At 39.4% G+C, this 52986-nt stretch overlaps 2 protein-coding genes across 4 annotated transcripts; one reads left to right on the top strand and one right to left on the bottom strand.

Moving 5' to 3' along the window:
• The first annotated feature begins 26176 nt into the window (after positions 1-26176).
• On the top strand, positions 26177-35914 carry MBAC1 (Mitochondrial substrate carrier family protein). 3 transcript variants are annotated; one of them, XM_088886908.1, is made up of 8 exons: positions 26177-26650; positions 28892-28981; positions 34276-34377; positions 34543-34641; positions 34724-34822; positions 34898-35098; positions 35173-35271; positions 35361-35914. In XM_088886908.1, the coding sequence occupies exons 1-8, from the start codon at positions 26555-26557 to the stop codon at positions 35493-35495; spliced, it is 921 nt and encodes a 306-aa protein (XP_088743034.1). In that variant the 5' UTR covers positions 26177-26554; the 3' UTR covers positions 35496-35914. The 3 variants fall into 3 exon arrangements, with proteins under 3 accessions (XP_088743034.1, XP_088743033.1, XP_088743035.1); XM_088886907.1 differs by having other exon boundaries at positions 34543-34647; XM_088886909.1 differs by having other exon boundaries at positions 34543-34647; positions 35369-35532.
• Positions 35915-46793: 10879 nt separating this feature from the next.
• SPL3 (squamosa promoter binding protein-like 3) lies at positions 46794-48834 on the bottom strand. The gene is made up of 2 exons (XM_010261969.3): positions 48237-48834; positions 46794-47284 (listed from the first exon to the last, which is right to left on the bottom strand). Exons 1-2 carry the CDS (start codon positions 48572-48574, stop codon positions 47053-47055), a joined length of 570 nt encoding a protein of 189 aa, XP_010260271.1. The 5' UTR covers positions 48575-48834; the 3' UTR covers positions 46794-47052.
• Positions 48835-52986: the final 4152 nt, after the last annotated feature.

Here is a 52986-nt window from a genome sequence, read left to right as displayed (position 1 = left end):
GTACCAGTTCGGATCGCAAGGGTTCTTCTAGGGACGCTCCGACCTCAAGTGATCTGGCGGGGTCTCCTGTCGAGACAGGGATGGGAACAGTTTCCTCTGTTAGCGCAGCTCGCTCCTCGTTCTGTTCCACTGGTCGCTCCAATTCGAGGTCGCCGGTTACCTTGGCCTTTCCCTTGAGGGCGGCAACGTAGCACTTACGGGACTCAAGCGGGTCGCCCCGCACTACCCTGATGCCAAAGTCCATTGGGAACTTCATGGCCAAATAGTAAGTGGACACCACGGCTTTTAAAGCGTGGGTGATCGGCCGACCTACTATGGCATTGTAGGGGGAAGGGGTCGCGACCACCAAGAAATCGTGACTGAGTCTTACTGTGCTAGGCCACGTGTCAACTTCCACAGGTACTATGACCTTTCCCAGGGGTCTGACCTCTTCTTCGCTGAAGCTGACCAGCGGGGTGTTCGCGGGCTTCAAGTCACTCTCTCGGAACTGGAGCTTGTCGAAGGCCGCTTTAAAAAGGATGTCTGCTGAACTGCCGGAGTCAATGAGTATGCGCTGGACTTCGAAGTCATTGATCTTCATCTTTATGACAAGTGCATCATCGTGGGGGTAGTGGACCCCGTGCGCATCGTCTTCGGTGAAGAATATGGGGTCTTCCGTCCTAGGCCGCTTTGGGGGATTTTGTTCTTCTCTGGCGGCCTCCCGGGTTGATGCCCAGGTTGCTGTCGTGGTGCAACCTGGTACGATCGATCCTCCAACGATCACGTGGATTGTTCCCCGAACTGGTTTTTCCTCTGGGGGTTGCTTCTGCGGTTTTGCTAGCCGACTGCTGGACTCGGGAGCGTCTCTGTTGTGCTCTCCCTGCCAAGCTGTCTTATTACTATTATTATTATTATTATGTTGTACAAAATTTCGTAGGTACCTGCGATGGATAAGTTCCTCTATCTCGTCGCGGAGATTATTACAATGTTCGGTGCTATGACTGTGGTCCCTATGGAAGCTGCAATACAAGTTTTTATTCCTCTCGTTCGGGTTTCCCTTCAGACGAGGTGGCCACTTTACATACGGGGCGTCTTTGATCGTCATTAAGATCTCGGCCCACTTTGCGTTTAGGGGCGTGTAGTCCGTCTGACCTGCTAAGGGAGCTCGGAATGGCTGGCTTGGCTTCAGCCCCCGAGCTAGCTTCAGCCCCCGCTTTCAGTCCTTTGGTTGGATCTCCTCCTCTGTTCATATGAATTTGTCCGCGAGCTTGAGAACTCCAGCCACGGTTGTGGGCTGGTTAACTATCATGTGCCACTTGAACTCCTTGTGTGTCACTCCCCTCTTGGCTGCCGCGAGCTGCACCGCGGGGTCTAGGCACGGTATCTGTAAGCACGCGTCATTGAACCGCTTGATATAGTCCCGGATGGACTCTCCTTCCCTCTAGACTATCCCGAGGAGGCTCTCCTCAGTTCGGGGGCACCGCTTGCTGGTAACAAAGTGCGCAGTGAAGACCTGCACGAACTGGGTCCAGCTTCTTATCGACCCGGGGGCCAGGTTCCTGTACCAGGTGCGGGCCACTCCCCTGAAGGTTGTAGTGAATGCCACACACATGCAGGATTCACTGGCCCTTGCCAGGTGCATTTGGGACTGAAAAGCATTGACATGGTCATTGGGGTCAAAGGACCCATCATACTTGTCTAGAGGGAGGAGTTTGAAATCCTTGGGCATGGGGACTACAAAGAGTTCTAATGACAGGGGGGAAGGGATTGAAAGAATAGGGGCAACTTTTACCTCGTCCGAGCTTGTTTCTTCTTTGCCTCGGAGCTTGGGTAGGATGCGGGTGGTAGTTCAGCGACTTCACAGGCGTCTTCGCTGCTGCTTGGAAGGCCTGGTATTGGCGCTACTTGCCTCGCTGTTGTCGAGCTCGATTGGCCCGGACTGCTAGTAGTCCGCGGCCAAGACGCCGAATTGGTTCTCTGTGAGCGGTAGCTCGAACTTAGAGTGCCGAGGTGCTGACTTGATTAGCAAGGAGGTTCCTGATCCGCCGGCGAGCTGCGAGGCGGGGGTAATTAGTCTTTCCCTCCTACCCGGGGATGAGGCCTGGCTCTTGGAGGGGTTCTGAAGTTGGGAGGCTTCTCCTCGGTGAAGGCGCCCGCCCTGAGGGGAGGGCTTGATCGGCTTCAGAGCGGGGTGCCGAGGTGGGAGTTGCGGTTGGTTCAAAGGCAGTTGGGGGAACTGCTGTTGATAGTGACACTGAGAAATGTGGTGCATTGCTGCTGATGGAGATGATGTTGCTGGAACTGCTGCATTTGGCTTGCATTGCCCGCATGCACTGCATCAAGTCATCAAACTGGTTCTGGCTGGTCGCCAGAGGGACAACGGTTGGTTCAGCGAAAGTTGTTTCGATACGGAGAGGAAGGGGAACATTCACAGGTGCCACCATGCTTGGTGCATTGAGGCTAGGGATTCCATTCGTCGAGAGGGGGACAATGAACTGTCTGATGCATACAGTGGCGGGCTGAGGGTGTTCCCCTACAGCATTCATGTCGGCTTTGTGCTTGTTGCTGCTAGAGGAAGCCATGGAAGCTAAGGTTTCTTTGAGAGAGAGAGTTAGAGGTTAGGGGAGGCTTTTTGAAGTCTTCCCACAGACAGCGCCAAATGATGATGCGCAATCCGGTCAGTCCTAGCTGTCGGTTACCTCGCCTTTGACGAAATTGGAGGTGCCTGAAACAAGGAAGAAAATGGAGACTTCCGGGGAGGAACCCGGTTGGAACACTCCGAATCTCAAGTTAGTGCTCTTGAGAAGGCAAGGGAAATGAGAAACTTCAAGACCAGAAAGCACATAAATCACATACCTCCTTCTTTGGGAGATGGGGGCCTTTTATAATCACCCTGTACACTCACTCCCATACCTCTGCCAGATCGGGTATCATTACCTTCGCCAGATTGGGTGTCATCATCTCTGCCAGACGCTAGTTCGGGTGTCATATCCTCTGCCAGTCGCTAGTTCAGGTGTCATTATCTCTGCTAGACGCCAGTTCGGATGTCATAACCTCTGCCAGTTGCTAGTCCGGGTGTCATAACCGCCACTGTCTTCCTTGTCAGGGCCGTCTCTGCCACGTCTGAGATGGCGGTGGCAGGTGGCCATTGGAGGGCAGTTGTCATGTGTCGGACCCCTGATCAGTCAGGCACGCCGCCCCCATGTACGGGCTTCCTTGGCGTCAGGTACGGTTGTTCAGTTAGGCGATTTGAAGCCGAAGTGGTGCGCGAGGTGAAGTCTTGAGTTCGGATAGAAGTGTGGCACGAACTACCCCGGGGTGGGTCAACTCGGGTTTATGCCCTTTGCGCTCCTTGTAAGGCTCAGGACCTCTAAGGGAGAGCTCGGGTTCTTCCTTCGGGAGCTCGGGTCGCGGGTCCCTTTTTTGGGGGAGCTCGGGTTGTGGGCCCGCTGCTGTATCGAGCTGGCGCTTCTGCCAGGTCACTCTCAGTTGCTTCCATGTGTCGCATGGGCAAGGGGTTGGGCCAAATCTCCCTCCCTCACATTATGATGCCAAAAATCTACAATAATGAATAATAACTTATAGGATAAGTGTTTGGGAAAATTGCTTCTTTCAAATGGGGGTAGTATAGGTATTTTGAAAATCATATGGGGTTCTTGAAAAAAAAACAAAATTTTGAGCTATTTTAAAATAGACTTATTTCCTAAAAGGTACCTATTCAGACTTATTTCTAAATGCATACAAGTGATTATTGGTGTGGTCCTAGCTTAAAATAGGCAGTTTTCCAACAAATGCTTACAAATAAAAATATGAGCTCCCAACAAGGGCTTAATGCCTGATTGATTACCACTTTTTATGATATTGGTTGATCAGTTATAAGTTTTTCCGGTTTCATATATAAGATTAGGATGGAATTTTCCAACCCTAATCCAATTTGGGTTTAGTTGGTTTTGGATTGGTCAAACCCAATTTGATTCAAGTTGCATCCATAAGAGTAGCCAAAATGTGGGCAGCATTAGATGAGGAGTACAAAACATATGGCTTTTTTTTTTCTGTATTCAGTGCCATGCACCACTAATAATGTCCCCTTGACCCTTCCCCAAAGTACTGGTTGCGGGATTTGATTTACCATCAATATTGAAACATATGACTTTTAATCATCCATGCTTTTTAACAACAAATAATTTAAGGGCACATGCTATGCACATGCAAGTAAAGATATATATGAAAAGACATTTAAATTGCTTCAATTTTTTACTCAATGATTACCATATGTAACTATGTAAGTATTAGCATAGATTATTTTTAATGATATTCATCAACTTTTACTATTGACTGAAGTATATGTAACCACCATTGAAAAAGAAGATCTTTTACGTATGATCATGATCATAGTTTTTTTTTTTTTTTTTTCAAACCGTAAGAAATTTGGTCAAATAATCTACATTTTAGACTAGTTTTAAAATTTAAGATCAACATATGTTTGTATTGGACAATTATAGAGTAAATGGTTTGGGTTAAGAAAAGGATCAAAGTGCAAATCACATAGATTTCGAATTAGCATATAGCTATCAGTTTAATTAATATTTTATTCACTATTTCAATGGATCAAAAGCTGGTTAGGAAAAAAATATGAAACAAGAGAGTCCTATATATGTTGATTGCAATCTTCATGGCTGTCTCACATGTGCATATCTTTCTACTTCTTTTGTCGATAAATTTGGAACAAGTTGATCTAATTTTAATGGGCAAATTGGCCCAAGCATAGGAGATAGTTCAATTAAGTAGGGTCCGGAGACCAAAATTGTAATTATAAATTATAATTTGCACTCATCCTTTCTACGGTACCATCTTCTATTGTCAATTTAGATTTAGATTTTGGATTAGCTGAAGGTGTGGTAGTTGTTCAACAGGTCGTGGAACCAATGGTAATGCCCCACATCAGTGATAAAATATATGGGGTCTATAGTGAGAAATTAAATAATTGTGATATTACATGGGATTCACAATCATTGGTTCAACAAATCTTTATCAAAAAATAAATGATTATAAATATTTGGTGAAAATGTTTTTTTTTTTTCAAATGGGATAGTATAGGTATTTTGGAAATTACGTGGTGGGCCAATACAAACCAGATGTGCAATAAACTCAAAAGTGCTTAAAAGTGCATAATTTTTGGCTTATTCAAAACGGGCTTATTTTCTAAAAAAGTACTTATTCAGGCTTATTTTCAAAATGCATACCAGCCTAAAATAAGTGATTAAATATAAGGCACATCCAAGCGGGACTTAAACCACCATCTCAATTGATGAGCCAAGGTGAACCAACCCGAAATTGTAATTTTCAATCAGTTCAATTCTTAAGGCTAAGTGCCAAAGTCTGGGAGTGCTTAAGTTTCAAATAAGTGATTATTCTAAGAATAAGCACTTTTGAGAATCTCAATGTGGGCTTATTTTTAAGTGTATTTCCTTTCTAGCCTATCTTGATTCACCATGTTATTTTAGAAATACATATACTACCTCTATTTAAAATAAATGTTTTTTCATCAAATGCTCATAAACAAGTATTTTAATAATCATTTATTCAAGGCTAAATTTCTTAAATTACCCTTATGGTTTAGATAATTGACTAAGTGTACCTTTACTATTTAAAAATTGATTGACACTACTCCTATTGTTTCTGACAATTGACTAATACTTTCCTTACTGTTAACATCCCTTAATATTCCGTTAACTAAAAGATTAAAAGACTATTTTACCCTTTGGATATGTTTTTTGTAATCTACGTAAGAATCAGCCCCCTCGGTGATTGAAATCCGATGACAGTTTGACGGAGATTTCAAGCATCAATCCTCTTGGTCACTGAAAACATACCTACCGATTATGCCCCATCTCTCTCTCTCTCTCTCTCGCCATGTCGTACCCCATTGGCGACCACCTGTCGTCAATTTCCCATCTCTTTGTTCCATTTTCATTTTTTTGTTTCCTTCTTTGCATTCAAGAGATTCGCTATTCTCGCACTCCACGAGTCACGAGAGGCCTGTGAGATGACATCAAAAGGGAGAGAATAAGAAAGAAACCTGGGCTCAAAGGAGGCCTTCAAGAGGAGATCTGGATCCAGAGGAGAGAAGCTGGTCGACTCCCTTTCTGCATAAGAGATTTAGGTCAGGTGCTAGGCTCAGCTCAACCCAAGTGCCCCTCCTATGGCATTCGTGACATAGCTCTATGCTTGATCTTCAAGCAAGGAGAGGATAAAATCTCTGCTATGCCCATCACATATACAAAGATTGTGAAAGTAGGTGAGGACCGTGACAACGACGGTAGACTAGAATCCAATGAGGGCTTTTCCTAATGAGAATCCAGTGAATATTAAGAAAGAATCTATTCATATGGTAAGTAATCTCTTCTCCTTGTTTCTCTGTCTTTGTTTTGTTATCCTTTTTTTACTGGTCTTTTTTTAGTTTTTTTTTTTCATTATCGTTGAATGAGTTGCAGTAGGAAGTTTTTTTTGCTAGAAATAGTAGTGATAGTTGATTCTGGTTTAACTCTTCATTTTTTTTCTTATTCTAGTTATATGAAGCAGTCTTGGTGGATTGATAAGTCGAAACAAGAGGAGAATGAGATTTGTCGGTGTTGCTGAGAGAATCAAGATGGACCTCCTAATCTTACTCTTTTATGTTTTCCTTTTGCTCTTACTCGAGAGAGGGGACGGATACGGAGGGGGTTATCACTACCACTAGGTTTGTCATTGCTAAAAAGAATAAAATAGTAAGGAGGAGAAAGAAGAAAAGGGAGAGGGAGTGGGACGAGAGGGTTGATCTTGATAAAAATGTTGATTTGGAAACCGATCTGGTATTGGCGAAGATGGTCGAGAGAAGATAGAGCAAAGAGAGAGGTTGGAGGAGGAAGGGGTGTCGGGTCAAGAGGAAGGGGACGAGGGTAACTTTGGGTTTTAAAAAATTTTAAATGTCACAAGGTGTCACATGTATATGGGTTTTGACAAAATATTAACGGATACTAACGGTAAGGGTAGAGCTAGACAATTGTTAGAAATAGTAAGGGTAGCGTTAGTCAATTTTCAAACAATAATGGTACACTTAGTCAATTAGCTAAACCATAAGGGTAATTTAAGAAATTTACCCTTTATTCAATAAATAATTATTTCTAAATAATATTTTAATAAGCCATTTAGGGGTTGGATGGGCTCCCCATAAAGCATGCCCCATATGCACATCCAACATTTGGGAATGAGTCTGGATCTCCTGCCCACAATAACTCTGCCCATGTCTACCCACATAACATTGCAGCCACACATGGAGAACATCTTATCCTCCTACATAATACTATGGAGAACATCTCATCCTTTGCATAGTATTCAGCGTCAGTACATGACAATTGTAGCAAACAATGTATCATCCATAATAGGGTGAGCAACCATTCCAACAACTAACGATGGCTGATACAACTACCAACTTCTGATTAATGATTTTTTTTCTTTAAATTGCATACGATAAAATAAGGCTTAGCTCATCAGCTGCTCATCCTCCTGCTCCAAGAGAATCGGAGTCTCTTGCCACTTGTGCTTCCCGTATGGAGTTGCCGGAAATTGTTCAATTTGTTTGGAACTTTATTGGCATGGTCATAATCAATAGCCCTGTAAGTCCCTCTCTCTTTCTCTCTCTCTCTCACACACATAGACAATCATGCACACTCATAAGTTGTTTGTTCAAGCTATTTTGATTTGTTGTCGTGGTTTTAAGATATGGCTTTAATCCACTCCAAAGCCATTACTCCATTAGTTTTCACCAAAACCAATAAAGCAATAAGAAAAGGGAAAAGCAATTTGAGCTCTGATGACCTGTGCTTTTTGGTATTTGATACATTTTTTGAATTGCTTATCATCTAATATAGGCTTGGAAAGATGACCCTTTCCACATCTAGGTGATTGGTTCATGTTGCCAAACTCGTCAAGCTAGTGACGACCCTTTTGACATCTGATAAAAAATATTCATTTGGGTTGGTGCTAGTTGTGGTTGTTGCATCAATTGTGGAGCCTTTCCTATTGCTACGTCACCGAGGAAACACTATATATGCAGGTCTATGCCTTTTTCTCTTTGTGCCTTATTATTGGAGTATTTGGTGTTTTACAAGGTGCATTCCTTAATGGAGTGAGGTTATTTTGGTTTAACATACTAAACTTCTATATTATATTTACAAGCATGGTAAGATAGATTGTAAGCTACTTGGTTCATATTTCTATTTATATGCTTTATACATATATTATCAAAAAGATTCAAAAGGTTCCTGATAGCTTTCTTCAGTTTATGCTCTTGCCAATTGACGCCATCCTCCTTGTTTAGGATACTATTCACGACCAAAAGAGAGTTACTAATAAATTTCTCCACTCTAGCACTTTTGATAGGCCATGCATCATATCCCACCATTTTGATTGGTAACTAGATGATGACTTGATTGTCATACTTTCTACCCACAAAATTGACTGGTTAGAGGATAATATAACAAAACCAATGACAACTTTTTCTTGAGACTGGATCAAAAGATCCATCCACATGTTGATTGTGGATGTTGATTTTTCTTGACAACTTTTTCTTGATTTTCATTTCCTTTAGTCTGTTGATTGTCTATCTCATCTTGTTGTGTATACAAATATGAGGCAGCGTTTTCAATCAGTTGATCTGGACTCCATATTTTTTTTGTTGTGAACTTTTGCATCGCATGTGTCCTAAACGAATCTAAATATAACGAAAAATTTCACAATGAAATAAGCTTTCAGGTCAAGATCCAACCAACTTATTTTGTTTTGGCTCAAATCTGATACCAAGTGGCCTAAACTCATTGATTGAATCATCTCAGGATTTATCCCAATTTGAGTCGATAGCCAAACTGCTTTTGCATAATGACACTAAAAAATAAATGTCTCGAACTTTCTTGAGTTGAATTATAAAGAGGGCAAACTTTATCAGTATCATGTAGGAATTTTAATTTGTCCCTCGTTTTAATCCCCTCCCACCAAGCTTTCCACATAAATATTTGAAATTTAAATGGGATTTTTGCTTTCCATATTAGATTCCAACTTTCCCTTGACCCAGATGATGAAGGATGCTTATGCATCAGAAATGTGTTGCCTGATTACACACTATAGGAGGCATTTTTTGATTGTTTTCAGAGTAGAGAATCTAGAATTTCTTGTGATACATGAGGCATCTGAGTTATATGGTGGATTGTCTCCTCTTCAAAATGTTGTTGTAATAGAGGGATGTTCCAAGACTCGTCATTTTCCATTAGGTCCTGTACTTTCATGTCCTCTACTTGGTCTCTCATTTGTTCTTTTATTCTTGGACAACCATCCAACATTGAAGGGATCCAATGATCAATAATATTTACAGGGTACCCATTATGTACGTGCCAACCCAGGTTTTCTTTGAACATATTTAAACTATCTAGTATAAATTTCCACCATGTGGAATCTTTTTTTTTTGTAATAAGAATATTGGCTTTCTTTTAATGTATTTATTTTCCATATGGCCTCTGACCACAAACCTGATTGATTTGTAAACAATCTCCATACTTACTTAAAAAATATACCTTTATTAAACTCCTCCATTCTCCTAAATCCCAAACCTCCCTCTATTTTTGGTTTGCATATTTGGTTCCATGAGAGTGTATACATACTTTTTTTCTCAGCAAAACAACCCCACACAAAATCATTTTTTTTTTAAATTTCTCCATCTTAGATATTGTTTTTTTCTTAAGTATGATTAATGACATTGAATATATCGGAACTGCTTGTAATACAGATTTGACCAAGGTTGTCCTTCCTGCCTATGATAACAACTTTGCTTTCCATAAAGCTAATTTGTTATTCATTTTGTCTACAATCTCCTTATGGTAGTTTTCTGATCTACCCAATAGGCATAGTTTAACTCCCAAGTACTTTTCTTGATTTGACATTTGTTTCATCTGTAGTATATTCAGCATGAACTCTTTTTTCCTTCTATGAATTCCTCGACTAAAATAGACTCCTGATTTTGCAAAATTTATTTTTTCTCCTGACCATTTTGCAAGCTGGGATAGTATCTCCTTTATTTTTCTCAATTGGGTTGGCTCGGCCTTGCAACATATAACACAATCATCAGCAAATAGCAGATGGATTATGGGAGGGCCCTCTCTACTTATCTTTATTCCTTGAATCTCCCATCAGCCTCTACCTTGTTTAACAAGCATGACAAGGCTTGTATGGCAATTATGAACAAGTAGGGTGATAAGGGATCCCCTTGTCTTATCCCATTATCGAGATGAAAAAAATTCTTTCATTATACCATTAATTTTGACTGAGAACCTTGGGGTTTTGATGCAAAAGTTTACCATATCACACCATTTTCTCTCAAATTCCATCTCCTTCATCATTTCAATTATGAAATCTCTCCTTAGTCTATCATAGGCACTTGACATGTCAACTTTAAGGAGAACCCAACTTTTACCTTTTTTTTTGTTTTTTTTTTTCATTTCATTAATTATCTCCCAAACCAAAATGATGTTTTCAAGACCCTATCATCCTTTCACAAAAGTTGCTTCATTTGGAGCAATTAACTTATCTAGAGTCTTTTGCATTCTGAGCACCAAACATTTTGCAATTATTTTATAAATCACATTACACATGCTTATTGGCCTGTAGTGATAGATTTTTTTAGGGTGTTTCACTTTTAGTATGAATACAAGGTTTGTGGAGTTTATTTCTGATGGGAATTCTATGGTGTCAAAAAACCCCTTTACTATTCTATCAATGTACGTCTTGCCTTATGATAGGCCAGAATTTCTAATAGGAGAATGGAGAAAATCCATCAGGTCCTGGTGCTAAATGAATTTTCAAGGATTTTTCTATCAAGTTAATTTCTTCTTCTAATGGAGGGGTTAGCATCTGGGAGGCCTTCTCTTGTGTAAGCTTGCTAACTACAATGTTTTGTAGTTCTATGTCAGTCATAGAAACTGTTACTTATTTGACAAATATGACTTTTGAAAGCTTTTTCTATCTCCTCCAAATTCATATTTTCACCATTTTCATTTTTCAAAAATTGTAGGAAATTCCTTCTTCTGTTATAGTCTATAACTTGGTGATATTTTGTATTCTTGTCCCCTTCTTTCAACTAGGTTTCTCTAGATTTGAGACACCACATCTGCTCCTCCCTAATAAGCCATTTGTCATATTCCTTCAATAAATTCTTTTTTTAGCTCATATTCCCATACTACCCTCTTCACCCAGATTTTTTATTTATTCCTCAATTTGTTTCATTTTTTCCTCAATTCTATCAATTTTTTCTTTGTTCCATTGTTTAAGAGCCATCTTACACCTTTTCAGCTTATCTAGTATAGTAAATGATGAATCAATTTTTGGTCAAGTATCAACATTTTGGCTAAGTACCTCGTCATTTGGTCTGCTTCTAAGTGGTCGATGACTCAGAGGCCGAAGTGGAGCTGCCTAGGTGTCGAGCTGCCTGTGAGGTGCCGGGCTGACCAGGTGGCGAGCTGCCTGTGAGGTGCCGAGCTGACCAGCTGCAAGGCTGCCTGTGAGGTGCCGAGCTGCCTGTGAGGTGCCGAGCTGCCTGTGAGGTGCCAGGCTGACCAGGTGCCGAGCTGCCTGTGAGGTGCCGGGCTGACCAGGTGCCGAGCTGCCTGTGAGGAACCAAATGTCAGAGGACCCGGGGTGGCTAACCTAGCGAGGTCGCTTTGATGCTTAAGTCAATAATCTCATAGTAGACTGCGAGCTAAAAATCACAAAGTATGAGAGCTAGAATTTGCTTACTTGCTTACTTGCTTCCTCCCTCATGTCATTAGGGCTAGTGCCTTTATATAGGCATTGTTTGGCGTGGTCTTCACGCACCATATCCGAGATTTCTGCGAGGTCGTCTAAGTGGTTTGAGATTCCTGGAGGTAACCGCCATGCACGTTGACCACCCTCCAGATCGTTCGGCACATGGGTCAACTTCCAAGGATCGAGGGAGTGTTTGGATATGCATGCCGAATTCGTCGGCGAGCACGTCTTGCAAGTCACCAGGTCGGTGCATTTGCCAGGTCGCGCCTGGGCCAGGCTGCCAGGTCGGTGCCTGTGCCAGGCCGCCAGGTCGCGCCTGTGCTAGGCTGCCAGCTCGTGCCAGGGCTAGGCCACCAGGTCGTGCCTGTGCTAGGGTGCCAACTCGCGTCAGGGTCGGGTCGTGCTTGGGACAGGCTGCCAGGTCAGTGCCTGTGCCAGGCCGCCAGGTCGTGCCTGTGCTAGGCTGCCAGCTCGCGCTAGGGCTAGGTCGCGCCTGGGCCAGACCGCCAGGTCGCGCTAGGGCTAGGCCACCAGGCCACGCTGTGCTAGGTCGTGCCTGGGCCGCCAGGTGGGACACCATCAACTTGGCTAAGGCAAGTTGTTGCCAAAGTGGTTTCGGGTGTCACCTATTTGTTCCAAGGTGCCATGTGTCACAATATCATTGTAGGGCCAAATCCACCATCATTATTTGCCCCCCACTCCCGAGCTGAAAGTAACTCGACGAAGGGAGCAGGTTTCTCCTTTTGGCCCGGAATGAATAATTCGATGAGCTCGTAAGCATCGATTCAATTCCTTAGGCTCTGGGAGCGACTCGCAGTCCGCTCCTTGAATTTGCCTATGTCGAAGAGGCAACTAGGTCTTATATGGTGAGGAGGTCTTCGCTAGTTCGGTATTTTGGCCCTTCGGCTCTGGGAGCGACTCATAGTCCACTCTCCTTGATCTTGCCCATGCCGAAGAGGCGACTGGGTCTTATGTGGTATTTTAGCCCTTAGGCTCTGGGAGCGACTCGTAGTCCACTCTCCTTGATCTTTGATTTTGCCCATGTCGAAGAGGCGACTAGGTCTTATGTGGAGCCGAAGTCTTTTATCAGCTCGCCAGTTCGCGCCTGGGCCAGGTTGCCAGGTCAGCGCTTGGGCCAGGCCATCAGGTCCGCCTAGGCCAGGCCGCCAGGCTGCGCCTATGTCAAGCTGCCAGGCCGCGCCTGTGCCAGGCTGCCAGGCCATCAGGTTGCGCCAGGGCCAGGGCCAGGGCCAGGCCGCCAGGCCGTGCCTGGGCCACGACTGCGCTGCATCAACCTCGTTAGTGACGTTGGTTACCCACTCCTACAAGAAGCTACTAGGAGCTCGACCTATGGGGCAGCACTATTGACTTTAGGTCACTAGTCGCACAAGAGCCTTGGAAGGCTCGACCGACAAGGGCATCCATGCAGTCTGTTGGCCGCTAACTCCCGCGGAAGCCACGAAGAGCTCATCTTTATAGAGGGGACCTCGCGAAGGGACTGATGAGGTTTTATCTGAATTGAAAGTAAAGTTGGTAGAGCTGCTTAGTCTGTTAACTATCAACTTCCCGCATAGTCTTTGAGTTCATAAAAAATGGAAACTATAAAGTGAGAGCTTTAGTTTCTAAAAAATGAGGACTTAGCTTTCTAGAAGAAGATGACTTAGCATTTTAGAGGATGAGAACTTAGCTTTTCGTAGCGTTTCCCACAGACGACACCAATTGATGAATCAATTTTTGGTCATGTATCAATCTTTTGGCTAAGTACCTCGTCATTTGGTCTGCTTCCAAGTGGCCAATGACTCAGAGGCCGAAGTGGAGCTGCCTGTGAGGTGTCGAGCTGCTTGTGAGGTGCCGAGCTGACCAGGTGCAAGGCTACCTGTGAGGTGCCGAGTTGACTAGGTGCAGGGCTGCCTGTGAGGTGCCGGGCTGACCAGGTGCCGAGCTGCCTGTGAGGAACCAAATGTCAAAGGACCCGGGGTGGTTAACCCGGCGAGGTCGCTCCGATACTTAAGTCAATACTCTCATAGTAGACTGCGAGCTAAAAATCACAAAGTATGGGAGCTAGAATTTGCTTACTTACTTACTTGCTTCCTCCCTCATGTCATTGGGGCTGGTGCCTTTATATAGGCATTGTTTGGTGTGGTCTTCATGCACCATATCTGAGATTTCTGCGAGGTCGTCTAAGTGGTTCGAGATTCCTAGAGGTAACCGCAATGCATGTTGACTACCCTCCAGATCGTTCGGCACGTGGGCCAACTTCCAAGGATCGTGGGAGTGTTTGGATATGCATGCTGAATTCGTTGGCGAGCACGTCTTGCAAGTCGCCAGGTCGGCGCATGTGCCAGGTTTCCAGGTCGCGCCTGGGCCAGGCCGCTAGGTCGGTGCTTGTGCTAGGCTGTCAGGTCGCGCCTGTGCCAGGCTGCCAGGTCGCGCTTGGGCTAGGCCGCCAGGTCGGTGCCTGTGCCAAGCCGCCAGGTCACGCCTGGGCCAAGCCGCCAAGTTGGTGCCTGTGCCAGGCCGCCAGGTCATGCCTGTGTTAGGCTGCTACCTGCCAGTTCGTGCCAAGGCCAGGTCGCGCCTGGGCCAGGCCGCCAAGTCGGTGCCTATGCCAGTTCACCAGGTCATGCCTATGCTAGGCTGCCAGCTCGCGCCAGGGCCAGGCCGCCAGGTGGGACACCATCAACTTGGCTAAGGCAAGTTGTGCTAAAGTAATTCCGGGTGTCACCTATTTGTTCCGAGGTGCCATATATCACAATATCTTAGGAGGGCCAAATCCACCCTCATCAGTAAATATTGATGAACTCCATTGTTGTTCAACCAGATCCCTACATTCCTCCTCTGTCCACAAGGGCATAAAATGAAATTGTTTTGGACCTATTAGTATTTGAGGATTAGTCTCTAGTATAAGTATGGCATGGTCTGAAAATAGGTTAGGGGAGATTGAGATTTGTGCTTTAGGAAAGAGATTATGCCACCAGGGAGTAGCCAATCCCCTATCCAGTTTTTCTTTTACTAATCGTTGACCCCTTTGCCCATTTGTCCAAATATACGCCCCAACCAATGTTTGAATTTCTAATAGAGAGTGGGTATCAATTAAGGCCTGTAAAAGACTCGAATATCTTCTTGTGTTTATATGAGAGCCCTGATAGTCACTACCCTCCACAACATCATTCAAATCTCTGATCAACATCCAATTTTCCTTCCCAAGTAAAATTTCTGTCAAACTTTCCCGAATTTGGACCTATGTTGTTTATTTGGGTGTCCATACACCAAACATAACCACCATTCTAGATTTGATGGACCGTTTTTAATACTTAGTAGAATCATTCTATCCGAAGCATATGTCTTCTCTATAAACATATCTTGCTTCCATCCTACAAACAAACCACCAGATAACCCCATTGCCAGCACACCCCACCAGTCCACTAGTCTTAATTGTCTCCCTAGCTTATTTGTTTTCTCAACATCCAGTTTTGTTTCAAAGAGGAAAATCAGGTCATGATTCTGAATCCTAAATTGTTTTTTAAGAAAATGACACGTTTGTGGGTTACTGCAATCTCTAATATTCCAATTGAAGATTTTCATGGGATAAAGTATGAAAAGAGCACTAAATTTATAGATTACAAGTAATACGTGAGAGATTATATTTCCAAACATATACATGATAATATAACTTGGAAAAGAGGGGATATGCCCTCTTATCGGCGTTTCGAAAGAGTTAGTGCACTAAATGAAGAAACCACTGAATTGATTTGGGTCTAGATCTTTGAGCATCCCCATCTCGCTGCTTATTAGGTTATTCTCTTCCTTGTAGGATGAATTGCCCTGACTATTGAGCATCTCTTCCGTTGTCTCCATTAGGTTGAGCCACTAGTTCAGGTTTTCCAAATTCATTTAGTTAATCTCTTCAGTTCCATTGCCATTTATCTCGAACTTAGAGCTTGTACCATCCATCTTCGCAAATGGGATTAAAAATGATCTCCTTCCATTGGCTAGATTTCTATTTTGCCCTTATGGCTGTGAAATAGGGTTTTGGTTATTGAGCCAAAATAGGATTTATGGGGCCTGCCCCATTTTATGAGTTGGGTTTGTGGACTTGTGTTCTACTTAATTTCTTGCAGGCATTCCCGTAGTTGATTCTTGGTGCTCAAATTGAATAAAATGGAGGATGGATAATATATCTTATACCCCATGCTTTTTTTGTCTATGTTTTCTTTTGGCCATTGTCCTTTAGTTCCTCATGTCACTAATGGCTGTGAAATCTCACCACTTTACTAAATCATCCTCAAAAGTCAGTGAAAAGAGTTTTTTTTTTTTCATTTTTTTATCAAAAGAAAGGAGTTATGGATTATGTTTGGTTCACAGTTGGAAACAGAATCAGAATGGTCTATTTCCATAGTTTGTTTGGTTCAAACAAGGAATTGAAATTTGAATCATCTTGAATAGGATTTCAGTCCCAAGGGAGGATATGGAATGACCATTTCCTTAAATGGTGGAATGCCATTCCAACAGAATGGGAATGGAGTTCAGTTTTTACTCAACCAAACAGTTAGAATCGGAATGACCCATTCTGATTCCGATTCTATACCTCTACTCCCATGAACCAAACGTGCCCAACCAAACAGTTGTACCATAGATGACGGAGTTTGGGCTTTGGTTGTTTTAACAATCATGGGTTGATACTCACAAATACACATCTCTTGGAGCCATGGCGATTTGGGAAAACAATTGTACTAGGCTTAGTAGATAGGGAAATTGGGAACATATTGGCATCACCCTTCATTTCCTCTAAGAGATCTACATTTTCTTATCATGAACAAACAATAAAGTGATACTCTAGAAGAAATTCAGATTCTACTTCCCAAGACATTGAATATTTTAGATGCTTCAGTGGATAACAAATGCGGTGACCATAAGTTAGGTTCAATTTACAAAGGCTACATTCTCGCTTGGATAATATGAACCCATATATGGATGTGGTGTGATGCTAGGATATTGTATATTTCTAAATGACCTTTAGATGTTTCCTTACTACTGCTTGAATCTGTTCCCTATCAATTATGTCTTATTGTTCAAAACTTCTTCTACATGCCCATTTCTGGGATTAGAGCCACATGTTATTGGATGGGTTATTTGGACCACACTTTGGTGATGGAGAGGGACTTTTTGGTACCTTTGGTTTTATGTTCTATCATCATCACCAACTAAAAATATTCTTAAGATTTCTTATTATCTCTTTGGCAAATTTTCATTACCTTTGTTTTCTGCCAAGTGTCTACCCATCTCTTTACTCTCTAGTGTAGTTGCATGGGTGGTCAAAGCAGATATTCCTCTCTACTCTTTTGAATCAGATGTAAAAGAGTATAAACAAACAATTTACCAGAATGGACCAAGGCATCTACCAACAATGCTTGAATCCATAGGTTCTGTATATCCTAGTGGTAGTGGTGCTACTATCTCAGTTAGGAAAGAGTACAAATACAAATATATACGGTACAAATACATAAATAATACAAAATACAAGGTTTTACATTCTAGACATTTGTATTTTATTCCTTCCAAATTTATCATTGAAAGTAAAAATTGTGAAAAAAAATAAATAAATCAATTAACTGTTGGTATTACATGGATATTCATGTTACCTATTGTGTATTCCAAATATTTCTATGTACATAAATCCCAGATAAAATAGAACTGCCTTTCTAGAAGTCCTTACTAGAGCTAACTACTAAATTGATCTATCATAGAACATGGGTGAACTACAAGGTAGAAATTATAGACTTTAACCCACTTATGATTATAGAAGGTGGCAAGAAGCGGGCTAGTAGTTAAGGTGGAGGGTTTTTAGTACAAAGCCTAACAGACTTTAACCCACTTATGAACATAAAAAGTTGGCATCCTTAGATAGTGCATATTACCAAATGCGTAATGCCAATTTCTATCTACTCATATTTGACCATGCCATGCCATGGCCCCATTTGCACACAAGTGTAAAATATATGTTGTGTGGGCATTTATTAAAAAATGCTGCCACATCTGCGCAAGCTAGGCATGGGCGTTTATTAAAGGTTAAACCACTATTTGGTTCACTCGTTTATTGAAAAACGGTAAAAAAAATAAAATGTATATATTTGTGTGCCCTGAGCCGTTGGGGGTAGCAACAAATTCTCTCACTTCCCCTAATGGCATGGCGTTTCCCAAAACCTCTTGTTGATGTGGCATCAACGTGGATGCTGACGTGGTGGTTTGAGTATGTTGATCCCATGTATCGCATACCAAGAAGAAGATAACCCTTTTCACCCTAATGCGAAGAGAACCCTGAGACCTTCCGCCATCGTTTTTTCGTCTATAGAGAACTATCGCCACTGTTTGCGATGTATGGAGAGACCTACCGCCATTGTTTTGTTGTAGTTAAGACCACTATCAACCTGAAACCTTGTACTAATTTCGTTGTTGTGGATATTCACATTTTCTTATTGTTTTTGCAGATCTATTATCCCCCATGAACAGACCTTCTGGGCTCTTTTCCCACCATCGATGACCTTCAGTTTGTTGTTGTACCCTCAGTGTCGTAGGTTATCTACCAATTGTGATTTTTTATTTTCATTTGTTAGTTGGATGTCGATTCATTTTATTTTATTTTCCAAATCTGATCTGTTTAGAATTCTATCGATAGAGAACTATCTGTTTAGAGTTCTCTTTTTTCCAAATTTGGTGTTGGATGCATTTTTTTTTCTAGATCTCTATTTACTTTCTTCATATCTTTGAAGAAAATCTTACATTTTTTTTTGTTTGAGAACTAGTGTGAAAATGGAGGTTAGCCTCATTAAAATTGTAAGGAAAGTCACAAAGGAGATAAAGCAACCATCGAGGTCCTGTTCAAATTACTTTTGAAGTATATTACCTCAGATAATGCAAACTAGCAAAGGCCAGGTCAGGTCCAGATGAGTCCACTACAAATGGACCAGGTCCAATCCAATTCGATCAATACTTTAGACCATCTTAGATCGGTCCAATTCAATGTCCAGACCATCCAATCTATTCAAATTGGTTTTAATTTAGATTGGTTCCAGTCTAAACCTAGTCCATTGACACATGTATTCTTAATGAACTAGATGTTGGTTCAATCTGACACAATTCAATATAAATCTATTATGGATGGACCAGGTCTAATCCAATCCAATTGTCAACACAAATTTCACATTAAATTTAGAGCACAAAAAAATGTGAACAAATTCAAAGAAATTTATTTATTTTTTTGCAGAAATTTAAGTGGGATACAAACTCTCTTTTTTCTTGCAAGGAAGACCCTCTGATTCTCTTGTCTTGGGTGAAATCCGAAACTATGACTAGAACTTGCAATTAGGAGAAGCAAGTAACGCCCAGACTTATGCAACAAAAATTTACTCATGCCCAATCAATGGTGTGAACTGTTGAAAGCAATATCTTTGCTTGTAGAATTGACGAAAGCCTTTTGGATCATGGGAATTTGAAGATCCGAACTTCACGGGGTGATGTGGTAGTAATTTCGGTGCTTCGATAGTTGAAGAGTTGGAGCCTTTCTTCTTTCTTCATTGATCTTAGTGCTGCCTGTTTCTTCTCCTTCTTCTTCAAAAGGAACGACGGTGGTCGGAGACGAACTTGGTGGTTAAAGGGGGAGACGAATGAGAGAAAGACCATCCTCACAAGAAGACCCCCATCCCCTTTTATAGTGAAAGAGCTTGCCCAATTCAGATCTGATTGGGAATCAAGCATTTAATTTGGGGGACCTACAAGATTTTAATGATCAATTTGTGATCTGATTTAAAGGCTTATTAAGAAAGGAATTGGATTTTCCCCCCTCCCATTTAAAGACAAATGCCACTTGGCAAAAAGGGGTTGGGCCCATGCAACTCCTAATTTATTTGGCTAGACTTGATTTTCAAACATGGCTGATTAATCAATCCCTCTTGTGATCAATTTATGATCCTATTTAGAAGTTAATTAGGGAATGGGTTGGATTTGTCCCCTTTCCTTTAAATGAATCGGCCTAAGAATTTGAATTCAACTTTCAATTTGGCTTGTAATTAATATGGGCCCACTAGATTGACAATTCGGTGGTCAATCTTTGATCCCCTTTTAAATTCATAGATTGGATTTAACATGCCACTTGGAAAAGGGGCTGGGCCCATGCATCATTTAGCTCATTGACCAACCATTAATTTCCATTTTTTGTGGATCAATTAAGCCTTAAATGCTGTTGGTTGTCTAGGATTTTTTTAAGAGCATTGCACTAAAAATTAGAGGCTTAAGCCCATGACCCATTAATGTAGTGTAATGGGCCAACTCCTTTTAGTGGGCCCAATAACTTCCTCTAGTTGGTTCGTCTTCTCTTTCTCATTTTTTTTTTTACATATCAACAAATGCCCCCCAAGTTAGTAATTGTTATTACAATTGACAATGCAACCACCGACTTGTAAAGTTTACACTCTTACAAGCTAGGAGTAGAGAATCTTTTTTTTTGTACTATCAGTAGTTCATACTCTTGCAGGTCACGAGTAGATTTTTTTTTTATTTGTTTTGGCCGTTCACAGTTTATACTCATGCGGGCTAGGAGTAATACATGAATGTTTTTTTTATTTGATTTGGTCGTTCACAGATTATACTCATGTGGGCCAGGAGTGATATAAATAAATTTAATGCGGACAAATTCAAAGAAATTTATTTTTTTTCTTGCAGAAATTTAAATGGGATATAAACTCTCTTTTTCTTGGAAGAATACCCTCTGATTCTCTTGTCACGAACACGATTGAACTTGCATTTGTAGCTTGTTACGGACATGACCCGTAAAGCTTGACGACTTTAATGGTAGGAGGTCCCTTGTAATGATTCGACAAAGATCTTCTTGACTACAACAATTTAATAGAAGATTTCTTGTTTGCAGTAATTTGTTGGGAGCTTTCCTTGAGTACAGCAAGTCAAAGTCGGATTTCTGATTGGGAATTGCTAGAGAGAGCCGAAGAGGAGAGAATGATTTCAGTTGAAAATCTCTCAACATGCACGTTGCTAACAACATTTAATTTGAAACTTCAATATTTCAGCATCGGCTCATGAGCTAGACTTCTTCCAAATTCTTTTGTCTTCTCCCTTCATTCTCTTATTATTTTTTGTATCTTCTCTTTTTTGTAGACGAACTAGCTCTCTTCATCCTCTGGGTCACCTCTCCCAGGGGGAGTTTCCTTGCTCTCCTCTCCATTTTATAGTAGATGTCTATGTTTGAAAAGCCCTCCCTATTTCAATTTTGAAATCCTCATTATAAAAGGGAATGCCATTAGTGATCTTCAATAGATTTGTTGGCCAACCTTAATTTTCTCTTACCGAATCATCAATTAGGCAATATTGCACATTAATCTCCATTAAATGGGTCCCACTAGATCCTCCAGCTATTAACGTGATTCTCTTATCAATCCTAATCAATCATCGACAATCTATTAATGGGGACATCTTACTAAGATCTAATTGGTCCCCACAAGTTAGGCCATAGGATCAATTTTTTGTGATTTGGTGGAGGGCCCACATAAGATAAAAGGAAATACCATATCATTTAGCCAGTTAGTGATTCTTCATATCATATCAATTAGCCAATTGTAATTTTTCCTTTTATTTTGTCACTTAAGAACCTTTGAATGTCAATACAATTTAATCCAAACCTGCTACATGAGTTTGAGAGGATTTCTCGCTGATTTGCCATTTTGCTATCACCTAAAGGTCGGGGTTTGGAATAGCATTTGGGTGATTATGTGCACCATGTGTAGCTTTACCATATGGGATTGGCATGCTAAGGGATTAAATCCACTTACAAAGAAATATATCTTGGCCATCATTCTTTCCATATTAATTGCCACTTAAATGTGGGTCCCACCAAGTTGATTAGAGGGGATCTCTCTAACAAGATTTGAGAGTTTAAGAAAACCTCTGTAATTGCCACTCAATGGTGGGATTTGTCTCAAAATGCAAGCCTCCATGTGGTAGGTGCTCATTGCTATTCACTTTGATTTGTAGTGGGCCCTATCCAATATCTTTTTTGGGCCCAAATTCTGTTATCCTTTTCTTAGTGGACCAATAGCTCATTTTCATTCAATTTCTTATTGGACCCAAAATTTACATATCAACACCAATAAATACTTTGGACCATTATGTCTGGACTGGTCCAATTCAATATGTCTTATTAATCCGTCCAATCTATCCAAATTGATTTTGATTTGGACTTATTCCAACCAAAAACCGGTCTATTGGTACCCTTAATTCGGCATTTCTATAAAATGAAACTTAGTTTTGATAAATGGAAGCTGAAATTCATGGCTTTAAATGTAATAGAAAATCAAGAAATTAAAAAAATGTCAAGGATACAAATAATTTTCTTGTACATTGAACCCTTGAAAATCCATCATACACCATAGGGGTAGCACATTGTGTTGGTCTACGAATTTTCACCAATTGATTGATTTTTTTTTTTAATAAAGAGAAAAAGTTCTACACAAGCCTAGGGGTAGCATGCCCCTAGAAGTCTCACAAGCAGATAAAATCTAAGTCCCAAGGAAGAGACTTGCAGTCAAGGAAAATAGAATTAGAATTCGATGAAATAACCAAGTTAGGAATCCAATCAGCGGCCTGGTTGGCTTCCCTATAAATATGTGTATACCTTAATCCTCCACTAAACTTATCCTTGCACATCAGACAATGAGGAGTGCTGGTAATCCCTTTGAGGTAGGAGATGAGTAGCTTGGAGTCCCCTTCAATTATAATCTCATGATGTTTGAAGTTGCATGCTAGATTGTAACCCTTGTAGTCGATGATCTTGCCAGAGCAGTCCCTCACAATAGCACCATCATCACTTGAACGAGAAGCATAAAAATTGATCTTTATAGGTCACTGGCTAGGTGGAGTCTAGGCAACATATTTCCACAATCTGACTCTATTAGAGCAAGAAGGGGAAACAATGAAATCCTTAAACTCCATAAGATCTTTATTAGCTCTCACTACAATTAACAAGGGAGAGGAATCCTCATTATTCAAAGCCTTGTTGTTCCTGCACTTCCAGATGTGCTAAAGAGTAAAGACACACTTTTCTTTTAATTCAGTTGATCATGAATTGCTTTCCACCACTCCATAAGTCTAGCATTCGGATCAATTAAAATTAATGAGTTTGGGTTAGTAATCCTCCAAACTTGGACAGTGAATATACACCCCCTAAAAATGCGGTTGATGTCCTCCACTTCTCCACACCTACAACAAGCCCCATCAATGTTCATTCCTCTCCTCCTAAGCAGGTCCTTCGAAGGAAGCCTGTAATTTAAGAGGAGAAATAGAAAGACTTTTAGTTTCGGGCGACACAATAAACTCCAAACTAAACCCTTCCAATTAACTAAGTTTTCTCTATTGCAACACTCGGTACATTTCAGCTTATAATCTGATTTCAAGGAGAAGGCACCACTCGGATTTAGGCTCCTAACCATTTTATCCTCCCTTTGATCTGGCGGGATAAAGATGGATTTAATTTTATTCCAAGTGTTTGAGGAAACCAAGCTTCGAATTTTGTCATCTCTCCAAACACCTCTCTCTTTATCAATGAATTCACTCACCAAGATTCGATCATCCCCGCCGCGGCCAATATCAACACTAACCGAAAGGGGAGTATCATTGACCCAACAATCCGTCCAAAATTTTATAGAATTGTCGTTGCCCACTTCCCACCTTAACCCCTTTCTCAATAGTTCCCTAGCACTTGAAGATACCTCAACATAAATAATGCAGCCATATTGGGATTTTGGGGCAGTCTTTTGCCACCTTGCATCCAATTGGAATACATGAGAGTAAAGATTCCTTTTCGAGCTTCCTAGTAAGAGCTTCAACACAAACATATGGGGATAGAGGATCCCCTTATTTGATCCCTCTAGAGGTAGCAAACTCCCTAGAAGGAATACCATTAACCAGAATATGAAAAGATACTGTTCTAATATGCTCCATAACCCACCCATTCCAATTCTCATGAAAAGCAAACTTCCCTAGGACTTCTTCTATGAAGTTCCATTTCAGCCTATCAATAGGCTTTCTTCATGTCAATTTTACAAGCCATAATTCCTTTCATACCCTTCTTCTTTTTCATGGTATGACTCATTTCATGAATAATTAAGATATTATCATTAATTTGTCTAATTGGCACAAAAACATTCTGATACGGGGATATTAGATTTTCTAAGTAAGGTTTAATTTTATTAACAAGGCTCTTTGCAATTACTTTGTAAATTACATTACACAAGCTGATGGGTCTAAAGTTATTGATAGTCTTAGGGCTTTTTGATTTTGGAATCAATGCTATAGATGTTTTATTTAATATGGGGCATAATTTCCTACTCACTTTTCCTACCCATTCTTTACTCGTCGTGAATTGCAACTACACATCTCTTAATTCATAATAGAGATGTGTAGCTGCAATTTATGGCGGGTAGAGAGTGGGTAGGAAATCCCGTTTGTTTATGGAGGGCACATTCAAGGTGAATGGTGGCTCTATCATTCCCAACCTCTTGACTTGCTCTAAGGAATTCAGGATCTCTTGCTTTCTTTTAAAAATATTCCCAAAATGATTTTTGTTCATTTCTTTTAATCTTTTGGTCCCATCCACGATAAGATATGGTGTTTTTCTATGTGTGGACGGTCATCGTCCACAAAATAGCGTGGATAGGGATGAGCCACACCCCAATTTATCATCCATAGTATTTTCTCGTGGATGGTCCACACTATGGTGTGGGTAGTTTGTGGGGAGGTTTCAGTGGTGCGTTACATTGGTCCAATTACTCTCATTTTATTTAATCTTTTAATAATTTTGATATTTTTAATATGTTATTGATGAGGGGTAATTTGGCTTGACCTATTAGCACGTGGACATGTGGATCGACCTGATGACATGGATGATGACTCAACATTCTTGCCACTTCAGCAGGCCAAGTCAGCTCGGGTACCTTAGGCACCTCGGCCAAGATCAAGGTTTGAGCAGCTTGTGATGGCCCGACCTGCCGAGGTGACACATAGCCAACTTCTAGAAGCTAGCTGGCTCTCCGACCTCTTTGGGATCAAGCCTCACGTTAAGACCATCACCTCGGCATGTCAAGACCATCACCTCCGAGGAATTTATCGGACGGACTTGATAAGCCTTATCAGCTCACACGAAGTCCACCTTCGAGTGAGGAATAGACTCCTGTCAGTGCGGGCGAGGGATCTCAGAGGTGTTATGCAAGACCTATGACAACTCACCTATATAAGGGCTTCAACCCCAACGCTACAAGGTACGCACGATTATTTGCTCACTAGCCTTCTAGCTTACTGAATCCTTCAGCTCGCATACTCCACTCGCTAAAGCGTCAAAGTGCCCACACCGGGTAAGCCACCCCGGGTTCTCTAATCTTGTTTTTTTGCAGCTCGACCGGCCAACTAAGTAGCCTGACGTCTGAGTTGCCATCTAGTTAGGAGCATTCAGGTTGTGCACCATCAATTATCAGTAAAATAATAATTTTTAATGTTAATTCAAGCACAAAGTTTGGCAGTTCTCCTTCTCAACTCTTTTTTCATCATTTAAATATTTTTATTAATAAAATAATATTTAAAATATTAATTTTTTATTTTTTAATATTTAAAATAATATTTTTTAATTATTTAAAAATACAATTGTTGTTTATATATTGATGCATTTTTTTCAAATTATTTACCATATAAAATGCAAAAATTAGACATTTATGATCAACTGTGTAGATCTCCCATAAAATGTATATGAGATACATGGAATCAAAAAGTATGGTGTGGACCAATCCACACTACACCTACAAAATGCCGCCGTGGGTGTGAACTGACCTGATCTACACAATCTATCCACAATTCAGAACAACTGTGGACTATGATGTGGTATAGATTGATCCCTCCCACGGGGTGTGGATCCACACCCACCAATTTTTCTTCCACACTACAAAATACCCCATAAATGTTAAAACTCTTGAACCAGGGACTTCACTTCTCCGCACATGGTCCACCACATCATATATATTGGGGTTGAGGCACCACACCACATGGCCTCGAACCTAAAAGGTTTTTAACCAAGGGACAAGTTCGTATCGGTGGATAGAATCAAAGGGGAGTGGGAGGACATGGACGGTAAATTTCTCAGAACATCATCAGGCACCGTCAAGTGGTTCCCATGTCAATTTGTTCTTCCTATTGATTGATTGTTTGATAAATAATGACACCTGATGACCTTAGAAAGAGAGAAGCAAAGAGCCATGATTGAAAGTCCAAAGGCCCAACTTGTGTCGAAATGGGTAATCTACTTGGGTTGGGCCCTAGTATGACAAGGCCCAGCCCCAATCATGAAAAGGGCACTGAAACTGAAAGAGAATAAAAATCGGAACTGTTTCAAATAGCAGGTGGGGAGACCGGAGACGGCTACTTTGACAGAAGTCCGGCTCCGGCAACCCGACCTGAGAGCGGTTGTTAGCTGCAATAGAATACATAGGCTGAACTGAATATAGCTAAGATATTATTTCCCAATATCACGCATACACTGCAAGCATTGTTCTTTTCCTTTTTTGGTGAAACTTTCAGTCTGGGTAGGGGGCTTCCGTGAGAAGAGACCCGAGTGTGTGGTGGAATGCCACCGTTGACGGGGGCGAGGGTGGCCAGTAGTCTGTAGTTCGAGAGAGAGAGAGAGAGAGGCAAAGGAATGGGTGATCATATCTCTACGTACAAGGACTATGTAGCAGGTATGGCTGCCGGAGTAGCTACTGTTATCATTGGTCATCCCTTCGACACCGTCAAGGTCTGTTCTTTTATTTCCTTTCTGTTCCCAACTTTCCATGCTGCTGTATTTAACTGCTTCATACTTGTGTTCTTAAAGCTCTGATTGTTTGCAAATTCCCTTTTTCTTACCCTTTTCGGTAGGATAGATAGACTAATTTGGATAATTAACTTCGTAAATCGGCAGATTGAAATGTCTTCATTTTGTGGGATTGTTCTGTGGATTTATATCCATTTCCGGAACTAATTGTTTTTCCTGTTTAGCTTGTTTTTCTTGTCTCTTATTTTGCAATGAGGGAAGCTGTTGGGCTTTGTGTGATCTCTAAAATATTGATCTTGGCTTCAAGTGTTATTTGTTTGAATGTAAAAAGGTCGAAAGGCTTGAATATGTTTGGAAATGTATGCTTGATTACGACCAGTCAATTATGGTAATCGTCCTTCACATGGACAGATATAATCAGGGAAAATAAGATACTTGTGCAGAGATTTAAACTTATAAGAAGTAAAATAAGGGCTATTAAAACGATGGAGATATTCTTAAATTCAAAGTTATCGATATAAAGAATTTCTAGCAACCATGTGATTGTGAAGTGATCAAAAGAGCTGCCAACGACTATAAACTATGAAAGATAAAAGAGACTTGATCCACTTTGGTGGATGAGTAGACAGGACTGACAGGTGCTTTGACTATTTGAATTCATTCTCTTGGAAGTATATTTTATTAAAAATTTTTATCATCTAATATTTAAAGCCTGAGATTTGGGTGAATGCAGCTAGGAATTAGGAGCTAGTTTAAATTGAGTACAGACCTGAAATTGGATTTGGTTCTCACAAAATTGTGCTCACACCGTTCTCACAGCCCTTTTCGGTCGTGCATTGGGAACATCTCTTCATCAATAAAAAGATACAAGTATGGAGATGCTTCCAATGCACGGATGAAAATGGCTGTGAGAACAATTTTGTGAGGACTGAATCCGTTGTCCACAGGCTACGTGGATATGGATACGAGTGTCAGAACCTGAGGTGTAGGGTGTACCAGGTGGTTAACTCTGAGCATGAAAAAAAGGATTTCGAACTTTCAGGTGTACTTAATATACTTATTTTTTATATGAGAGGGCATTACTTGGTGCAAGGGCTGACAAGTTTGAGACAGCAGGATTGAGCCTGAGAGCAGCCACTTTGTGCAAGTAATGCCAGTGATTAGGTTCTTATCCAGTCTATACCCTCCTAAGACCCTGAATATTTGGGAGACTGGGACCATCATTGGGTAATGGCCCTATTTATGTTTTATATCAATAACAGAGTAATTGTTGAAAAAATGAAATTAAATATAGAAGCATAAATCAATCCCCTCAGTTTAATTTTAAGTCTCCATGTAATGTAGTTATTGGACTGAAGATCTCGCAATATACTTTGGCATCGCAATTGAAGGCTGAGGCAGGTTTGTGAACTTAAAATAGGGCAAACACAAGTAACTAACTTACTTACTCATTATAAGATTGGAATTCAAAGAGACTGTTTCAGTAGTGTTAATACAAGAATATGGACTATATCCTATCATTTTAAGAAGAAAAGAAGAAAATGGTGACCTTTATTGACTGGTCCCATGAATAGAGTAGCCTCCTCTTGGTTGCTGTCATCCACTAAATAAAATATCCTTTTAGGTAAAAACCCTTTTCTCTTCTGTCGTACTTTACCTTTTTGCATCAGTTATTTCAACCTCAGGTTGTAAAGGCTTTCCTAAGGTGAGATAAAATGCTAATTAGAGCATTCGTTACATATGCATCAACAACTGTGAAATGCAAGAGTTGTGTGATATTCTGTTTACAATTATTAGGGCATGTTACTAAGTTGAATGCCTCATATTGCATTATACCTCAAGCAAGTGCACACCAACAAGTCTCATGTTGCATCAGTTATTTCAACCTCAGGTTGTAAAGGCTTTGCTAAGGTGAGATAAAATGCTAAGCTAATTACAGCATTCATTACATATGCATCAACAACTGTGAAATGCAAGAGTTGTGTGATATTCTGTTTACAATTATTAGGGCATGTTACTAAGTTGAATGCCTCATGTTGCATTATACCTCAAGCAAGTGCACACCAACAAGTCTCAGGCATTTCTGATAATAATACCACCACTAAAGTTTTTCATATCACATGTCAGGTGTATCAATCTGTGCTGTGCCTCTGAATTTCTCTTGAATGTTTTGTACTTATTGTGGTACCCTGTATGGATCTTGAATCATATGATATGTGCCAGGTGAAACTTCAAAAGCACAATACGGAAGCACATGGAGTGAAGTATAGGAGTGCATTGCATTGTACAACTAGGATTCTGAAGAATGAAGGGGTATGATTCTTGCAGTTATTTTAGTTCATTATGGGATGCAAATTAGTTCATATCTTCTTTATGCATGCGTTTTAAATTTAGAAGATTAATAATAGGTAAGGTACAAACCAACTAAAGGATTTACTCTTTTCACATTGAATCTTGCTCGCTTTTCCCCTAAAATATCAAAACTGAATCTTAAAATTAAAAGACAATATGAGCAATAAGTAATTTTCCTAGTTATTTAAAATGTCAATTATGCATGGCATAAACATATTTTGTACAACGAAGTGCTGAATCATTGATTTTTGCATCTATTACCTCAATGAAACATTTTGATGGAGTCATGGAACTTTGGCGTCTCATTATATAAATGATCTCACAGAAGTAGAAGAAAATTAAAATTCTAGACACACAAATGAATCTGTTGTTAAGAGCTGAGTTTGAATATTTTGTATCATCTCAATAAATTTACCTATTTTACAATAAAATGCACGAGGTCACTATATTAATGATCCTATACAAGGTGCATACAAACAATTCAGAATAAAGATTCCATACAAATTTCATATACAAATATACACAGGTTATTACCAATGCTAGTCCCGGCTATCTATTGGTCTTGGGAGGGGTGGAGTGGATAATAACTTAGCATCCAGCAATATTTGTGCAAAGTGGCTGCTCTCGGATTTGACCCCATGTTCTCATGTTTGTCAGCCTGAGATTTTACCATTGTACCATGCTGTAGCCCCCATTATTGAACATGCCATTCACATATACTTCTCTCTATTCAATCTTGGTCTTATGACTCTGGAAGGTTTTTTAAAGTGCATTTTGTATTATTGTATATTGTTATGTGGTATAAATTTTTGTTTGAGAGAATCACTTATTGTGTTTTAATATATTGGTTTCCAAAAACAAATAATAGTATAATGGATAATAAGAGACCATAAATTTTATACCTGACAGAAGTGTATATCATAAAAAAGCAGAAAACTAAGACACCTTTATAACTCTACTAATGCTACTAAGGCTAACTTAATATAAGAAACCAGATATTACTAAAAACAGTAAGTCATGATTTCAATATAAATAGTACTTACAGAAATTATGACAAATAGTAATTTGTTTTTTACTAAGAATAGTAAATTTCTACAATATTGTCATGATTTCACTATAAATAGTACTTACAGAAATTATGACAAATAGTAATTTGTTTTTTACTAAGAATAGTAAATTTCTACAATATTGGAACTTAATTTTATTCCTGACAGACCAACAAATCAGAAAACAAATTTGGAAACAAACTCAAAAATACTAAAATCCAAAAAATTAGGAAATTACCACTGCTTCTCCCAGAAGTGGATAGGGCCGGATCCTTAAGAGGGTGGAGAATAGGTAGAGATAGAGTTTCAGTAACCCATCTTCAATTTGTAGACGACATAATAATCTTTTGTGAAGGTTGTGATCTGATGGAGGTAAGAAATTTGAAGGATTTGATAATTCACTTTGAGAGGGCCTCAAATTTGAAGATAAATTTTGAGAAAGGTTGTATTGTGGGAATAAATTTGAGTAGAGAGGAGATGGAGTTTATAGCAGCTTCGTTAGATTGCACATGGTCTCAGTGGCTTCTATCCTACCTAGGACTTCCCTTAGGTGCAAATCCAAAGGAAAGTAGGTTCTGGAACCCGATGGTGGAAAAGTTCGAAAAAAGATTGACAACTTGGAAGAGAAACTATATTTCCCTAGGGGGTAGAGTTACTTTGATTAAAGCAACTCTAGCCAACTTGCCTTTATACTTCCTGTCAGTATTTAGAATTCCTAAAAGGGAGGCAAAGAGGTTGGAAAAACTGATGAGGGACTTCTTATGGGAACCTGGGGAAGAAAAAAATGATCACTTGATTAGGGGAGAGGTGGTGAGTAGAAGCAAAAATGGAGGCCTAGGCTTAGGGAATGTGGTGAGTAAGAATGAAGCTCTTTTAGGTAAGTGGCTTTGGAGGTGGCCCTTGGAGAGGGAGAGGTTGTGGCATGAAGTAGTGAAGAGTATCCATGGCTGTTTTGAATCAGGTTGGGACACAGAGGTATCCTGAAGGGCTTCGCTCACAACACCTTGGAAGGCTATTTATGGCATTCTCCCAAAGTTCCTCAAATTTGTAAGGTATGATGCTTGTTCTGGAAACTCCATTCTTTTTTGGGAAGATATTTGGGTGAGCACTCAACCCCTAAAAGACCGCTTTCCTTCTCTCTATTCCATCTCCCTCTTTAAAAAGAAACCAATTTCATGGCTTCTTCCCCCCCCGGTTCGCCCTTTGGATTTAAACTGGAATTTTGGGTTTCGAAGAGGGTTAAGGGATGAAGAACTTCTTTGTGTTTCAGAGCTCTTGTTGCTTCTAGATTCAGTGTGCCTGGACCCCCCTAACCTGGATAAAAGGGTTTGGTCTCTAACCTCGGTTGGCTCCTTCACTTGTGCTTCTTTCCTTAAAGCCCTCTGCTCCAATCCCTCCTTTCAGGTTTTCCCTATTAAAGAGGTCTGGTTAAGGTCAATTCCTCCTAAAATAGCAGTGTTCTGTTGGGTAGCCTATTTGGGTAAGATCAATACGGTGGAAAACTTGCAAAAGAAGAAACCTTACTTGTGTTTGTCCCCAAATTGGTGCTTCTTGTGTAAAGTGAAGGGTGAGGACTGTAACCATTTACTGATATTGTGCTCTTTTGCTGCCAATATTTGGAACTGGGTTGTTGCACTATTTGGGTGTAGGTGGAACTTGCCCTCCGAAGTAAAGCTGCTGTTTATTCCGGCTGCCTTTGGGAGATTGACAAAAAGAGGGAAGTTAATGTGGAAATGTATCAGAGCCGCTACCTTGTGGACTTTATGGGAGGAGAGAAATGCTAGAATATTTCAAGAAAAGGAAAGAAGTCTTGCTGAAATTAAGGAATGCATAATGACAACGACAGTCTCGTGGGTAAAATCTTCACACTTGTTGGCAGATTACTCGTTTGATGACTTAAGGAGAAACTGGGCAGCAGTGGCTTCTACAGTCTCCACAAAGAACAAATCACAAGTTGAATGGGAATCCCCACCGGATGGAGTGGTAAAACTGAATTTTGATGGTAGCTGCCAAGGTAACCCAGGGCCATCTGGAATAGGAGGGATTCTGAGAGACAAAGATAGTAACATGTTGTCTTTATTTTCAGGACTAGTGGGTGTTGGTGATTCTGTAAGGGCAGAGATACTAGCAGTGGTACAAGGTATACAGATGGCCAGTCAACTTGGAGTGAATAATTTGATAGTAGAAGGGGATTCCAAGGTAGTGGTGGGCTGGTTGACAAGTCCAGAGACAGCTTGTTGGGGCTACAGGGATTTGTTAAAGAAAGTTAAATGGCTGACAAGGAATATGTCAGTCAGGTTTCAGTGGGTCAGCAGATCAGCAAATGCAATGGCTGATTCTTTGGCCAAGCAAGGGGTGTCAAGGGGAGATCTGTTTTGGGCCACTTTGTAACTGTGTTTCAGGCTTGTGTTTGTTTAGTGTTTATGACTCAGTCCTAGGGGGAGGTAACACCTTGTGCCTCTTCCTAGGCTGAATGTACTACTATTTTTTGAATTAATAAAACTATTCTCATTTATCAAAAAGAAAAAAAAAGAATATCAAAAATCTTGGTTTCTAAGTTTCTTCCATGGTTTCATTCCTTGCTTCTATTTTTGCATCACCCAGGCTTTTCCTATGCTACAAAATAAACAAATAGTCCTTTTCCCTCCCAAACCCTCTGAAAACTGAAGGATGGATAGGAACTAAAAGGATAGTCTGTTCTTTTTGCTGCTTATGGCATTAACTTGAAGGATTAAACTACCCTACTGGGAAAGAGGAAGCTTCTATACCATCTTTTCCAGCATGACAATATGCGATCACTGAGCAATGATACCAGTACCTGGGAATGAGTGCCTAATCCCATACAGGAACGAACCATATTGATTAGGTAGTAGGTGATTCTTCCAAAATGACTTTTGGAATTAAGAAAAGAATTAAGAGCTCAGTTAGTATCCTTACCTAGGTTAGGAATTGGTATTTTTTAAATATTTCCTGTGGTTATACTATTAATAGTGCTGTGCTGTTTAGAAGGGTTTCTTGCTGTGCTATCTGGTGGCCTTTCTGCCCTTCTTGTTGTTTGGTTGAGTATGCTTGTTTGTGTTTGTTGGTTGGTGTTGTCTCTGGGGGCGACCTGAATTGCTTTTATTTTGATCAGTGATCTGAATTGCTTATAGAAGGGTTTCTTGCTGTGCTCTCTGGTGGCTTTGCTGCCCTTCTTGTTGTTTAGTTGAGTATGCTTGTTTTTGATGCTATCTTAGCACCTTCTTGGTTGTACTCAGTTTTCCTTTTCTTTTTCTTTAATAAACTTTTTTTTCTTTTCTTATAAAAAAATACTATTAATAGTACAAATAAACTTGATAACTCATTTGGTTAAGATGGTTAGAAAAGGTAATACGTTTTCAAAAGCAGACCGAAGGAAGATGATTCTGGAATGGGGATTGAGAGGACTGCCTTTAAATGGTTGTCCTTAACAGAGATCGAAAGGATAAAAAGAAGAAGAGAAAGAAGGAATGAAAAGTGTATGCTTATATAATCTTTCTGCTCTGATGTTAGCCCTTGGATTTAAGTCTAACTGGTCATTCATCTGAGAATGCCTATCAAATACAAATATGCTGTCGAACAAATTTTCCAATTACAGCCTCATTGGGATACCCTCCTTGTTCAAACCATAGCACTATTGATAGGTCAACTTGAGCATACGAGGTAACTTTACCACAGTGTCCTCTGCAGACCTTCTATATGGAAATTGAGTAGAAATCTTGTGGGTGATAGATTCAACTGAGTGATATTTTCCTGCCAACATGTGAGCATTTTGCTTCTCCTGCATGTGGTACATAAAATACTGTCTTCCTAAGTTTAGCTAATAGCATATTATTATTATTATTTTTGGTAGAAAGTTAATAGCATATTAGAGTTTTGTAAACATTTACCATGATATTCTTTAATAGAAAAAATACCAGTATTGTTGTTAAGAAGGGGGTTCCATCTCATTTTAAACAAGCTGTACTGCATTGATTTGATATCTCTGCATCTATTTCTTTTCTTTTTCTTTTTTTTTTTTTCGGGGGGGGGGGGGTGTTTGCTATTAGTGCATCTGCATCTAGTGGTTCTTTTCAGGTCAGATGGTCTAAACAGTACATGTATCTGTGAATTTGTAATATAGTTGAGAAACCTAAACCTTTTCCATAATTTTGATTCTAAATAATGAAGTGTGGTTATGTTATTTTACAGGTTAGAGGACTATATCGAGGTGCAACTTCTTCTTTTATTGGGGTGGCAGTTGAAAGTTCAATTCTTTTTGGCATTTATTCCCAAACCAAAAAATCACTTCAGGTTTTTCTCTGTCATAGAGTGATTGAATATGCTGTTCAATGATTTTTTTCAACACCGAAACAAGTTGCAGGCTATTACCTCATTAGTTGATGTTGCAGATATTTTTACTTACAAAAGTTAATTCCCTGGTTAATTAAACACTTGTACTATGTCTTGTTTGTGAAGGGAGAACTGAATAGCAGTAAGCCACAACTTCGGTTTATCATTCCTTCAGCAGCTTATGGCGGAGCTATAATCAGCTTAGTACTATGTTCATCAGAGCTGGTAAAAGTAGGTGAATTGCTGCCCTCCTGTATTTCAATTGTTTGTTGGCCATATCTCTGCATGTGACACTGAGATCTTCCAGTGTAGGATGCAAGTTCAAGGGACTGATTCACTGGTTGGTAAATGTGACAAATATAGTAGTCCTCTTGATTGTGCTGTTAAAACAATAAAGAGTGAGGGGGTAAGATAATATCTCTGTTTACTTTGAAACATGGAGAATGATGTGATTGGTACTTATTGTCAGCTATATTCTCAGCTTAAGGGTATATTTCGTGGAGGTACTGCAACTTTATTGAGAGAATCTGTTGGAAATGTGATCTTCTTCAGCACTTATGAATATACACGTTACTACATGTACATGCAAGTGAATTCTGCTTCATCTGTCAATAGCCATCTGCCAAATATATTGATTGATGCAGGGATTGGTACAATCACTGGTGGGCTTGGTGGTGTTGCAGTAAGTACTTGACAACTTAATGCATATAAGAATCATATGAGACTGGATTTGACAATATTTGGTCTTCTTGACAGTACTGGTCCGTGGTTCTACCCTTTGATGTGGCAAAGACTGTTATTCAGACTGCACCCGATTCAACTTCTAGTAGAAATCCATTTCGCATACTGAGCTCGGTAATATGTAGTTCTTCCCCCCCCCTCCTCTGGAATCCTGGATGTTCAAACCACCTTATGACACATTCTTATCAGAACTGTTTCTGTAGATATACAGGATGAAGGGAATTAAAGGTTGCTACACTGGCATTGGTCCCACATTAGTAAGAGCATTTCCTGCAAATGCTGCTGCAATTGTTGCATGGGAGCTCACTGCCAAACTTTTAGGGATTAGGTGCGATTGAAGGCTTATTTGTTGATAGTGACTTCCATTATGCTCCTGTCCTCATCCTAATAGCAAGCATGCACTCCTCCAATGGCAAATCATGATTGAACCATGTTGGAGGCTGCTTTAAGTGATTTCAAAGATTTACAGTATCCTTTCAGAACTGACTTGGCATCAAGAACAAGAACTTAATCTGTTATCCAATTCTACCGATCAGATAGAAGAATCTCCCCATTATCCTTCTGAAACAAAGGGGGTTTGAATTTGTTTCAAGTACAGGCAATCGATCATTCAAGTGGCATGGCAATTTTGTTTTCGTGAGTTTTGTTCTTGTTTGATGCAATATTTAGTTATTGTGTTGAACTACCATGAATTTGTTCATGTTTTATTAGATAATTCATAAATCATAATTGCTAGTGAGGATTATTTGATTTTAAAGATGTCATCAGATGGAAGTTCTTATGACAACCGGTTTAATTACATGAATTCCACCACCCCATATTTGAGGGTGGCTTGTCTAATCATTTGAATTTGATTGTGGTAAAAGCTACATTCAGATTGAGCTGGAGAGGATTAATCTGGGTCTATCTAGTGTCAGACCAGTGAGCTGAAGCTGTAAGACATCGGTACTTTCACCAAGAAAAAAAAGAAACATCGGTACATTTACTATAAAAATATTTTTTCTATAAAACAAAATAAATTCATCATTTAGTTTCTAAACCCAATGAAATGGATAGAAGGTACAAGCATTCTGTTCTTTTGCATGTAGATGTGGATTGGTGGCCTGTCATACCTTGATCCTTGATCGTCCCTTTTTCTTTGATTAGTCCCTGAAGAACGGCCCTTTCCCTTGTAAGCAGGGTTCTTGGGTTTCTTTGATGATCGATTTTCTGTTTCTAAACAAAACTTGTATAAATTTGAAGTGCCTTTTTTTTTTCTCTTTTCTTATTATTTTTCATTTGTTAATTCTTTTTTCATCCATTTTCACATTGAGGGAGGATAAACAGGGGCGGAGCCAAGATTTTTTATTAATCTATCCTAAGGATTAAAATATTAATCTGTCCGATATTCTCAAGTGGGTATTGATGTATATCGATATTATTTATTTTTTATTTTTAAATTTTATAAGTTTTAAAGGGTCCCACTATTTATTTTAAAGTTTTCAAAAAAGTCTTGTATGGGTGCACGTGCATCCAATATATATATGTTTACACCAATATGGATACCCCAGGCTGGACCCCTCGATACACGGCCCATTGACACCCTTTGGATACTTTGGGTGATGTCTAGGTTGAGTAATGGTTCAAAGTTCAAACGGCCATGTGGATACTTGCACAAGTTGAACAATTACTGTTTCCTTTAAACTATTAGGACATAAAATTTAGTTCAATTTTGTAAAATGGGAAAATTTATATTGTTGGAAATAGGGGTGTCAATTGGACTGGATTTGGTCCAATCTAATCCACTCCAATGTGAGCCCATTACAAATGGATCAGGTCCAATTCAATCCAATGAATGTTTTGGACTAATTTGGATCGATCCAATTCAATGTCTGGACCGTCCAATCTGTTCAAATTCATTTTGATTTACATTGGTTTCAATCTAAATTCAGTCTATTGAACACAAATATTTTTATTTTATATCAATGGACCAGATATTTGCTTAATACAACCCAATCCAATATAAATTTGTTACGGGCGGACCAGGTCCAGTCCAATCTAATAAATATTTTGGACCGAATTGGACCAAAACCACCATCCACCATATCCTATTATTATTTATAATAGATGAGATTCTAAAATTTGATACCAGCCCAAAATCCAGTTTTAGCCAGAATTAAAGGCATTTGTTGGGATAATGGGATTCTATGTGCAGATCTATAGTCTGACCTGATTTCATATTTCATCAGTGGCCTGATTCTGAGGTTTTGCATGATGGACTTTTGGAAAATGATCCGGAATGTGGGATTTTGTCGGGTTGGATTTGCAATCCGGAATTTAAAATTCAAATCCCACATATGCGTGATTGGAATGCATGACATGTTATCTAACTTAGGTTCTTATTTTATCTTTTTAAGTATAAGAATATTGGTTGAAATTATTCTTTAGACCAAACCAGTAATAATGAAATAACTCCGAACACCATGAGAGATCAGAGATGACTCCTCATGGCTCATTAGGCAGTTGATTTTGGAGAATACATTTCCTGCGACCACTATGGCAGGATACCACCCCCTGTAATTTCGGTGAAAAAGACAACAATATCACGTCAAGCCGGTGTCGGATTAAACATTAAAGCACTGACCTGGATTCGTAGGAAATGTGTTCTCTTCATTCATTTTGGGGAAGTTTCTCCTTCTCTCTCTAATGCAATGCTATGGAAGAAGGTGGTCTGTTATGTCTAGACCATGGTTTTTAAAAACGAACCGATGACAGAATTGCTCAGGGGTCTAGTTATCGGTTCGTTCGAACGGTCTGACCGTTTGACCCAAACGACCGGCTCGTTCTGATAAAAAAATAAAAAATTAAAAAAAATTAAAAAATTTAAAAACGGTCAAAACCATTCGAACGGTTAACCGGCCAGTTCAGATCAAAATCAACGATTTTAGGGGAAAAATGGTTTTGGAGGAAAATGGAACCGGTCAGGTGACTAGTTCCCGGTCCGGTCCAGTTTTGAAAACAGTGGTCTACACCCGCCAAATATGACCTGCATTGCTTTAAATCAAAATCACTCTTTAATAATACACTAATTAAGCCTTCACGTGCAAGGCACATGGAGGGCTTCATAAATCATAAATTTCCTTTATATATATATATTTTATTTAATTTTATACACATAAACATGATTATTTCGTTATAAAACATAAGAAGAAAGATGGAAAAATGTCCAATTTTTTGGTTCAACCATTGAAGCGTTTTTGTGAATATATGCATATAAACCTTCCATTTCACTGATATCGACCCAATCAACTGTTTGGTTCATCAGTTTGCTGGTTTAACTAGGTGGTCCGCCCGTTGTAACATTTAAAAGTGTCCAAAATCTGTGACTCAGTTGGCTACATGATAGGGGTGTCAATGGTATTCAAAAATCTGATTTTAAATTCAAAATTCAATATAATCAAATCAGATTCAGATAATTTGAATATTATAATTAGTTGAATTCAGATATCCTATTCATACTAATTAGTTAATCGGATCCGAATTCGGATATGACCTGATTCAATTTGATCAATTATTTAATTCTTATATATAATATATGAAATATTTAAATATTTTATATAATTATATATAATAATTAAATTATATAAATAATTAATATATTTATATAAATAAAATATTTATTTTATATATTTATTAATTACCTAAAATAATTAATTGGTCGAATTTGATTTGAAACAGATATTGAAATATTAATTTTCAATATCTATTGGATATCAAATTGAATTCAAATATCAAATTTTCTAATTGGATTCGAATTTGGATATTGCTTGATTCGATCCATTTACACCCCTACTACCCAAGGCTGGTTCAACTAGTTGGGACCAATGATGTCTCCATTTATGGTAAATTGCACCACTTTGTAATGGCATTTGTACATGGTAAAACATAAAACTTTACCATATAAAATGAAATTGGGTTTTATTATAATATAAGTATAAAGAGTTGTTTTTTTTTTTTGGGAAATTCCTTATCAATACCCTGTACCTTGGCTAGAGTGACAATTTGGTCCCCAAACTTTAAAATGTGACAATCTAGTACTTGAACTTTCAAAACACGATAATTTAGTACCTACTGTTAACGAGCTATTATGTGGCATGTGAAAAGACAAAATTGACCCTCAAGTATCATTTAATTTTCTTTATTAACCATCTACTAAAATCAAAGTACAAATTTGCCCTTAATATACATGAGAGATATAATACAAAGAGAGATATACAAAAAATAAAAGTAAAAGTACAAAAATAGCCCTACGACTAGATCAGGAATAAGCATCAGTTTGTCCATGAGAAATAGATGTCGAGCCCGTGTCATTGCTTTAGTTAACAAGTCTACCAGTTGGAGCTTGGAGGAGACATGAAGGAGAGATATGGTACCCTTAAGAAGGAGATTGCGAATGAAATGGCAATCGACTTCTATGTGTGATGCAAATTTGATTGCACTGATGTTGTCTGCATAAAGAGGAACAAACAATGGTGGCTCACTTAGTATTTCAAATAGAAGAGCCCGAAGTCATATGATCTCATTACACTCGGAAGATATAACCCTGTATTCAGCTTTAGTGGAAGATTTGGACACAATAGCTTGTTTCTTGCATTTCCATGAGATAAGGGAGTTGCCTAGGAAGACACACCAGCCAGTTGTGGACCGTCGGTGTCAGGGCATCCAGCCCAATCAGCATCTGCATAGGCCATAAGATGAATGGGAGATGATGAGGAGAAGAATATCCCATGTGGCAGTGTGCCCCGTACATATCTTATAATCCAATGAACTGCAGATAAACATGGTTGTCTCGGAGAAGACACAAACTGACTTACTATCTGAACTGCATAAAATATGCTCGACTGAGTCATGGTGAGATAGATTAAACTGCCCACTAGTTGACGATAAAGGGTAGTATCTTCAAGGGGAGACCCATCATCTTTGCTGGGTTTCAAATTCAGTTCTAGTGGAGTGTCCACAATCTTATAATCACTAAGATTTGCCAGTTTAACCAGATCAGCCGCATACTTCTGTTGATTAACAAAGTAGCCACGAGAATTTCTATTCACCTCAAGGCCTAAGAAATATGTCAACGGTCCCAAGTCCTTCATCTTGAAGGATTCACTGAGTAATTGTTGTAGCCTAGAAATTCCTTCTATGTCATCCTCTGTAATAAGTATATCATCAACATAAAAGAGTAATATCGTTACTCCTTGCTTCCACTGTAGGGTGAAGGAGTAATCAGAAGGTTCTGAATAAAGCCAACATCAGTGATGACAAATCTGAACTTCTCAAACCAGACCTAGGAGCTTTTTTTAGGCCATAAAGTGACTTCTTCAAACAACAAACAAGCTGCAGATCTGTACAATATCCCAAAGGAGGCTTCATGTAAACTGTCTCTTTCAATTCCCCATGGAGAAAAGCATTCTTGACATCCATCTGATGAATTGCCCACTGTTTGACTACAGACACAACCATCAAAAGTCATATAGTGGTCATCTTAGCTACAGGAGCAAAAGTCTCCTCATAGTCTATCTCATATTCCTATTTGTAACCCTATGCAACAAGTCTAGCTTTGTATCTATCTAGGCTCCAATCAGATTTTAGTTTCACAGAATAGACCCATCGACTTCCTATGAGAGAGATCTTAGTGGAGCTTTGACTAGGTCCCATGTGTCATTCTCCAGAAGAGCTCGAATCTCAGAATCCATTGCATCTTTCCAGTGTGGTTCTGCTATAGCCTGCTAATAAGATCTGGGAATATTTGTGGTAGATAAAAAGGCAAAAAATGAGCTATGGTTTGATGAATAACCATAACGGTTAGGTGGACGAGAAATTCTAGAGGAACGACGTAAAATAGGAGCAATAGGTTCAAAGGGAAGGTCTTGAATACTTATTGAGGTAGCTGGAGTGATTGGATTAGCAACTGGAGGTGGAGCAGAGGGGGGATGGAGACTGAAGAAGGTTGTTGCTTCCTGAAGTAGGTCTGAAGTTGTTGCGGAGGTGACAATGAAGTATCCGATGTACCTATAGAATCAAAACTATGCAGGAAGGAAACAGAAGGAGTTGGGAACTTCACAATATGTTCAAAAAATGACACACTTTCAAGAAAAACTACATTACAAGAAATTTGAAGATGATGAAACAAAGGGTCATAGCAAAGATACCCTTTATGTTCAGAGCTATACCCCATAAAGGTGCACAAAGCTGCTTGTGTAGTTAACTTTGTATGTTCATGGGGTCAAAGGTGGACAAAACAAGTACATCCGAATACTCTGAGCATGGATAGGTCTAGGGATTTGTGGAAGAGGGATTGAAAAGGAGAGGAGTTGTTCATAACTGATGATGGAATATGATTTATGAGATACACAGCAGTGTTGGCCGCCTCTACCCAAAACCAAGAGGGTACGTGGGAATCCTGTAAAAGGGTTCTAACTACACTCAAGATATGCCCATTTTTCCTTTCTACAACCCCGTTTTATTGTGGGATGCCTGGACAAGAATTTTGGGTTTGAATTCCATGTTGTTTTAAGTAGTTTTGGAAATCTTCATCAATATACTCTCCCCTTAAATCCGGTTGTAGCACACAAATTCGGGCATCAAACTATGTAGTAACATAGGTGTGAAAGTGCTGAAATACGGAGTATACTTTAGATTTCTTTCAAAGAAAATAGGCCCAAGTGAAATGAGTGCAGTCATCAATAAAGGTTACAAAATATTTAAAACCCATCCGTGAGACAATTGGAGATGACCAAACATCATTATCTATTAAATAAAAAGGGATTGTTGCATGTTCAAAATGAGAAGGAAAAGGAAAAATATGACTCTTACATAAGCCACAAGTAATGCAGTCTTTATTCACATTTTTAACAGAAACATTAGAAATAGGTAAACTACCAAAGGAAAACAATTGATCAAGTTTCTTAGAGAAAGGATGGCCCAGTCATTTATGCCACAACTGCCAATCTTTATTACAATTAACAGATTCAAAAATAGAAGTAGTAGAAATCAAACATGAAGTAGAAGTAGGCACAATTTTATTCTTCTCAAATTATAGAGCAAAGAATCTTCCCAGTCTACACCCCTTCCCCTTCACCTCCCTAGTTTGCCGGTCCTGTATCAAACAACCATCAGAAGTAAATGAGACATTGTTACCTTCCTCTACAAGTTGGCCAACAGAAATTAAATTGGCAGTAAGCTTAGGTACAAATAGGGTTTTGGACAAATGAAATGGAGATGACTTAGAAGTAGATAAATATAAATCATCACATCCAAATATATCTAATTTTTCACCATTAATAGTGGCAATGTGTTTATTGGGGAGATGGGGTTTAGGACATTGACCAAGAGTGGTCCCTGTCATATGGTTAGAGGCTCCTGAGTCAATGTACCATAGATGGTTCAGTGAGGGACAATAGGTAGGAGACTTACCAGACAGGCCCATAGCAGAGAAGGCTGAAGAGATAATAGAGGACATGAGCTGTCAAATTCGTTCTTCAGACATGCTACCTGAGGTGTCATTCTGCCCAGTCACATAAGTAATGGAGGATGCTGCATTTGATCAATTTACACTTGTCAAATAAGCCTTGTAGCTTCCTTTCTTCTGATTTGATCCACTACTTTTCTGAGGTCGAGTGGGGCATTTAGTGATAACATGACCAACTTACTTACAATAGGTGCATGTATTCTTTTTCTTTCAGTGAGAAACAACATGTTCGAACTCCTTACATTCATAATACTGTATTTTAGAGAAGTCCTTCTTCTCTTTTGGTTTTGTTGCTAGAAAGACCGTATCAATGTTAGACTCCTTCCTTCCATTTAGAGTAGTTTGTGTGGCAAATCTGGTTTTGGCCCTCAGGTTTGAGATGCATTAGGAAGTGCATAATATTTCTTTTATCGAAATGTTCCTTCATATACTTCACACAACATTCTGAATGATCATTCCCCATGTGAACAAGCTCATATTCGGTCCAAAGGTTAATAAACCCAGCATAGTACTCTTGGACCTTTCTTTCTCCTTGATAATAGGAGAAGATGTCAACCTCTATCTGATACTGCCTTGAGGTGTTTGATTGCTGATATACTCTTTCGAGATACTCATAAATCTCACAAGCAGTCCTGTATTCTCTTATAGGAATTGCAATGTCAGTTTCAACGGATATTAAGATCCAAGATGCAATTTTTGCATTATCAGTTCTCCACTATTTAAGGCCCTTGATGTCCGAATCATCAGGTTTAACTACTGATCCATTCAAATATCCCAGAGACCTTTCGCCTCAACATGAAATTGGAAGTTGAATTTCTAAAATGCATAGTTCGTACCATTAAATTTGATGGGGAGAACTTTTATTCTTTTTTATGCCATTGAATCACAAGAGCAAGAAAAACCATAGAGAAAAGTGTTCAAAACAGTAGAATAATGAAGTACCTTTCAGTCTGTCTAGAAAAGGAAACTATAAGGGTCTATCGAACTCTGAAGTGTCTCAAAACCCTTCTAGATCAAATCCGATTCAAACCAAACCAATTGGAAACAGTAGATCTACCCTAGGCGACATTAAATCTGAAGTTACAGCCTGATCCGATGCTTCTAGAGGGAGATCCAATCCGAAAGAGAAATTTGGTGGCACAGTAGTCCAAGAACGAAGTCTATTGAGTTTTGATTAAAAGTAGCTTTAGAAATTGGATTTAAGAACACTCAAGAGCCTCCCAAATACTGTTAGGGAGTACTCTAGATAGCAGATAAGAAAGAGGTGAGGAAGTAGTCACTCGTAGATCAGATCGTAACCTGGCTTTGATACCATGTCAGAGTCAGATTGAAAAACTGAGAAAGAGAAAGAGAGAGAGAGAGACAACACAGCCAAATGGTGGGTGTGACAACATGTCTCAGTCGACACCCTAAAAGAAATATTTATATTAAGTTGTAAAAGGACAAATCTGCCCTTAATATACATGAGAGTTATAATACAAAGAGAGATATACAGAAAAGAAAAGTAAAAGTACAAAAATAACCCTACAGCTAAGCTTCACTATCTCTACATCTTCTACAAATACAGCAGATAAAATTGGACCAGTCAGCTACACACCAACACCAACACCAATACCCCTTGCCTCAATTTATTGCCCCGCCCTCTTTCATATGTTGGTCATCCACTTAAATTAATAGCATGCAATTATATTTATAAATCGTACATAGATACATAAAATGAAATGGACCCCCACTAACTGTCCTCCCTACTCTTCCCCTCTCAATCGGATAGTCCAGCCTTGCTCTCTTTAGGTGCTGCTTGAAACCCAGTTGAGATGGTTGAATTCATAAAAAATGGTTTTGCATTTTAGAACAGAATAGAGTAATATAGGGGAGATAATGACAGAGACACACGGATACAGAGGGAGATACGTTGCATAGCAGAGCTTTGGAGCTGTGAAGAAATTAAGCACAGTTGCTTCTTGCATACTTAGGGCAGCAGCAAATGTTGCATAAAAAATGGTTTTGTTATACAGTTTCTTCTTGCACATTCGGCACGCACATCGAAGCTATTGTCGCCTTGAGGTAATAGTAATACAAGTGGAGAACCCAGAATGGAGATAGATTTTTTGTCTTGAGTGACAATTTGGTCCAAGACTGGGATTTTCAGGACTGATGCCCCAAAGCTTTCTCTCAATTTAGTTTTTCAAGCAGATTTTATTTTCTCTCTCTCGGTGACATAGAGTTTGGGTTCTGTTTCATATTTTGAAGAAGAAAATGATGAATAAAGTGTTCTATTTTTAAGGGTAATTTTGATATTTTTAAAAGTTTTAAATCACACATGAGGTTACGTGACATATATAACCGATGGTCTATTTAACGATATGTATTAGATTGTCGCGTTTTGAAAGTTTAGGTATTGAATTGTCACATTTTAAAGTTTGACCAAATTGTCACTCAAGCCAAAGTACAGGTACTGATGGGGAATTTTCACTTTTTTTAAAGCTCATGCTTATAGAATTAAGGGTCCGTTTGGTTTATAGTTGAAAACTTGGAATCGGAATGGTTTATTTTCATACTCTATTGGGTTCGTATAAGAATTGGAATGGAATTTAGAATAAACTGAAATGAGATTTCATTCTCAAAAAAAGGGGAATGTCATTCCACCAGAAACAGAAATAGGATTCTGACAGATGGAATCAGAATGGCCGATTCCGGACCCCTATTCCTGAAAACCAAACGCGCCCTAAAATGATATGAAAGTGACTTCATTCCACTTCTACATGCCTTTGAAGTTCGAAAAGCTATCACCAACATATGTGGTATTAGAACCCAGACACCACAATTGGCCTGGGTTAGATTTTTCCTCTTATGAATTGAATTTGAAACTAACAATACGGCTAGCTCCATTCCTGACCTGACACCAGAAAAGACGACACTGCACATGCAAACACTGAGAGTGAATGGCTTTGGTTCAATGATGATTACATCCACTAAGAAATTGGCTCCACCCAGGTCTACTAAAGAGATCATTCATCACTTCGCTTGTCTTGTGTACCAAAATCCTAGTTAAACAACGACTTTATACGCAAATTCATGGGAATGAATTGGGATCTCTTCGCTCCCCAGACAACGTGGACTGTGGGACTCATGAAAAGAGACGTTCGGTTTGTTTTTATCTTTTTTTTTTTAATTATAAGCTTTCACCTAAACTGAAATTGAATGATTTTGTTATAAGCTTTAACCTAAACATTTTTCAGTACAAGCTCTCAATGTATCTAATCTAATTAACAAAATATCGGAATTAAAGCTTTCAGATGATAACGTTGGGAAATATAGCAGTCTTTCTTGATTGTATGGTTCAAAGTATCATACGCCTTGTGTATCGGCAGAGACATATCGGTATAAAAAATCATGTACGTTTGTACATTTTTTTAGCTTTTAGTTTTTTTTCAAAACTTGGTTTTTTGGGATGTTTTATTAAAAAAAGATTCCTGAAACACTTGTAAACAGGTGTAGCTGTGTATTGGGAACATCTCCCGGTGATGACATCATCGGTTTTGGTACTATTATCGGGAGATGTTTCCAATACATGGCGGGAATGTGCTGTGAGACGTTGTGGGGCGGCACCCTTGTGAACTCCCCAACGATATGATACATGACTCATGTATTTTGAAGTCCTCTGTCCTCAGAAGTGTTCACAAAATCTTAATCTGTTTCATATTTCATCTCTCCCTGGAAATGAGAATATTTCTAGATTAATTTGCAATAATAGCTAGATAAATTTTGAATTCTTTTGAATACAATATGCCCCGTATCAGGTGTATCATACCGTATCATTGGAATCTCAGTACATCTATTTATAGGTATTTTGTGAACCCCTTTTTAATAAACAAAACACTTAAAAATACCCCAAAAACCAAGTTTTGAAAAAAAAGAAAAAAAAAAGAAAAAATATATAAATGTTCATGGTTTTTAGTACCGATACACCTCTGCCGATACACGGGCATATCGATACTTTGAACCATATAGAATGTTCCTCAAGCATTGAAGCTAATGGTACTCCTTGAGTTGAGACATTTTTTTATCACTCCTCAAATGGTAGGTACCAAAATTTCCACTCAAGGCGGCTTATTTTTAGAACTGATTACTCTTAAGGCGTAACAAGTTGTGAATATTCACTGAAACTGAAACTATTACATGAACACTAACTTTAAGACATCAAATAGTTCATGCCTACTACTGAAAGTGGCAAATAGAACATGACCATGAAATGATATTACAATGCTGTTGATTTTTGTCTCCCTTAGATACAACTCCTCACTATATATAAGGCACTGTAATCAGTGCATAAAGAAGAAGATTGGGATGACAGAAGAGAGAGAGCATGCTGAGGGATGAATGGTTAGATCTTATCTGATCTGAAAATGTTTATAAGTGGTAGATCCTGTATGGGGTACCTGCATCCTCCCACTTTGATCAGCCTGCCTGCAATGGTTTTCCTTCAGCTGAGGTACCACGCCCTTGTGGCTTGAGCCTTCTCCATGAGATTCAGTAGAGCTCTTTCTTCGTCGCTCATTGTGTCCTGCCAAGCGTCTACGGCAACTCCTTTTAGCTTCATCAAACTCTGATAGCTCATGGAACCTGTTCAAAAGAACATTAGGACAACATACAGATTCCAGATGTAGAGAAAACCGAATATTGTCTTTCACCTTTTTTCTCGACAAAATCAGCAACTCCGGAGATCATTTAACACAGCAAATTTTATAGTGTATCAAGGTTGATTGTTACAATTTCGTTACTAAGAAATATCTTCAAAATATTTGATGTTAAAGGTAAAAATGAAAGATGAAAGATTGTGGATTCCATTTTTATTTGATGAAGATGTGGAGATTGGGTTATGGGAGAAAGGGATTCAATCCATGATTGAAATATCCAATCGCTGATACACGAGCCCACCTTATGTCATAAAACTGAAACTGACCATAAAAATTCATGGATGAAGAAGTACTGAGAACTTCTGCACAGGTTGAAACCTTTAGTGTAATTTGTGCATGGAAATCACTGGTGCCATAAATTTTCTGGAAACATAATGCTTTAATTATCTGAATTCGAGAACAAAAATGGTTCCTTCTCAACCACTTTGAAAGAACTAACAACCCCAACAAAGCTAAAAGCAAGGAAACCCTTTAACATGAGCAGATAAAAGGAATTCAAGACTCTACCATGGAAATATACCAAAACTAAAGGCTACAGTCACATACATGCAGATCCAAAGCAAATTGGAAGGGATCTCTTTTAGAATTTGCAAGAATTTAAAATGCCTACTGTAATTAACCAGCCAGCTAGTAGCGAAGGGTATTCCTAGTAATAAGATGTAAAAGGTCTAAACCAGAAGAGTAATTTCTCCCCCTTTTCAATTCGATTGGCTAATGTCAAAATTCAACTAGATAACTAAGGTTACAACTACAAGCACCATATTCCCAATTGAGAAAAAGGGTGTAAAACCCACCCAAAAAAGTAGTTCCGACAACTATAATCAAACATAGCAAGCCAGAAATGTGGAAGCAAAAGCTAGGGTTCCGTCGATCTTGACCTGCTGCATTGCTGGCAGAACCGTTGGCGGAGGCTGGCAACAAGTACTACCGGAGCTTTAGCATGTTGTTCGCAGACCTTATGACGGCGATGGTAGCGCTTAGCCTCGGTGAGATCAGCAGTACACTTCTCCGCCTGACAACAAGGCGGGGCAACCCCACCTCCCCCAGCTGAGCCTTTCCTCCTGGGTGGAGATACGACAGTAGTCCTCTTCCTCTTGTCGTCCTCGAACCCACCAACCTCCTCTTCCTCCTCATCACCTTCCTCCTCCGCCACCACCTCCTTCTTTGCCTTGTCCTTGATCAAGCTCTGCCTCCCGTCTGGCATAATCTTTTCCATTCAGTGAGAATGATTATCGGATGTAACTGATGAATAACAGAAAGGTCGAACAGAGACGATACTTGCAAAGAAGAGGAAGAAGAAGAAGGCAGTAGAAAAAGGTGAAAAAGGGAGGGAGGGAATTGTGAGGACCACAACCTCCATTTTTTTTCCCTGTCAGTAGAGGGGGGAAGGGGGGGGGGGGGGGGAAGTAGTGAATAGGTAAAGAAACCAATGAGGGTAGGAAGCAGCCGCGCTTAAGATTGGGGGTTGGAGGAGTAAGGTGTAGTAATGCTGCTTGCCTAATTTAATCTCTTCTCTCTTTTTTTTGATTGGTTTTTTTGTTTCTTTCTGGGTATTGTGTTGGTGGGTTGGTGGTCACAATCTCCGACTTTGAGCTTGAGCATGCGTGTTCTTTAGTTTTAGCTTATCCACAAATCCAACCACAAGGTCCATGACCATCAGTAACAGTGATCATCAATTCAATCCCCCAACTCCCAACCAGCAGGTGTGACTGTGAGATTAATTCATCTTTGGCTTTCCTCTTTTTCATTTTTTTTTTCATCACTTGCACGAATCGTTCTGAGAGCGACTATTCTGTTTTTATGTGCGAAGACGACCTTACACTTCAAAGCTTTACCTGCCATGCTTAGACGCGTGTTGTACGCTCTTCATAGTTTTGCCCTGCTCTCTGTACATAGAGAGGAGAGTTACATTGTTTTTACAATTTACAGTATAAAGAAAGAGAAGTGATGATGGTTGCACTGTATTTACTTGCTTTATTTTATTAGGGGTGGAAGAAAAGTCATTAGATATGGACATGGAGTCATGGAATTAATACTGTACCCCAACAGCTATACAGTAGTAGGTAGGTCAATGGAAAATCGTAAATGAGAGTTGGGAATGAAAGCTTTATAAAAATTAACCCTATGACCCTATACCCTAAGAGGGTATTTAATTTAATTATTGATGGTATTCTATAAAAATTAACATTATCATTATCCTTAATCCTTATCATCATCATGACATAACTTGGGAATGAAAGCTTTATATCTATTATCTAATATTATGTATATATAAGTTGCTTCAAGAGAACTTGTAACCGTAGTTTCAAGGGGTGGGTGGGTTTTGGAGCAACTAGCCAGCAGAGACCTTCACAGGCTGGCCTTGGCTCCAGGGCTGATGTGTGGTTGGTTGGAGTTGATCACTGATGCTTGTTAACTGGAAGCTGGTCCAGGCTGGTCAGGGTTAGGTCATGAGGACGGGTAGTTTTAAGAAAATCAGAATGCAATGCTATCATCTACTTGTTAATGCTCAGAAGTAAACAATCTCTCATTTCACTCCTTAATGTTTGCTAGTTGGAAGCTGTTCCATGCTAGTCAGGTCTAGGTCATGGATTGGTAGTTATGGTAAATCAGAATGCAGCAGTGGTAGCCCAAGGCTATTTTCTTAATGATGCTCAAAAGAAGATAGTCATCACTGATTTGGAAGATGGCCCAAGCTGGCAGGTAATGGGCTGGTGGTTTTAGAAAATCAGAATGCAACAATCAACATTGGCAGCCCAAGGCCATGGTCATCTGCTTGTTAATGCTTAGAAGAAACCACTCTTTCATTGGACTCTACCCTCCTATCAGATAAAGAGCATATGAATCCGGATTTCCTCCTCACATCATCTTCACAACACTTCACAGCCGTGCATTGGGAGCATCTTCTCATAAATGAAAACATTCAAGCACTCTTTTTTTTTTTGTAAGGCACAACTCTTTGTAATGGTGGTCCTTTCAGATTCTTCCTTTATGCATCCATGTTTTAGTTCCTGACTCCAAGATAACATCTCAATACAAGAAACCATACAGCTGTTGACCACTATCCCATCGAGATTGGTGGACCACCCTTGGAACCCAAACCAAAGAACTCCCAAACTTCTGAATGAGAAGTTACAGTGGATTGGAGGAACTGGGCTGCTCCTGATCTATTTAGACCTATTGAGGTGCAAATTGGCCACCCAATTTGAAGCTTTTCCATTGCATGGGCCCTCTTAACCTTTAATAAATGCTCAACCCAGGCCCACCCAAGTTGTCAACTAGTTTAGACGCCACAAGCTTCTAAATTCTGTAAATCTGTGGTTTTCATGGGTGGTGGTCCAAAGCTTGTCCATGGTTCTTCATGTTGCCCTATTATTCAAATATAGAGGTTTCAGCTCAAAAGACCATTGTAATAAGGGGAGGCATGGTTATTTTCCCTTCTTTTTGTACTAGAAATAGGAAAATAAAATTCAAGGGCTATAGCCTATAATTAGTGGTGAAAGTGTAATACACAATTATAATTAGATAGGTATTGGACGTTTGGACCCTCTATATCATATCATCCTTCCACCTGGCAAATATCTTTTTGGTGGGCATTGGGCAAGCAGGTAAATGGTCAATTGTTGAGAATGCCAAAGTGAGATTTGAACCCAAACCTAAGCTAGGAGCTTCTCTCCTTAAAAATCTACCATGCAAAGCATTAACTTTATTATTATTATTTTTTCCAAATATGAGTTTGGTAAGAGACAAGTGAGGATGAGTCCAAGTTCTGAAATCAGACTCATTTATTAGTGAACATATTTTATAAATAGGAAGGAAAAGCTGAAAAGCACTTTAGGGATTAGTAGGGATGATTTGGTCATACAAAATATTAGATACACATGATGGGTATATTTTTTATTTAGGATTTCAGAAATATTTTATTGGTCAATGTGATGAGGGACACCATAAGAAGGTCATTGGGTGAATGGTATGAAAATATGTATGACAGGATAACATCTTCATGAATAAAATTGTTATTTAGAAACCAGGGTACGTGGATGCAACTAATTGCTTGATCCCTGAAATATAATTTGGCTCCCATCCCACGTTTCAAGACAAGACAGTGGATATGCTATATATGCTAGAAAGAAGGTTTGTCTTTTGCTTTTTAACTGTATGATTTGAGCATCATTTATAGAACAATCAAATGCAATAAAACTGAACAGTTACAATCCTTTGTTCATGTTGATGTGGCCAAGGCTAGCTCAAGCTGAATGACTAAGAACCAAATGATGCTTCAATAAGAATCTTGAAAGGTGGGAGAATTGGCAAATTATGGGGGAACCAGACCCATTTATGGGTCCTATATATATATGTGTCCCCAGACCCAAGATTTTGGCCCACATTTTAACTACATACTTTGCCCTTCTTTCTTAGTTGCTACCAATAAAAGTTGTTCAGATATACAGGGGTCATTTTTGCCAATAAACATGGAACGGGACAAAAACAATTGTGGTAGCTAGGATGGTCAATGCGTTGGGTTTAGGTAGAATTAATCAGTCCTGAACTGATTGTTAATTGGGATAAAATCACATACCCAGAGGCCAGAACCATCCCGATTAATAGTCCGGTCTATTGGTTCTAGAAGATGGACCCAATTCTACTGAAATTATACTTGTTTATTTAAACAATAACTTAAATTTTAAATTTTGATAATGAAAATACTAAATTATTTATATGTTGTTAAATTAAAAAATTTTAACTAATATTAACTTATTTATTATCTATCAAATTTATCATTTCAAACATTAAATTTGATAAAAATGGTAAGAAAATAAAAAAAAAACATTATATATATATGTCTAATAAAAAATTGGTTCTAAGTTTGAATCCGTTATAGACAGACACAAATAGAAACTGACCCAATCATTAATCATGACAAAATCATGAAACCAGAACCTTTACAATCGGTTTGGTCGATTTGAATCCATTAGTTAAACCCTACCTATGGACAGTCCTATTGGTAGTTGATGGTGCACGATTTGGTTACTCCTAACTAGAGGGCAGCTCGGACATTGGTCTGCTAGGCTGGCCGGTCGAACTGCAGGAAAGAGAGATCAGAGGACCCGGGGTGGCTTACCTAGTGTGGGTGCTCCGATGCTTAAGTTAGTAACTGTTGTTTGTGAGCTGAAGGTTTGTAAGCTAGAAGGCTAGTGAACAAATAATCGTGCGTACCTTGTAGCGTTAGGGTTGAAGCCCTTATATAGTCGAGCTGCCGTAGGTCTTACGAAATACCTCCAAGATCCTCGACCCACACTATCAGGAGTTCGTTCCACACTCGGAGGTTGACTTCGTGTGAGTTGATAAGGCTTATCGAGTCCGTCCGATCTGGGCGGGGTAAGGATAAGGCTTGCGGATGCGCGGCGTGATCTCGGAGAGGTCGGAGACAGTTGGCTAGCTTCTAGAAGTTGGCTACGTGTCACCTCGGCAGGTCGGGCCATTATTTGGCTGCTTGGACTTTGGTTTTGGCCGAGGTGCCCGAGGTGACCTGGCCTGCTGAGGTGGTAGGGAATACTGAGTTGTCATCCATGTCATCAGGCCGATCCAAGTGTCCGTGTGTTGACAGGTCGGTCCAAATTACCCCTC

The sequence above is a fragment of the Nelumbo nucifera genome, chromosome 1 (genome assembly GCF_055504915.1).
Source record: "Nelumbo nucifera cultivar China Antique chromosome 1, China Antique-T2T, whole genome shotgun sequence".
Classification (NCBI taxonomy): domain Eukaryota; kingdom Viridiplantae; phylum Streptophyta; class Magnoliopsida; order Proteales; family Nelumbonaceae; genus Nelumbo; species Nelumbo nucifera.
The sequence above is the reverse complement of the archived record's forward strand: the minus strand, read 5'-3'. Positions and strand labels throughout refer to the sequence as shown.

Bases quoted from the DNA above. Each gene is read 5' to 3' on its own strand.
- MBAC1 (XM_088886907.1), top strand. From the start codon at position 26,555: ATGGGTGATCATATCTCTACGTACAAGGACTATGTAGCAGGTATGGCT. The intron at 26,651-28,891 runs GTCTGTTCTTTT...GATATGTGCCAG, and splicing joins ATCCCTTCGACACCGTCAAG to GTGAAACTTCAAAAGCACAA. The intron at 34,378-34,542 runs GTTTTTCTCTGT...TTGTTTGTGAAG, and splicing joins AAACCAAAAAATCACTTCAG to GGAGAACTGAATAGCAGTAA.
- SPL3 (XM_010261969.3), bottom strand. From the start codon at position 48,574: ATGGAAAAGATTATGCCAGACGGGAGGCAGAGCTTGATCAAGGACAAG. The intron at 47,285-48,236 runs GTCAAGATCGAC...TCTTTTGAACAG, and splicing joins TTCTGCCAGCAATGCAGCAG to GTTCCATGAGCTATCAGAGT.